This window comes from Camelina sativa, chromosome 7 (genome assembly GCF_030686135.1).
Source record: "Camelina sativa cultivar CO46 ecotype springtype chromosome 7, ASM3068613v1".
Taxonomy (NCBI): Eukaryota; Viridiplantae; Streptophyta; class Magnoliopsida; order Brassicales; family Brassicaceae; genus Camelina; species Camelina sativa.
Window position 1 is genome coordinate 8,458,815 of NC_141886.1, and position 62,500 is coordinate 8,521,314.

Genomic DNA, 62,500 nt, shown 5'->3' on the forward strand with positions numbered 1-62,500 from the left:
TGGTTATGCTTAGAGCTATACTACTTCGGTACTTCTCATTATTTAGTATGTGTTTAACACCTTCCTAATCAAAATATATATTATGGACATTTTGTTCTAGGAACGTTGTTCGACCAAATGGTTGGGCCAATCCTTCTTGAGCTTTTCGTACTTTGCCAATGAGAATTAATGATTAGGATAAGTAGTACCAAATGGATTGGGTTTATAGTGCTTGTTAATTGTCTAATTGAAAATGGAAATTTGACTCAGAATAAGCTTAGAATAATTTATATTATATATTTTAACAAGTTATCCTTAAACCCGATTCTATTCAGGTAGAAGAACCGTGCCTTCCGAACTAGTGGAACGAAGTGAAGCCACAATCCATAAACTTATGTAATTCAACTTCTGATCGGGTATTAAAAAAGTAACAGTAATTAACTAATCACACAAATGTTTCCAGCTTCAGTAAAATGTTAAACTTCAACATAACAATTTTTGTCTATTTTTTCGAGCATCTTATGACCACTTTCTTCAAAATGAATGGTTTGTACGATCTAGACGGTTCAGCTCGATGTTTACCCGACATGCTTTTCCTAGTGGACCGCACGTACTTGCATGCATAATAATTTTATTGTTCAATATTTATTGGCTGTTGTCATTGTTGAGGATCAGTAGGGCACGGCCAAAAAGGCATCAATTTTTTTTTCTTCTTTTCTATCGACATTAAATCATGGTTCTTCTTTGATTTCCTACTTTAGGTTTTCTCGGTTCTTTGATTTCCTTCTCTAGTTTTCTTTGGAATTTGAGAACTATGTTAGGCTGTGTGGCTAACAAAGAAAATTTGTTTTATAGCTTTGATTGTTTTTTTTGTCTTCATGATATAAATTTGATATATGACAGTTCTTCACAACAACTAATATAAGGTATAGTCCCATCCGATGGTTTTTTTTTTTTTTTTTACAGTTTTAAGTAAATAACGAGACATAAGGATTATAGAAGAGATCAAAATTCATAAAATTTATTATGTCCATTATAAATATTCGTAAATAAAATTATTATTACACAAGATTTTGCTAGATCCACCAGAATTGATATGATTTATTTACATAAGGATATGAACTTGCATTCTTGTCTAAATATCTAATTTTTTTTTAATGTTTATATATTTGTATGGAACACTTAAGTACAGATACGTACTCCATCCTAACTCATATGGTTGATCTCACTTCGCTCTAAGCCTCTAACTTGTACGTACTTTTGTTTCAACTTTGACTTTAGCTCTGCCATTATCAAAGTTCATAAATACCTCTGGCTATGAACCTTCACACGTATGCATATGTGTTGAAAGTAATCAACATGATGTTGGTTTGGGAATTAGTTCACTCAAGATGAACCGCTTATAAAATCTGTTTAATTAACCGGTACGTACATGAAAATACGAACATAAGTTTCGACAAAACACTTTTTTCTTAACTCCACTAATTACCCTAATTTGTACAAGCAATTTCCACTATATATTATAACTTATAAGAGGAGAAAATGTGTTACGAAATTTTTTATTTAAAACAAAAAAAAAATTGGAGAGACTTCCAAAACTCTGAAAAATAATCAAAAAAAGCACGTTTCAAATTGTGGGAATTTGTCGGTTTGTGAGTTTTATCAGCAATTTGATATGACAAATCCTGACGGACGTATTTTAGAGAAACTACATTGCCAAAACCAGTCCAAAGTCCAAACTATATAAATCACTTTAACAAATTAATGCCAACAGCCAACGTATGATCTTTTCTATAACAGTGTGAGTTGTACAAAAAGTGACTCGACATACCATTAACACATATTTCCATTTACATATATAAAGCCACATTAATTAACAAGCAATCATCAAACTGTATACTGGTTTTCTAGTCTAAAGTGTCCCAAGTCTAAACCCCCAAAATCTTAAGATATAAATTAATATCTTAAGATTTTATAAACTATAAAATATGTTCTATCAAAAAGATAATCAACTGTTTCATACTATGAACTTCTCTTACGTAAGGGCAACCGTCGTAAGTCGTAACCATAATTGAGTTTTTTTTCTTTCCCCTCTCTTCATTTAACTTTAATAAAACATTATAAGGATTATGATTTCATTGATGATTAAACTTAAAACAAACAAAAAAAATCGAATCCTATTTAGTTTAAACCCCAATGTTTTAAGGAAAGATGTTAGAAACAATAAAGGCGATAACACTTTATACAATGCCCTTATTAAGACACGTCCGAAACACCTTCGCGTAGGTCATGTGTGTGTATACATATATGGGAGATATGGAGGGGGCACTGATAGAGAAAACGCAAGTACGGATTGGTGTACATTGTCCTACCGTTTCTTTTGGTTTGGTGTGCATTATTGTCCCACTTTTACATACATTTATGTATATATCTATATATATAGTAAAGAACATAATAAAATATCTACAGGACTTAATATCTATGTGTGACGTCTCATATCTCTCCACATCAGTTTTTACTCTTGTCCTCATGCTTTACCGATGTGAAGTTACTAAATTCCGACCAAAGCTATAACATATATAGGTCCCCCACTTTCACTTTTCCTAATCATATGTGAGAATATTAAGTGAATATTTGAGGTAACAAGTTGTAAAGTGGACTAAAAAGGTCCATTAAGACATCGAGGTGTTTTTGTGTCAAGGCTTCGTGTATTCTTACATCATCTTGCATCAGAACAAAACAATCCTAGGGTTTCCATAACAAACGCATCTGGTCCGTTGTGACCAAAAAAAAAAAGACACATCGGTCCATAAATATTTTAGATGATAATTATTTTAATTACTGATTCAAATATATTACTATAAAGAGTCGTAAATCAAATATAACACGCTGAACCATCTTTTTTATAACATCAACACTGAAACAACACATTTTTAATGGATTTTTTTTTTCGTAATAAAGAGTAGTTCAAATTAAACTCAGTAGACCATTTTATTCATTTTATGGACTAAAACTAAAATTTGTGTTTGCCTTTAAGTGCTCGTGTTGCAAGTTTGAAGTGTGTGAATATATTTTTCATTAGATGCCCCATATCATAGCTAAAATCTTAAGTGAAATATCTGTTATAAATCACAAGAGTCCCTCTAGTGAACAATACGGTTTTATTTTGTAATATCAAGTAAATCAGTAATAACTACGGCATAATTTTAACTCCATTGCTCGGTCAATATCATCTGGAGGTGGCTTGGTTGGCAAGGTACCATCAGGGCTCCGTGGTGGTCGAACCCGTATTCCTCCTCTGCTCGTTCTAGAAGCTTACGGAACATAGGATGTTCCAGAAACATCAACGGGACAACGAATCTCTGTGTAGGCTCATGATACCCATCGACGGCTATCACCGCGAAGTGACCTTCCTTCACATCTTTTGGGACAGAATCACGACCGTATTCTACAGAACACGGTTTCTTTGCCGAGGAAAAGCCTTTGATCTGCACCAATCTCTCTACAACATTCTTGAGCTTCACAATTCCTCCCTTTTTCTTCTTTGACGGCTCAATTGTAATCATTCTTTGCCTGGCCATGCTAATAGATTAGGTTTCCTTTGTTTCCTTTTTTATCTCGTGATTTCAGGTTAACTTGACAAATGTATGTTTGAATATAGAAATGTAAGGAGGAGTACGTATATATAAGGAAGAATAGTACAAAGAGGATAAGAAAGAAGAGGAAGAAATAAGAAGGTTAAGTGAGTAAGAGAGACCAAAGCATGTGGCTTAGTTGGTTGTTTGCCTTCTTTTGAATTTTCCACGAAAGCGGTTTCCATTGTAAGTTATAATTTTCTATTTTTTATTTCTTTCTGTTTACCGTCTGTAAAATTAAAACAGAGAAAGCTCAACCATAACGACCTAGCTAGAAAACCCACTAAGATTATGGAAAATACTTGGGTTCACTCATAGGGTGAACCCTTTTGTTCACTAAGATATGATTAGTTTTTAAGGTTGTTATCTATATATAGGTTTTATTTTTGAAGTGCCTTTAGATTTTCAAACTTCTTACAAATAGTTTATCTAATTTTAGCCTTTTTTAATTGTTTAACTTTAATAACTCAAAATTGTGTCTCATTTTTTCTTAGAGTAACTCCATTGGGAGTATCTACTATCTACAGACTTAATGTATTAAAAAAAAAAAAAAACAACTCGTGGTATCCTAATAAGAATCTCATCTCACACTTGTCTTTTTACTATTTTTTAAAAAAATTCTAACTAATTTAAATTTGATTAAACAATTAAATTATATTACTAAAATGTTATTTTAGGTACTTGAATGAATTTTTTAATTGACGGAGGGCTCTTATTTTCAGTTGAACCCACAGAGATCTAGGGAAAAAATAACTTATTTGATATGATTAAAGATTCTGCTAATTAATAAACGAATATGCATGCCGTATATAGCTTTTGCTGCATCAACCCACAACCTTCAACGTACACCCGTTGTGTATAACTGAGAACAGATGTTTTTTTTTTTTTTTTTTTTTTTGTGTTAAAATAACAGATGTGTTGAAAAACGTGTTTACCGAATGACCGTGAATTTAATATCCATTCAGTAATTTACATGTTTATAAAAGTATACACTATCAATGATTTTTTTTTTAATGTAAAACAAGTTATAGCTATCTGATTTTCGTGTAGATGGACAGACGATCACAAAAATTCATAAATAAAAAATCTTAGATTTCCGTGAACACTTTTTTACAGCACGTTTTTCAAATTTGATAATATATTTTATAATATATATGTAATTATGTTTTTTTTATATAAAACTATATATATATATATAATAATGTATATTAATTAAATATTAAATTTAAAAGTTGAACATGGTGAGGGCCAACAAGCCAGACAAGTCCAACGTAATGGTAGAGTGATCTGACTGGTTGTGCGAAGACGGACAGATTCTAGTTGATCTCTCTTTTTTTTTCCCCCAATATTTTTAACTAGAGGTATGTTTTTGAAATTCATGAAATTTTGGGTGTGTGACAAAAAAAAGTTATAATTCTATGAACATGTTTATGAATAATGTTACCCAACTGATCCAATGTACCTCTTCTATTGATTTAGATTCTAATTGGTTAACCTCATTGGCCTTATTTCTTTTGAAACAAATAAAACAGAAAACCGAAAAACAAAACTAAGCTCTTATAACTTCATGAGTTTTGTTATGCATGAAAACAAAAATTAAGCAAACAACGTCGCCGGCTATACCATTTCATCATATTTTTCACGTTCAATCCACATAGATCGTTTGTAATGTCATCTATATATATATCACGTATACACAGTACTTTGCGTCCTTGTGAACTGTATATATAGTAGCAGTGTATCACTAGCTTTGTATCTCTGCATGCAATGTCATGGTCGGTTTCGTACTACATTTATATCATATACATGTGAATTCAAAATGATGTTTTCAATTCTTTTATTTCTTTTGGACGGCTAAATATTTTCACATATTTTCATGTTTAATGACCCGTTTGAGATACTAATAATTTTTGTGATTAAGGATATTGTAGTTGTTATATAGACAGTTGATCGAAGATTTATTGGTCATCTTGTGTCATAATATATATATATATATATATGTATATATATATTAAGGATATATATATCATGATCTACACCTCGTTCAACTAATAAAACAGAAAATTCTAATAAAATAAAATACTGTTATTAGTCCACGAGCATCACTTAAAAATGGATTCCACCTTGACATTTTCGTCTCTCTCTACGAATGAAGAAGAACGAGCTCTGAGAAATAAGTATGCAATTGTTGCTAATTTACTCAATTATTAACTTAAAGCTGTGTAAATTTATTATGTTATTGTTATGTAACGACACTTCCTCCCTAGGTGTAAGATAATAGGGCTTGATGCCTAGCTTCAATTATTGTATCAACATGCAATGCATGGACGTGTCATACAAACAGTGTCAGTCGAATCTAGAATGGGACGCAATTGATTCATGTGTTTGTCATGCGTACGTACGTTTATTTACCATATCTCTCCGAATCAAATTTCTTATCTATTGAGTAACCAATGTGCAAGGCTGCAAAACTATGCACATATCCGAGATAGGTTAAGACCTATCTTTCCGTTTTCTTCAATTTTCTTTGTTCTTGTTCTTATTTTTCTTTGTTATTCTAATTTATATATGTATTTTCTGAGTTTTTTTTTATAAAATTTGCCACAGAAAAATCTCATGAGCAATAGTGATCTTTGCATCAAATCTATATATAAAAGAAAATTGATTTGAAATATATTTTATTATGACATTCTTTTTAGATATATATAGCTTTGTTAAAACTTCTGACTTATATATCATGCTTTCATTGTACATCTTGGAAAAAAGAAGACATAAATTATGGGAAGATTTATTATTGTAAATCTAAAAATTATATAAATTTGACGTCAAAAGAAAAAAATTAAAGTTATGCCTTTTTCACCTACCAAATGTATGTGGGGGAAAACGATAAAAATACAATGATTTTTGTTCTATTATGATAAAACTTATATTTTTTTATACGAATTCCTGATCAACCTTCCAAACGAAAATAAACCCATTATTCAACACAAAAATGAGACGGTTAAGTAATTTACATACTTACGCACACTAATTACCTCGTACCAGCAATAATAGTTTTTGAAAACAACAAGTTATACCATAACATAAAAAACAGTAGTCGGCATGCAACACGGAAACATGTAGCAATAGAAGAATGGTCCTTGTCCAAAAGAGACACTTTTGAACGTCAGTCCAAGGAGAAAACTTGTTTATAATATCTTAGAACTACATGACTAAATAGCAACACCATCTTGACATAATATGACCTAGCTAGTTGATTAGACATATGATTGCGTAAATAATTCCACGTTCTTCTTTCCGAATTTATATTATTGGGAAGTTGGGAAAAAGTTGAGAAAAAGGGCATATAAATGTCGTTGGCAGAGCACTGTCCATATTAAATTTTGAAAGCTACTTGACTATAGTCTCCGCTATAACCGCGGGCTGGTCCGACACGGTCTTTATTTGTTTATCGTCTTCTTGTTTTCGATATATATGGATTTTGCACTTTTTGTTCAACTCTATAGATACATTAACCAGCTAATATATGCAAGTGAATGAAAATTTGGTAGGATATTTTGATTAAGAAAACATTAACCAACAAATTAAGTTATTGAGCTATAAACAAAACTAGATAATTAATATCATCTACAAATATCTAGGTACAAAAGCAAAGGAAAGTATCTAATCTATTGATGATTACACTAATTGGTGATATCATACTCGTTGTGCCTAAACGTTGGACCCAATATAGCTTAGTCAACAAAAGTTTGAGATTTGTTCAGTTAGCGGAAAAGAGATATTTTCTTTAATTTGCTTAAACGGTAAAGTTGGTTTTTGTTTTTTGTTCTTATCCCTCAAAGTATATGAAACAACATACATAATTTTTCATGCATATAGCATATATATATAGAATAATTAAGTAATGTTATATTTAGTGGCTACTTCGGATCATGGTCTCTTAATTAACATGGTAAATTATTTCAACCAGTAGACCAATATAAGTTGGTTACCACATGATTTTTTTTTGAATTTAATGTTAACTTATATTTAAACAAAAAAGAAGGTTTTTACAACTAATGAATCAGATAATAGAGAAAATAGAGTTTAAAACTTTGAACATAAACTTGGTTGAAGGACTAAATGAAATCGTAAGTCACGTCCTAGTCAAGCAAGTTTACAAAATACGTATTTTAACTTTTAAGATAGATTCATGTCTTATGTGCTAAATATCAACCCGAGGTGCATTACTGCAATAGAGTTAAACGAGTCCAAGGACCATATATGTTCTTTAAATGTAAGATCTCAAACCTGATTTGGAGAAAGATTTTGCTCCGCACGAACTTTAATGCGCAAACACGCATGCATATCATATATGTTATAACCAATATCTTATCGTGGGGCGTAAAAGCTTGAAACATGACATACAATATGTTATATGTGTAAGGAACTCTACTTGGACCAATCCGTATGTCGATTTGTAAGAATAAGAACTAAAAAGGGCATGACAAAAACTAGGCAAAGATTACACCCCAAAAAAAAACTAGGCAAAGAGAAGCATTCCATAAATATGGTAAATCAATTAACTAGAACAATCGCTTACATCCAAACAAACACCAACTAATTCGTTATATATTAGGTATCACTTACGTGTTTTTTTTAAAAATCAAATAATAATGAAAAGTGAAAATGACGACACTATAGTTAGAACAAAAATTCATTGTTGGTCTAGAGAGGTTTCTAGCGGTCGGAGTCTCAACCACTGTCTTGGTAATTGGTATGTCTTCGAGCAATCATCCGAGATTCGCTCTGAAAAACAAGATATTTGGGTAGAGCGGGTCCGGATTATAGAATGCGGATTTGAATTGACGATATTTTCAATTATAATAATATTTTAAATTATTTATATGATATTATATGTTTTTCAGATTTTCAAAATATCTGGATGGAGAATATTTTTTAATTATTGATGTTAAATTAATATATAATAAATTGTTTCTTAAGATTTTATATTATAAAAATGACTCATTGGTAATATGTAATCATATATTACATAGTAGATAGAGAAATTTAGCAAAAAAATTCTAAAATTCCAAAAATAGCAATATATTACAAAGTTAATCTTTCAAAATTAAACTCTAAATTCAAAATATTAAACCCTATCCCTCCAAACTATACCCTAAATATGAAATTGAGAACCCAAACCCAAAAAAACAATTCTAAAAATTAATTTTAAATATTGCAATGTGTTAAATAGTACTATTTTTGGACGTTTATGAAATGTGTGATATATCCATAAAACTTGTTTTAATGCTATTTTAGAATATTTCTCTAATACATATATATTACCTCCTCCTCCTTCTATATATATTACCATTTCATTGTTAAGAACTGTTTACTTTTTATCTAATAAAAGTAACTGTTTTGTTTTATCTATTTTTATTCGGGGAAAATGTCAATTAAATCATGAACTTACCCAAAAACGTCAATTAAACCCTGAACTTTCCCTAAGGCCATTTAAATAATCTATTTGTGTTGCCAATTCTAATTAAACATCAAACTTTTCTAAAAACGCCAAAATCCACATTTCAGAAAATTGGGTAACAGAGTAACTAACCTCCGTTTAACATCCATTAACATCTGTTAGATTAACCTGTTAGAATAAAACGACGTTTGAACTCAATTACGTTTGTAGGAGAAAGAGTTGAAGATCCACCGTGAGACAAATCCACAGTGGGAAGATCTCGAAAACAAGGTTTCATGTTTATTTAGAGAATTAGGGATTAGAGAGTGATCTGATTAAAAAAAAAAGGATTAGAGAGTGAAGTGATTTGGGGATTTTTTGGGTTTGTGAAATTAGGGATTAGAGATCGAAGTAATTTGGGGATTTCGAGTTCAAGCGTCGTTTTATTCTAATGGGTTAATCTAACAGGTGTTAAATGGAGCTTAGTTGCTCTGTTACCCAATTTTGCGAAATTGGCGTTTTTAGAAAAGTTTGATGTTTAATTAGAATTGACAACACAAATAGATGATTTAAATGGCTTTAGGGAATGTTCATGATTTAATTGGCGTTTTTGGGTAAGTTCATGATTTAATTGACATTTTTCCCATTTTTATTCTGGAATCTCCTGAATTTTTTTGGCAATACAGAACAGTTTTTGACTATTTTTTTGTGGAAGCAAAGAATTTACTATTTTTGATCTATTTTTACTCTGTAACCTCCTACAAAGTTTTGGCCAGAAAGAACACTGTTTAACTAAAATTCAAGTCCAAATTTACTGTGTGAAAAATTCGGTCCTCACAATAAAAAAACGTACACTAAAACCACTATAAATTAATAAACACTATAAATTAATAAATTTTGCTGGTCCCAAGTCGGGCCAGTGTAAAAATTAACAATATTCGATAAGATAATAAGATAATAATTTTTTCGAAATCTCCTTATAAAATATGGTCCCAATAATATCATAAATTAATAATTATGTAAATTTATATATATATATATATATACTGATATAATAGTGTATGTTTCTCCTAAAGCTCAATTCTATAGAACAATTGTAATGTTGTATTTTCAACCTATAATAATATCTCTAAAATATTTTATAACATGTCATACAAATAATTAAAATTTAAAGTTTTAATTTTTAGATATGCATCATTTACAATTTGATAATTTGACAGATTATTAAAATAGGAGAATTGATATTATTATTCATAGATTTGAATTTATGTGTCTCATGTGTATAAGTCAATTTGTCTATAATATTTGTAATTTATTGTAAATATTGCTTTCTAAATATTACAAGTTCAATTCCTAAACCATAAAATTTATAACATCCGAAAGTTTAATCTTATTTTGCTATAGTTGTTCCAATTCATAATTTTTTAAAAAATAAACAATTAAAAATATATCTATAAATTAATAATTATTAATTTACACTATAAAATAATAATTATTAATTTATAGATAAATTAATATCACTATAAATTAATAAAATGTCTTAGTCCAACATTATTAATTTATAGAGCTTTACTGTACTGTCCTTGCAAATGCAATAAGCTCTCAAAATAATGAAATAGTGTATTTTTACTACTCATGTGATACAAGACCATCACAATATATCCGTCAGACTTTTCCTACTTCTTTCTCTTTTCTGTTCCCTACTTAGTTTATTTACCTCCTACTATATATATATATATATATATATCCAAATGTTGCCATATACTCCAAATGTTTTTATTAGCCTCGAAAATCACATAACGCTGCAAAAGCTTTGATCCTCCTCACTGAAAAAACCAGTCATTGGGCCTTCTGGGAACCGGCAAGGCCCAAGCCCATGAGTGCAACCATAACAAGGTTGACCCGGAGACCCGACTTTGGTGATTCCCTCTGCATTGTCTTTCTCTTTCTTCTTCTTCTCAGGCACGACGTGGACTGTTTTCTTCATCTTACGTTTCACATTCTCTGTCACATTCTTAACATCCATCGCCCCCATGACTGTTACCGTTTCCTTCTCCTTGTCCGTTTTGACCTGATACACTCCTGTTGACACATTTACTCAAATGATGTTAAGACAAAGTTCTGTTTTGACGTTTGAGTCAAACTCAATACACAAAGTTCTGTAGCAGTCAAAAATAGTGGAAACCATAGGAGATGAATAACTCTGACCTTTGGTGTTACGGATAGTCTTGTAAATCCTCTTGATGCAGCCATCACATGAGCAATTCAGCTTCAGTACCACTGTAGTCACAGCAACCTAAACAAGAAAGTCAAAAACAGATTATAAAGTCATAGCAAGTATTGTGAACGGCTAGATTAGCTACTTATCCAGTAGGAGCACCTAGAAGATAATGGCTAGTTGGCTACGGTACATTTTCTACAAAGGAATGCGGTTTGTAATCTCAGTTGATGAATGTTACTTGAGCAGCAAGTAATCCTGAGAAACATCTACCTCTTGATACTACGACATTCTAGTCATAGTTGAATCAGCATTTGTGCGAGACATATACAAGAAATGGAGTGCAAACTTATGCAATAAATGTATCTGAAGCTGAATTTAGAGCATACCACAGTCTGAGCCTTATTATCATTAGACTTTTTCTCATCCTTCTCTTTGGTTTTTTTCTTTGGTTTAGGTGATATAAGCTCCACCTTCTTCTTGCTCTTCTTCTGCAGTTTCTCAGCAGTCTTCACTGGATCCTCCATAAACCCAATCAGAGTCAGCTTGTTCGAAACAGGTTCTGGCCTCACTGTTTCAACTCCTGAGACAGTTAAACCAATCAGAAAAAAAGTTAATGAGATTACTGAGCAACCAAAACGATCATAAAACAAGGATCCATCCACAAACCCATAAAACACAAGAGATTCAACTCTTCACAGATCCTGCGTTTCAACATGGTAGAAACAGAGGTTTTTATGATTCTCAAATCAGATCTAAATCGTAAAGGGGTTTAACAAAAACTTCACAATCGATTCACAGTACTCAGAAACCATTACTAGAGAAGATCTAACCAAAAGAAGATTAAGACGAAGGAAGGAGAAGATAAAACGTAATATACAGAGATCAAAATCGTCAGGGTTTAGGGTTTAACAGAGAGTTCACAGTCGATTTCACGATGCTTTCAAACCATATCAGAGAAGAAACAAACCAAAACGGTCAAAACACAGACGATTCGACTCAGATTCAGCACAACGTAACCACGAAAATCCAATAAAATTTAGAAATCAAACTCGATTCTTGTACTGTTCCACTGTTCGATTGAAAGCAAAAACGATTGTTTACAAAAAAAAAAAAGGATGAAGAATCATGGAGTACCGATTTCGATTTCTAGGGTTTATACCTTCCAAACGACGAGCTAATCGTACGATTCGAGCGATACAACCATCACAGTGCATATCAACCTTAAGAACGACGGTGACTGGCGTCGTCGTAGCCGTACTGTTCTGTTTCTTCTGCTTCTTCTCCTCAGCTTCAACATGATCTCCGTAACATTCACAAAACACGTTCTCCATCTTCGTCTCGATCGTCTTCTACAACAGGTTAAAAAAAAACGAATCAATCACACAGAAGAAAACAAACAAAATCGGAGACGCAATTTGCAGAGAGAAAAAAAAGCAGAGAGAGAGAGAGAGAACCTTTGATGAATCTCTGAGATTTCGAGTCTATCGAGGTTTCAACAACATAGTTGGGAGAAGATAGAAGACGACGAAAAGTTTCAGAGACGGCTGCGTAACAGAAGGGTCTGTGTTTATGTGTGTGTGTGTGTGTGAGTGAGAGGTTCACAGTACCGTACACTTTTGTTGTTAGTCCTTTCTCTTTTACTCAGCTTTTTTTTTCCCCCCATTTTCCTCTTTTTATCAAACTTGCATTAAATGAGGTATATAATAAGGTATATTAAAAACTTTATTTTTCTTTAATAAATATTGAAATTACCAAAACACTTTTGTAATTAGAGATATTCGATTTTATTTTATTTTGGTTATGTGTGGAATATTGATACAATACTTATATTTCTTTACAACTTAGGTGTAACAAGTTGAAAAACTGGAGTAAAACGTGAGTGTAGAGGTGGAAAATGAGATATTTACATAACTATAAATACAACTTGCGGCACTTATTTTAATCAGTCACGTTAAGCAGATTGTATAACATTATACACATTTTGAACTTGTTTTCGTTGATTTAGAAATCTATTGTTAAATGTGTATGATGGACTAGTGTATGCATCTATTGTTAAATGTGTATGATTTAGAAATCTATTGTTAAATGTGTATGATGGCTAGTAAGTTAATGTATGCATCTTAACAAATATGTTGTACTGTTTTTTCATAACCATATTTTCATCGTACGTATCTTTAATTTTCAAAAAACAATTTAACACTATGAATTACGAAATAATCAACTAAGATAGAAAAAAAGGGAGTAAATTGCACGAGAAATTTTGATAGTTATTTTTAATAAAGTTGTAAAACAATCATAATTCTTTATTTACGACGACGATGACATAAATGGAGAACCTATAATTTAGCTAAAAAATGTGCATGGTTACTTACTGATGGTACCACGCTGAAGGCTGAAGCTAGACTAGATATTTCGAACCAATGCTTTCTTCACCACCTTCAAGTAGGTAGCCATCTTGTGCTTGATCATTTTCATAGAATTTATTGAATATCAAGTTTTTAGATTTGTTACAAAAATCCAACTTTTGGGTTTCTTAGATTAATAGTTGTCAACCCAAGATAAACTAGCATTGCTATTTGCTAACGTTTGTCAAGATCATGAATTCTCCACTCCCGAAATCTGGATGGTTAATGTTATATACTTATATTTGACAGTAACAATTCAGGATATGTGATACTGAATGTAGCTAACGATTATTAACTTGAATGTGATCTTATGAATGAAACGGGGTGACAATTCGTATTCTGGTGAATAATTGTTGCCAAAGAAAAAATAAAAATAAATCGAACCTTCTAAGTCAACGAGAGACTTCTGACTTCTGAGTATTGATCTGTTACCGTTTAGTGTTCCGTTTCAACTCCCGCAACTCCGTTAGAAATTTTCCGTTTAACCTTTTAATGAAGAAGAAAAGAGAAAAAAAAACACACACACAGAGAGAACTCTCACTTTCATTCTCATGTTGTTCATCTTTTCATCGATAGTGGAAGGGAGAGAGAGAGAGAGAGAGAGAGATCAAGTGAATTTCGAAACTCTCAGATCTGGGAAATGAGAGCTTCTTAGATCTATGATTTTTCGAATCTGTTGATCCATTTTTCTCGCACAAATCGTCCCTCTGGATCTGATTTTCATCAGCTTTGTAATTTGTACCGCTCCGGCCTGGATACAACAACAATCATGAATCCTTTCTCTTCCGGGACGCGTCTCAGGTTAAGATTTCACTTTGCTTCCGATCTCTAACTATAGTAATTTGCGATACTTTCCATTGTTGCGGTTTTGATTTCTAAAATCCGTAATGTAGCTTTGATTCTTTAAGTTTTCTACTGGGGAATCTGTATATTTTGTCGGCAAAATTCAATTCGGAAAGTGAAATTGTATTGGTGGATTATGGAAGTGAGAGATTAGGCATGTTGTAATTGTATTAATCAATCCTCTTAAGCTTTGTGCTAGTGTTACAGTAATACAGTTTACTTTGCTTGGATTCATCATTTGTTGATGTTTGCAGCGACATGATTAGGGCTATACGTGCAAGTAAAACCGCTGCTGAGGAACGTGCTGTTGTAAGGAAAGAATGTGCTGCAATCCGTGCTTCTATTAATGAAAATGACCAGGACTACAGACACAGGGATCTAGCAAAGCTCATGTTCATTCACATGCTTGGTTATCCAACTCATTTCGGGCAGATGGAGTGCTTGAAGTTAATTGCTTCTCCTGGGTTTCCTGAGAAGAGGATTGGTTATCTCGGGTTGATGTTGCTTCTTGATGAAAGGCAAGAAGTGCTAATGCTTGTCACCAACTCCCTGAAGCAGTATCCTTTTCGGTGGAATTTTTTCGAATTTGATTCTTTTTTTTTTTTAGTTTTTAAATTTTTGCTGGCAGCTTCGTACAAATTTTTAAATTGATATTGTGAGAACCTTGACTCACGTCTAGAGATCTGAATCACACAAACCAATACATTGTGGGGCTTGCTCTCTGTGCTTTAGGAAATATTTGTTCAGCAGAAATGGCTCGTGATCTCGCCCCTGAAGTTGAAAGATTGCTTCAGTTTCGTGATCCAAATATACGCAAGAAAGTGAGTGCTTTCTCCTACTGTAATTGCACCTGTTCAGATAACAGAATTTTAGAAGCTAAGTTGACTTGCATGTTTTAACTAAATAAAGCAGTAATTTAAGAGCTATGCATTCATTTTCATGAATCTTAACTTTACTTCTGTTATTTTTGTATCCATTGACGAGCACAACAGATGAAATTTTCATTCTTTAACTTTTTTCTTTATTTAGGCAGCTCTTTGCGCCATAAGGATCATCAGAAAAGTTCCTGATCTTTCTGAGAACTTTATTAATCCTGGTGCTGCTTTACTCAAAGAAAAGCATCATGGTGTTCTCATTACGGGAGTTCACCTTTGCACGGAGATCTGTAATGTCAGTTCCGAAGCCCTTGAATATTTCCGTAAGGTAAACTGCTGATATCCTTTCTATTTGGTTAAAAGAATATTAGGCTGCCTTGTATGTTGTAGTGTGCACTCTCCTTCTCTCTTGGAGAATCTAAAAGTAGCTCTGTATCTGTTCATTAGACTTCTCTTTGTAACTCTTAGCCTCCTACTGTCTCATAGTTTCATTATCCTTATATCTGGAATCTATATCATCCATGCATCCCCATTTTTTTCTCTTTGGATTCATGGTTATCCTGCGACCCTTACATAAGTTTAGTTACATGCTGAACTGATTTGAGTGTTTTCAATCATTGTTTTGCTTGACATGACGGAAAATTAGCGGTTTCCTTATCTGATTGACAGAAATGCACAGAGGGCTTGGTTAAAACCCTGAGAGATATTGCAAACAGTCCATATTCACCAGAGTATGATGTTGCTGGAATTATGGATCCATTTCTTCACATCAGATTGCTCAGACTGTTGCGTGTTTTGGGCCAAGGGGATGCAGATGCTAGTGACTGTATGAATGATATACTTGCTCAGGTTTGTTGTACTTAGTCTGTCAAGTTTTTTTTTCAAGGCCTTCCTGGCTTGAATGACCTGGTTTTTCATGTTTTGCTGTCTTTGTGATCCTTTATTTGCTTTTCAAAAGCTTCCTTTATGTTATTTTCATAATGTTTTGCTCTTTCTGATTTTCCAGAATCAATAAAGGTAACAAATGAAGCCTTTTTCTCACCTTTATGGATTTTGCTAGAAGGATCTCTGTTACACTTGCATTAAAAAAAAATTGATCTAGAGCAGTTAGAATCATAATCACAGAAAATCGTTTTGATTCCCAACTTGATTTTATAATGTCTTAGGTGGCATCAAAAACCGAGTCAAACAAAAATGCAGGCAACGCTATCCTATACGAATGCGTTCAAACGATAATGAGCATTGAAGAAAACGGTGGCTTACGAGTCCTTGCAATCAATATCTTGGGAAAATTCTTGTCCAACCGAGATAATAACATCAGGTTTTTATCGAGTACCACCATTGTTTGAGTTTTCTGTAACCTTATCTCTTGACATCTTACTATTGATCAACAGTAATCTTTCAATTTTTATTTGCTATAATACCGATAATTATTGATTCATTCAAATATGTCTAGTTTTCCGTGATTCTTTTTTTTTGTTTTTGTTTTTGTTTTTTTTTTTCTGCTTGAAGGAGCAACTCTTATAAAGATAAAATAAACCAAACCTGACATGTTTTGACAGTATTGTGTATGGATGTGGAAGATATTTTGTGGCAATTGATAACACACTGCACCTGATGCCTTTCTTGTCTCTCCATTGACCACCTTCCAAAAACGATAAACCTTAGCTTTGCTTTCTCAGATACGTAGCATTAAACATGCTGATGAGAGCCTTAACTGTTGATTCCCAAGCGGTTCAGAGACACAGAGCTACAATCCTGGAGTGTGTTAAGGTATTTTATATGGTGTTACACTTCTCTGTTGGTTGTATCTTATTGACTTACCAGATGATTTTTAGTCCACTGTTTTTACTGGTTACGGAATTCAATTTATATCGCTGAGCTATAACATGCTTCCCGGCATGGTGTTTTACTATAGTCACTGAATATATATATTTTTACATGTAACCATCCAATTCTATTTAGGTAGTCTGAGATCACTCTTTATTAAATGGAAAAAGTGTTCTAAAATATCTTCTGGTTTAGGATTCAGATGCTTCAATTCAGAAAAGGGCACTTGAACTTATTTACCTTCTGGTGAATGAGAATAACGTGAAGCCGCTAGCAAAGGAGCTTATAGAATATTTGGAAGTAAGCGAACAAGATTTTAAGGGAGATCTTGCTGCAAAAATATGCTCCATTGTTGAAAAGTAAGTTTCACGACTTTTCAGCCAGCGTGTACTGATATTTCATTTAGCTGGTAGATGGTAACTGAACATTTTAATTTGTAACAAAGATCTGAGTAAAGCTAAATTAAAAGTAATCCCTGAATTTTATCAGAATGCTGGCCTGGATGAATGGCGTCCTTCAGACCTGATTGTATTTCCTTTCTGACTAGGTTTGCTCCAGAGAAAATCTGGTACATTGATCAAATGCTAAAGGTTCTATCTGAGGTATACTTTTTAACCCAGGTCGTGAAATTACAATTTCTCCATATATTTATCAGTATCAATTGACATGCAGGCTTCTTTAACTAAAAACAAACTCTTTACTTCATATGAAAATAAGTAGATCTTAATTTGAGACATGTAGGCTGGAACTTATGTGAAAGAGGATGTGTGGCACGCGTTGATTGTTGTAATAACAAATGCCCCTCATCTCCATGGGTACACTGTCAGGGCTTTGTACAGAGCATTACATACATCTTGTGAACAGGTTGGATGACATTTTTCTTTGGTCAGGCGTTTCCTAAATTGTAGTATCTTGTAACTTAGGAGTAAGAGGATCATTTGTGATGTTTGGTACAGGAAAGTCTTGTGCGTGTTGCAGTATGGTGCATAGGAGAATATGCTGATCTGTTGGTAAACAATTCTGGAATGCTTGACTTAGAAGATCCAATAACGGTGAGTACTATCATCCTGCACGAAGGGCTTATTTTTGTGACTGATACTGGAGGCGCAGTTACGGGATCTCTTTCTTGATTTTTTTTTGTCTTGTAACATTTTTGTCCTTCACTGATTTGCGTGGGATCCTCACACCCTAGAAAATATTAACTAATCTCCGTTTTATGAATTTTCTGCGCCGGCTAGTTCTCTGGTTGATAAAAGGAAAATGGTTTCAGTTGTTATTCTCTGTGTCTTGTGCGGGTTATTATTCCTTACTATTTGATTACCCAGTCAAATAGATTTATTGCTGAAATTTTCTGCCCGCGACTTTTTGAATGATCATCTTTACATGCTAAAGACTTGTTTGTTCAATGTAGATATTAGATGGATAGATACTAATTTGAGTTCTCAAGCTTCTGTAATCAGGTAACAGAATCAGATGCAGTGGATGTTATCGAGACTGCTATTAAGCATCATACTTCGGATGTCACAACGAAGGCAATGGCACTCATTGCTCTTTTAAAGATCTCATCTCGTTTTCCTTCTTGTTCAGAGTATGCCAACTCCTACCTACCTTTATTATGTCTACTCAGTTGATTCCAGAGTTTTTGGTTACTAGGGTATAAAGTATAATCATGCCTGAAGTCTTTTCACGTCCCTGTAAACTTTTTTCTTAAAAATTAGGTGGCAGTGAAAATTAGTCCATGCTACTTCTCATCAGTGATAGGCTTCTTGTATTTGTTTACAGGAGGGTTAAAAGTATTATAGGACAAAACAAAGGTAGCTTTGTCTTAGAACTGCAACAAAGATCTATGGAGTTTAGTTCAGTTATTCAAAAGCATCAGAATATAAGGTAATTCTTTCGATGATACTGAACATATCTGTTCTCATCGATTTTGGATGAGAAGGTTCCATGGATCAATATCTACTAAATTATTCAACACAATCGATCTGTATACATGCAGATCTACCTTGCTTGAAAGAATGCCTGTCCTTGATGAGGCAACATTTAGTGGAAGGAGAGCTGGTTCTTTACCTGCATCTGTCTCAACTTCCGGAAAATCACCGCTTAGTATTCCGAATGGTGTTGCTAAAGCTGCTGCAGCTCCTCTTGTTGATTTACTTGACCTGAGTTCTGATGATACTCCTGCACCAACCTCCTCTGGTGACAACTTTCTTCAAGATCTTCTTGGTGTTGATATAACGCAGCCTTCAGCACAACCTGGTTAGATTTCCAAACTTATACTATACCACTCCACCAGTTGGAACAAAAAAAATAACTTAAAGCATAGCATCTGTCGGGTCAGAGATCTGGTATGGCAACTGATAATGATAACCATCTGTATAGCATATCTTCTTGGAGTCTTAGTTGGAACATAATTCATAGACGTTTCTTTAGCCGATATATAGTGTTACGTTTTGTAAAATGATTGGGATGTTCAGTTGTGAAGTTGCATCTTAATGTCTAAATCTTTGAGCTTGTTGTTTACCCCTGCGTCTATCAGTTTCAGGTATGCAACCATCGTAAGCTGGAGCGGATATTCTTTTGGATTTGTTGTCAATCGGAACTCCTTCCCCTGTGCAAAATGGCTCGACGAATGGAGACTTGTTATCTATGCAAGATAACAATGCTCCAATAGCATCCATGGATACAATTTCATCAACTTCTCCCACTGCGCCTTCTTCTATGATGGATTTATTGGACGGATTTGGCTCCACCCCACCAAAGAACGGTAAAGATACGATGTTAAGCATTGAAAAGTTACTGTGCACAATTTTCCCTCAGTTTCCGTGTTTTTAAAATGTGATGTTGGCATCTATTTCCTTCACAGAGGACAAGAGCCCAGCATATCCGTCCATTGTTGCTTTTGAAAGCAGCTCCTTGAAGATTGAGTTCATCTTCACAAAGAAACCAGAAAACCCTCAAACGACAGATATTGTGGGCAATTTCACAAATCTTTCTCCTAACGTGTACACAGATTTTCTATTCCAGGCTGCAGTTCCAAAGGTCAGGTCTCAAACTTGCTTTTTTTTGTGTGTGTTATAAGCCTTTCGCTTCATAGTTTACTCCAGAAAATATTTCCAAAACAAAAAGCTGTCATGGGCTTCATGGCCATAATAAATTGATGCTTTAGACCTTGGAACTGTTTTGGATTAAGATTCGTGTCTGTCTAAGTTTCCATGATATGTTTTATTAGTTTGATCTGAGATTTCGAAACGATCTGGTTTCTGAAGTTTTGTTGACGATGTTCTAGTATATTCCTAATATTTGATAATCACACACATTGCAGTTTCTACAACTTCACCTGGATCCCGCTAGCAGCAACTCTCTTCCAGCCAACGGAAGCATTAAACAAACTATGAGAGTTACAAATAGCCAACAGGGAAAGGTATTATTCCCTTATTCCTCTGACCAGATTTATATAACATTTAGCACAACCCTCGATCTGCTGTGAAACCGAGACCGCCGAACTCTCAGAATAATCGCTGTTGTTTCATCGTTTCAGAAACCCATTGTGATGAGGATGAGGGTAGGTTACAAAATTAATGGCAAAGATGTATTGGAAGAAGGACAAATCAACAATTTCCCACGTGGGTTATGAGAAATTTTCAGGTATTCCAAGATTATTATACATATTCCTAATTTTATATATGATCACTTCCCATAGACTAAAACAAAGTTCGTCATAGAACGTTTGTGTGTGTATTCGTTGTGGCTTTGTGTGAAATTTGGGTTTAAAGAGATATATTTTTTATGATAGTTTGACTTCGAGTTATGAGAATGTGTCTTGTCAAATGTTATTTTCTTCGCTGCTTCGACCTCTGTTTCATCATTATTAGTGGAACTTGTCATTAAAAAAAAAAAAAATCACAAAAATGTTTGGAGGGTTTGTTTCCTTTGTAATGGTTATGTCGAAATTGGGAATCTATGGATGAAGGTTTGAGTTTTGAATGAAATACAGTATGTAGTTCATACGTTCATATGATTTGATGTTGTTGTCTAGTTTAATTTGATTAGTGGATTTCTCATGTTAGCGAGGGATCATGGACTCATTTAGTTAAGATTCTTTAAATGAAAATACGTAAAGACGACAATATGATACTTCTCAGAAAACATTCATAAATACTAATTTTGCATGGCAGTTTTAAATAGTTGGTATTCATAATTTGGAGAATTACCGTAGTGATAACTCTTAATTGAGATATTACCAAAACCATCTCTTTAGGTCCTTGGCATTTGATCTCAAATGTTTTTGGTGTTAATTAAGAAGATACTTCTATCGCTGGATCTTATAGGTTGGTTAGTGAAATCGTGGATTACGGACAAGAACCCGATAGTACTGCAAAACCGCCTGTGACCAAATTAACAGCATGTCTTTTTATAAAATTGTGTCTGCTGACCTCAATCGTCACAGACGGGGTTGGGCACGAAACGTGTAACCACGACTGGTGGATGTAACGCTTAAATGGAACATAGACAATTTGCACGGTTTACCTGTTTACTTTTAAATCAGTATATTACATTTATATACTACAGTTGAGAAAAAGGTTATATTTGGTTAATTAAGACACGAAATTCCTTCATTTTTTTCTCTTGCTTTGTAATCATACACTTTCTTTAACTTCTATTTTTTAATTAGTTGTTAAAATATTCTAAATCAGTATAATAATTGAAAATCAAAACTCAAAATAAATAGATAGACAAAATTTTTAGTTTTCAACAAATATTGTATGTGACGGATAGAGACGCCTACCTAAGCCCCATATATACTGTTTGTTTATGCACACTGCTGTTTAGGTTGTGTTTACATTTACAATGCCGTCCAAACGTGCTATATTAGCCGACTAGTCCATTTTCTTGAACATTTACTAAAACATACAACAATATGTGTATACCGCAATCATTTGATTTATTTTTCTGGTTTATAACATGAACATATTCATCAAACTAATAGCAATTTCATTTTTAAACACTAATTGTAGCTATATATAGCTAAACAAAACATAATGAAAGAAGTCCTTGATACCTTACAAAATGTGTGGATTATATTTACATACCTTAAATCAGATTAGTTTCTCCAGATTTTAAGTCTAATGATTTCTCTGAAATTGGGTTGAATGTAAAATAATTTGTATTTATAAATTTTCGTACCTCTCAACTAATCAGCATACCATTTTCTCAAGTTTTTGTGATAATTATAAGAGACTGGTTTCTTGACCAAATGAAGTATGTAATTATGTATACAAAACGAAGGGTGATGAAATAAAGTAGAAAAAACTCGGTTATAGTCTAACTAAGTAAAACATTATAAATTCCATTCCAAGATAGAATTATATGTTTTATAGATTATATTACCTTTTTCAATTTATAAATTTTACGTGATATTTTTGTTCAAGACATGGAATCTGCAAAATTTTAACACAAGTACCGTTAAAACAACGTACTATGTCACTATGTCAGAAACAAGACATACACACTGTTTCAATACCAATATTATTATAAAAATATTATTTTTATTTATTATTTTATTGCCAACGAAGAGAAAAATAAAATCTAAGAATTGATAATGTCAGACTACGAAAATTCTTAGTACAATTTATACTTATTGTACGAAAGAGAGAGAGAGAGATTTGAATAAACTTAATAATCCTCACTAAGAAACCCACCAATCTTATTCTCTCTATCGTAATTATTATTGTTGCAATTATTGCTATAGTTATAAATATCATTATTACTATTGTAATTATTATGGTTATGATTATTACTACCCTCACCCACCAAATCATTACGTTCAGCCCTAAACGAATCATTTTGATCTTCTTGACTCATTTCTTCTTTAGCACTGTGGTGAAACGGGAAGTATCCTGGCTGAGTCGCCGGAGGTACAACCGACGGGAGCTTAGAGAGAAGCGCCTCGAGGCTACTCATCGACGGTGTGATCTTCATCGAAAGAGGTAGAGGCGCCGGTGCAGCCGCTCCTACCGCTTGTGGCTGCAAGAAGCGGTGGTTGTGGTCAGAGTGATAAAACTGGTGCTCAGGCTGCTGCTGTGAAGGAGCCACTCCAGGGAAGTGCCATGTTTCAGAAGGTGATGCGTTGATGAAAGGGTAACCAGAAGAAGAAGGATGAGGAAGAAGAACTCCAGGGATGCTCTCTATATAGCTCAGCTTTTTTCTTAGCATCACAACATAGCTTAAATCCTCTATCACCTTTAATAAAAACAATTTAATACGTAAATATATCATCTTATATATATACAAAGTGTATTACATATAGAGCGAGAGAGAGAGGGAGTGAGAAACCTTGTTAACAGCTCCTAACTGGACAACACCTTCTCGAACAGAAATCAAGGCAATGGTCTGCAAGCGATATTCATTTTCATGTAATTATATATAGAGAGCTATACTTTACTAGTTTGATGTATGATAATGCATATCTTTAGAAGTAAAAAAAAAAAAGAGTTGGAGAAACATATACTTTGATACCAGACTGAAACTGAGCTTCCCATGTCCTAGGGTACTGCACAATTACATAAATTTTCAACTAGTATTAGTGATACATTTTTATTTCCTCTAAAACGGTAATAGCATGCACGGGTGTATGTAAAGAAGTGGATAGGTAGGTATATGCATATGCTTACTGAGTCAGCAGAGTTGTGCCAAGCAGATAAAAAGTTAATCTCTTGGTCATTAGGTTCTTTGTAAATCCACTTGTGACTGTGATCTGCAGCTACTTTTCCTATCAACCTGCACAAAATTTCAGAACACTTCAATCATTAGACTATTAGTATTAAATTAATTAACAAGTAATAATTTATTTAGTTGACAGTTAATGATTAATTAAATACTCCTCTCTTGTCCTTGAGGCGTTTAAACAGTTATAGATCATAACCTTTGAATTGAGAAAAAGAGGTAGTTTGACTCGTAACTTTCTAAAACCACCTTCTTTACATATACATACATATAGATATAAAAATCTAAGTAAGAAAATAGGTGTTGAAAATAGTACCAAAAGACACTGTTAACATACAAAAAAAGTGAATCACAAAAGAGAGAAAGTACTATATATATATATAAGAAAAACGAAATATTTCTCGGGAAAAAGATTAAATAAACTTCCTTGTGAACAAATCTTTTGTGGTAAAAAAAAAAAGTGTATATTATCCTCACATACCCTTCTCCATAATTATAGATTTCATGCGACATCTTGAAGAACAACTCAGGCTGAAGCCCTTGATATTGTTGAAAATCACTACTTCCATAAGCGGCCGAGCCGCCACCGCTACACTCACCAGTACTTACTTCCCCGGCAGAAGCTGCAAAGTTGCAAAACCCATCTTCCCAAACCAAGATCCTGCCAAAATTAAAACACACGTATTATTAAATGTTATTCACCACAAAATCTTTTTTTTTATATATATATGCATACAAGTTTGTAGAGGTGGTTTTTATCTTTACCAGTTTCTTCTGTTTCCTCTCGATCTATCATAAGCTCCTTGACCATCCCATCTACTTGCAAATAACACCAAATGATCATCACATATGCATCATTTAATGATTTTTAAACAAAGATTTTGTTTTATAAAGTACACTTAATTAATTATAATATAAGCCCCAAGCAAAACTCAAAGATTAAAATATACATATATATATATAAATCACAGAAGAATAGAAAAGGAATAGGATAACACGAAAGTCGAAATTTTTTTTTTTTTTAAACACCAAAGTTTTATACTTGTTCTATATGTATATTATATTATATACGTTTGATTTTGAATGAAAAGCTTACTTGGGAGGAGGATAGTTTCTGGGCAAGATCCTCCAAAAGACAGCATAAACCCATTGAAAATTCTCATGGATGCATAAGCTTCTTAGTGTGTGTTGAAGAAGATGAGTCACCGCTAATGGATTTAGATGTTCTTCCATTTATTCTAAATTTACAAAGGCCTAATATTTAATTATTTTTTTTGAGTTATTTTCTCTTTTTTTTTTTTTTTTTTTTTTTCTTGGTTTGGGGTTCTCTGTGTAAAGACTTTCTTTAGATAGAAGAAGGTAGCAAACCCTCTCTATCTATCCTCCTTTATATAACAAGCTTATAGATCCACCCCACAAAGCATCTTTTTTTTTTTTTTAACTTTATTATTATATTTTATTTCATTAAATTTGGATGAAGATAAGAAATTCATTTCTTTAAGTTCTCTGGCTTTTCTTTTCCTTGTGTTTAGCCAGCCAATTTACCTAACGTTACTTTATTCTGATCTTATTTACTCTCTCCTTTTCTTTTGCCAAGTACGTATAAGAATTCATTATATTGTGTCGCATGAAAAATTGTAAGCAGACCTGAACCTTAGAGTATTATTTAATCGTTTTAAGTTGATTTTTATTTTATATCATATTCTGTAATCGCATTAGTTAATGTTAAGGTTTTCCTCTAATGAGTTAATATTAAAATAATATAACTAAGAACAATTTTTCATATATATGTTTGTGCATGTATTTACAAATGAAATCAATAGAAAAAAAACATGTACAATGTAGTAGTATGGGTAGAGACATCAATACATGTTGTGTTATTCATCTCCTCATCATCATATTTGATGTATCCTATCCAAAATCAGACTTGATACGCCAGATTTTGTAAGTTACACAATCTCATACAAAAAAAAAAATCTATTGATAGTCTGGACCAGATCATACACCAAGAACACCAATTTTGTAAGTTATACAATATATGACTATGTCAACCTTTTAATTCTGACTATAATGTCATCAAGATAACATATTCATCATTATTGGGTTTTGACACTAAATGAGAAACTGTCTTTTTACCTGAAAATCATATCTAAGTTAATGAATACTACTTTTATAAATATAAGTTTTTTTTTTTTTTTTTTTTTTTTTTTTCTGACAAAACTGCCAAATTGATTTAATTTCAAATCCTATGAAATAAACTTTGAGGTTTTCCTTTTACCAACACATTCATTTATTTTCAGTTCAGTGGTCAGTTAACGAAAACTGTACCTCTTTTTTTGATTCTTTTGTACATGTGTTTTAATTACCCTCTCTCTCTCTCATTTCTCTTCTTCTCTTTCCTTATTCTCTTAAAGAAAAACTTAAAATCAATCGTTTACACATAACATATAAGTTTAGTTAGTAGTTTATCTAATTGTCGTTACATGCACGAGAGTTTCATATCAATATGTTTCGAGAACTATTACTTGCACAAAAGTCACAATATACACACATGTATATGCATTGTGTATGGATTTATATCTGCACATGCCATGGTCTTATAGGAATCAAAATCTCATTGATGATGCTAAGGAATTAATCAACGACATTATATCACCAAAATCAGAAGACACATAATATCTAAGTCAAATCACAATCCGAATCATTTACCAAGGAATTTAAGAAAACATCTCTACATTATAAAGAGATGGTACGTTTTGTGAAAATTATATTTAAAGGACCCTACAGCTTGCGGTAGAGGCGTTGAGCTAATTCAAATGTGTCACATGGATCCTTAATTCCTTATGATAGTTTTGACGAATTAAATGATACGTTTTTGGACAAGGATATAGAGACATATATTCGAAGTCTATATATCTCTTTTTCTTTTAACACAGCTACTTGAGAATGTCTTATAAATATATTAAAAATTAGTCTAATGATTATTCTTCTATGCTGGTCAAAGCTAGCTAGCCAACGCATGATTTTTTTTATTTACTGTTGTATCATCTGCAACACTAATTTCTCCCGAGAGGTCTCAATGATGTTATTTTCGACTTTTTAAATTCACCATTAATGATGTTGGAGAATGAGGCTAATGGGAATCGTGGTGAATGTTGATTACTGATTAATGACATATCAGTTTTTCATATTACTACGTGATATAGATGTCGCTATATTTCTTTACTATTGATCAAATCTTTTTTGTTCTAAAAATTGATTTTACTAACTCTTAAAAATGGATAGGTTTTGTCGTTCAAATCTCCATTTTAGAAGTCATGCATTCTTGTAGACCATAACAATCTTTCCTTACTATCATCTATTATGGGTTCTTGTAAGGTTCTTAAGGGTTTAAAAGGTCTCCATGACATTATTAAAAGTAGAAGTCATGAAGAAACATCAAGAAACTGATTATTCATGTAAAGCTTGGTTTTCAAGAGAATACACAACAGTCATACTAATGTTAGTGGTTTACATAGTGGGGAATGAGTTAAAAGAAAGAAAAAAAAAAAAGAATCATGAAATCTGTATTAATAGACATTGTTATTGAAAAAAAACTACGGTTTAACAACATATTTTGACAAAAAACAACATATATTGATAATTTGTAATTTTAAACAATTATTTGTTGACAAAAGAAAAACTAAACAGTAGTGAAATCAAATATTAAGTTTTTGAAATATTTCGAAACGGACATATATAGTGTTAAATTTTTTTTTTAGTTCATCCATGCAGATCGACTTTCATTTTTAAATATATTAGATATAATCCAACTTAACAACTAAGCGAGCTTTGAAACATTTCCCCTCCCCATATCATTTGTTCGATATAGATCAAGTTTTGAATTATAATTAATCCTCGATGAAGCATAGTAACTAGTTCACGCACGTAGTCATAGATTGAACTCTTGAAGCCAAAACAAAAAGCAAGAGCAGTGTACGTTGGAAAACTTTTATCATTTTGGTACGAAGATTGTGTGCCCACGTAGATAGGCGTTAGGGACTAGATGTATAAACAATAATAGATGCTTCATTTAATTTATCATACATCTCTCTCTATACGGATTGAAATAAAGCAATTAAAAAATGTAGAAATGGTAAGAATAATAAGAAGAAAAAAAAATGGAAATAGATTGGAGGAAAAAGACATGATGACTAAAAGGAGCTTTCAGTGCTTTCAATTCAGCTCTGAGGCTGACACTAAGAAAGTGTTTTTGGGCAGACCATTATGCTCTTGTCTTTGACCATTCTTCCTACCTTCTCTCTTCTTCGTTTTTTTCATTTAACTACTCTAATTATGTTTTGGTTATACTTATAATAATTTAGCTGTATGTTTTGGCTAAATATTTACAAATAGAACCAAAACATAATTATCTCTTTTAAGATAATACTTACAAAATCTTAAAAAATGAATTTTTAGGTAAATATTATCTCTTTTAAGTTTTCTACATAGTACAAAAAAGAATGGGAATATAATTCCGTATATATGTCAACATGCCAAATCTATTATCAAGTGCTTGCAATTGTGACGATCAAAATATTTTACTAATTCGAAGTTTTTTGAAACTCAAGATATTTTTTCACTAGTAACATGGACATCATAAATTATAAAGATGCTAAGACGTTTAACACCAAAAAAAAGAAAAAAAAGTTACAAAGAGGGCGCACAAGATTCATGATTTACATAATGTTACATACGGAAATGATGAAAATATTATGATTAGATTTTATGTTACATAAATAATTGGTATCTAGCAAGCGAAATGTATTTTATGTATCTGTAAGTTATGGGGTCACATAAAAAATATGTTTGTTTGAATGTGGAGATTCGATTTTTGTTATAATTTGAGTATCGTTTTTTATAAGTTTGCTGATCCATCGTAAGAAACAATCGTTTAATATTCTTAATTCATGTGAAAATTTATGAAAAAATATTCACATGCATAGTCTTTAATGTTCATAGGTCTAGCAATTTGTCCACACCTCTTAGATTTTCTACATAGGGACAGACATTGCAATCTCTACTATCTCTCTAGCTTGGCTTCTTCCCCTGGCAACCCATATTTTTCATCTACATATTTACATACACACACGGTTAGATTTTTTTTTTTTGGTAGTTAGATTTCTATATATATATATATGTACAATGGTACATATATATAAATGCATTTATGCTCCTTATTTCTGAGTTATTGAATAATATATAATTGTTATAGATACTATTTTAAGTATGTAGCTTCGAAGTGAATCATAAGTATAGTTGACGCATATGATACGCTAAGTAGTTAGTAGTTGATTTCTTATTTCATTTAGCATGCATAGATTACTCGGTGAGGTTTATTAGTTGCCTTTTAATAGAAATTAATTAGGATTCATGAACAAGAAGACATCCTTAAACAAGTTCAGGAAAATGAATGTCATCATTGTGACCTTACCTTTATTGGACAGCATAATATTTTTAACAATTTGGTTTTTCATATTATAATGTCATTTAACTACATCATATATGGTAATGATTACGATGGATAGTTTTTATAAACAACTATACAACAATATAGGTTTTTCCCTTAATACTCGAATCTATGAGCTATGACTAACGATATTATTACATGTACGACATCCGGTAGATTGGTTTTTCCTACAATAAACGAAACCACGACGAATGACTATCTATGATACGAAGAATCATTCGATAAGTTTTTCATCTATTCGAGGAACACCAACCACAAGACCACTAAACAACAATTTTAACTATGAAAAACATAAATAAAACTATATCAAATTGTTAGTATATTATGAGCACTATCACGCAATTAATATTTGGTGTAATACTGTTTTCTTTCTTTTTTTTTTCTTTTGACATCGGGTGATACTGTTTATAAAAAATAAAAACTAATTTTGGTGTGAGCGTTATTTCTTGTTCTTAAGAAACAATTGTAATATTTCCGACACGGTAAGATGCCACAGCAGAACTAGGGACAAGCTCTGAACGAGATGAGGTAAGCACTTGAGTACTATAAAGCTACTCATAGAACATACTAATATTACAAAAAAAAATAGAGTCTAATTTTGTATAACCAATGAATGAGCATTGGAGATAACCAATAATTATGACTCCTAATATTCGGTTATTAAGTAAAATCCATTTTCAGTTGTGTTAAGTGAGCGGAAGAATATTTCTTCTTTTTTTCTCTCCATTTTTATCGTTCGTTATATTGCCACCATAAATATTTTGATTTAGTTTAACCATGAATGATGATTAATCTATTATATTTATCTACATACAACATATGTTATTATTATGATGAATGACCTCACGAACAATTAATTCTACGACGACAGTTTTCCCCACAATACTTAGATTTGTTATTGACGATTTTACCATACCACCGATAGATAGTCTTATCTCCTACTGACGATTTTTAGACCAATTAAAATGAACATATGTGCATTATATTTAACAGTTTCTGTTATGCGATAAAGAATTGTAAATTGATTTCGAAATTTTTAAATATTCTTTCACTGTAGTGATTTACATGGCAATATTTGCTGGGACGGGTATCATCTGGAGTAATTGTTGTATGTTGGAAAAGTTGGTATGGGCACAAGTCGAGAAATTTATTATTTCATGTATATGTATCCATGCATTTAATTCATTTTACATTTAATTTATTTTGAGGTCTAAGATGATAAGTACACTGAGGTAGAGAATGCCCCATCCCTTTCCTTCATTAGGAAGTGGAATCTCTGCTCCACCCATTCTCTCGAATTATCCCAATTTCTGTAAAAATCTTGTCCAAACTTTAATGGAAAAAAAACATTATAATATGCTTTAGATTAGCAATAAATGTTAAAAAACTCATAGGAATTTGTACGATTTTTTCTAGAGAACGTTTATACTGAGCATTATATAAATAAAGCATGCATGGAATACTTATGCTAGTACTTTAACCCATCAGTTGTCTTATATATAAATCAGAAACTTTGGAGAAAATTTGTAAGGTTATCATTTTATCTAAAACCATCACAGAAAAAATTAGTGTCACTACAATTTTCTATTCAAAAAAATTATAGTACTAAAAACTCAGATTAATATAAATTGCTAGGGTAATATTATTAGCCCTCTACAAGTTATGTGAATTCAACCATTAATTAGCATAGTATTGTCTATTTTGATCCAAGTATCAAACTTGAACAAACTTGTTTCAAACGATATTTTTCAGTGTTTTGTCCTCAATCGTACGGTTCCGACAATCATTTTTTACTCTGAAATTGTTTCAGCATAAGAACCTTAAATGTGGAGTTGTGTTCGGACGTCACCTTCACTAAGAGATTATAACGTCCTCGTTGCACATCAAGACCGTCACCCCTCCCTCCCCCCTCCCCAACGATGTGAGCTCTGTTGACTCCACACTCGTCTGGATTTGGCTCTAATATCAAATATAACGCTCTGACCGCCACCACTTTTAATACAATCCATGTTCTCACTAGGTCTGTGAGTTCATCTTTATCTGATGGCCGGTTCATTATGTCCAGAAGATTTTAAAGACTTGTTTACCGATCTTACAAATCACTACACGATATTTCTTCGTGTTTTATCCTTACTTTGCTTATACAATTTTGACAATTACTTCCCGCAATGTCACTCATCTTGAAATTACTCTAGTGTAAGTACACTTAAAATGTGGAGTTGTTTCTGAATGTTTGACTGAAATTATAAGTGCATTTTTATGACATAGATAGCTAAATCAATTATTTTAAACTTCTCTGCATACATTATTATATTTCTTAAACCGAGATATTACACTGATTAAAATTTTACTTAAAATTAATTTTAGAAAATATCTATCTAATATCTTAACAATCTTTCTTTCAAATAGACAAGATAACACCCTTAATCACAATGTCACACTAAAAACCTCTGATCCTCTCCCAACAAACATACAGTTTTTACACCTATTATTTCTTGAACAACCATTTTTTAACCTCGCTTTTAGTGGTGGGCATTCGGGTATCGGTTCGGGTAATTCAGATTTATAATTTATGGAATCATATAGGTATTATGGAAATCTCGGTTTGGGTTCGGTTCGGGTTGGTGCAAATATTTTTTTGGAAATAATAGGTATATACCCAATATTTTTTTAGTTCGATTCGGTATTAAGTATTTTTTACCAATTTAGAACCAAAATACCCATATATATCTAAAATATCCTATATATAAATTGAAAAATTAGATCAAATTTCATGAAGTTATAACTAAAAACTCATACCAAAATAACTAAACCAAAGTTAGAAACTAGAGACAAACAAAACAACCAAGAGAAACATAATCCAAAAGTATAATCCAAAACATAAACAAGTAGTAGAGACTAGAGTAGTAACATCCAAAATCAAATTCAAAAGTCTTATAAAAGCCAGAAGTATGTATTAAGAAAATTGAAAGAAACATCAAGAATCAAAGAAGAGTACTAACATCAAGAATCGCAAACGTCTTCATCGTTTCTCTGTTTTAAAAGCAAATCAAATTGTTACTAAGTGCAGTAGTGTACAAACAAGTAACAAGCAACAAAATACCATGAAATTACCTTATATCCGAATATGATTCTAGCTTGAGTCAACTTCACCATCAAACTGTCGAAGATATCAAGTGAATAACAAAAACATGAATGTTAATACACTACTCAAGATTGACAGAAAATAATTTAACAACATATTGTTACCTCTCTAAAGATTATCAAACATTTCAACATCAGCAAGAAGTTGTGCATTTGTAACTGTTTTGTCAATTGAATTCAGCTCACACTTCAGCCCTGCTCTATGAACATCAAGACTTCAATCATATAATGACTTAAACAGCTCCTTTGTGGCTCTATGATACGACCATTAGTGCTAAATGCACTTTCAGATGCAACAGAAACAACTTGCATTGCTAACACATCGTTAGCTATTTCTACTAAAACTGGATAATTACTATTGTTTACTTTCCATCAAGACAGTACAAACCATTATATTCTCATAGTCGTTTTAGGATTCTCCAGTTTTTCTTTCAGATAAATCAAAGTGGATTTGAAAAAGATTACTAGAAACTTTAATAACCTCTCTACTGCATTCCAATCAACAAATTGATGCGGCTCAATCCTTGTTCACCATCCACTACTTCTAGAAAGAAGTCATAGTATAATTTATCCTTCATTTCCATCTTATCAAATGCCGCTCTAAACTTCACGGCTCTTGACAACATCAAGTAGGTTGAGTTCCACCTTGTTTTGACATCCAAAGGCAAACTCCTTCTTGTCATCTTACCAGTTACAACCTTCTGCTCAAATGAATCACAAATTTTGTATTAGACCTCACATACTTAATTGCATTACAAATGGTTGTTACTTTACCCTTCATTTCGTGCAAATCGTCTCTGACAATCAGATTCATAATGTCTAACTCATCTCTCGGATCTGTGACTCCAATTTCATCAATCATCTCTTGATAAGCACAATCCATCGACTCTGGCACTTCATACCCACCATCATCATACATTAAATCATTGGTATGACTTGCATCATTGTATTCTCGGCCACCAACTATTGATGTCGGATTTGACTATGATGACTCATTGTTTGTTCCCTTGTTATGAACTTCACTATACTCCTTAAATAGAGCTTTCAAAACATCAATGACTGATTCATTCATCTCTGTTACATCTAGACTCTCTTTACCATGAAGCTTTTCAAAGTACATATTAGCAAACTGCATTTTCTTCCTTGGATCAAAGACACTAGCAACAATCAACATTTTATTTGTATGCTTCATTTCATCCCAGTACTTTTCAAATTTAGCTATCATATCATCAGCTTTTGTTCTGAAATCCTTGTCTAAACTAGTACTCAACACCATCAGACTCTTCTCTTTTGTTACTATCTCACCATAGCATTTGTAAGAGGCAACACTAGCAGATGCAGACATAACCAAAGTGGATTTGAAAAAGATTGCTAGAAACTTTACTAACCTCTTCACTGCATTCCAATCAACAAATTGATGCGGCTTAATCCTTGTTCACCATCCACTACTTCTAGAAAGAAGTCATAGTATAATTTGTCCTTCATTTCCATCTTATCAAATGTTACTCTAAACTTCACGGCTCTTGACAACATCAAGTAGGTTGAGTTCCACCTTGTTTTGACATCCAAAGGCAAACTCATTCTTGTTATCTTACCAGTTACAACCTTCTGCTCAAATGAATCACAACTTTTAGTATTAGACCTCACATACTTAATTGCATTACGAATGGTTGTTACTTTACCCTTCATTTCGTGGAAATCGTCTCTGACAATCAGATTCATAATGTGGGCACAACACCTCATATGCATAAACTTCCCATCCATCACTAATGCACCATTATTCACTAACTTGTATTACCTCTGAAACTTTTGGAGTGCACTTGTGTTTGTAGTTGCATTATCCATTGTGATAGTGAAGATCTTCTTTATCCCCCATTCAGCTAAACATTCCAACAGAACATATGATATTTTCTTCCATGTGTAATATGTGACATATTTAAAACCAATAATCAGCTTCCTTAGCTCCCAGCTCGCATCAATAAAATTAAGTGTGATCACCATATAGCTCGCACGAGTAACATTTGCAACCGAAATCAGTTGTCAGAGACACTCTTTTTTTATTACCTTCAATCCATTTCTTGAGAGCTGTTTTTCTTCTCACAAACATTTCAACAATATCTCTAGTAGCAGTTCTTCTTGAATGAGGCTTAAAGAGATGCATCTTACTGCAAAAATCTCTCCAAGCTAATCCTTCAACAAATGATAGTGGTAATTCTGCCAACACAAGTATCTCATATAAGTCGTTCTGAAAACTTGTTCAGAAACTTTTCAGTTTTCATGATTTCCATCTTCCTTAATAATATGTTGAGATTGCCTCTGCTCCCATGCCTTATATTGCTTGCAAGTCAAATCCATATGTTTCTTCAAGTTTGAAGTCCCAGATGCTGATGCACATCCCAATATTCTTTGACAATGATTACACTTGCATTTGTCCTTCAGCTCCTTTACTCTCGTGAAGTGTTTCCAGAAAGGGGACCTTGTAGTTGGTTCTTTAGGTTGCTTAGGTGGTTTAGAAATTGCTCCACTCCCTTCTGGAACATTTTTTCTTTTGCCTCGATTAGTAGCAGGTGATATCAACTCTTCTTCGGCTTCTTCATTTTCTAGGTTTGGTAATAGTGAAGAATTCATCTACAAAATAGAAATAAGAATTAGTGATATGTTAAAACAGAGACTAAACAAAGACTAATAAGCTAACACTATCAACTAAAAATCAAAATAAAACAAGCAAACAAACCATTGAATATCTCAAGTCTTAACACTTCTAATCTAATTTGAGATTAGCCGTGACAAAGGAATATATTGAATCTCTCTGTTTAATCCTCTAGACTCTAGATTATACAAAGAAGAAAAAAAGAAGTGTGAAACGAAACAAAGAAGAAGAAGTATATGTTTTACAAAACTCTAATACTCTAACTCTAAGAATCAATTATCAATCGATGAACTAAACCAACACATCCAGATTCTTATATACAGTCTAACAATCAATCGATGAACTAAAGCAACAAATCCATATTCTTATATATAGTCTAACAATCAATCGATGAACTAAATCAACACATGCATATTCTTCTAACAATCAATCGATGAACTAAAGTACTATCCTCCAAATTATAAACCAAACATCACGATGAAAGAGAGTTACCTTTGAATGAGTCTTAAACGCCTCTGAAAGAGGAGAGACCGAAGATGAAGAGAAGAAATTTAGAGAATCCAGGTTGAGAGATTGTGAATTACAGAATAATAATAAAAAATCTGTGATACCCCGGTTTAAAAGACTTGCGGAAAGGTTTAAAAGAATTGATTTGGCTACCAATGTCACCAAAGTGCACTTTTTCCGCTTAAGGGTCCTGAGAGAACTCCACAGTTACGCGTGCTTATGCTGGAGTAGTCTCAGGATGGGTGACTTTCCGGGAAGTGACTGTCAAAACTATGCGAGTGAGGACAAAACACAGGGAAAGATCATGTGGTGATTTGTAGGGATGATAACAAGTCTTTAAAACCTCTCGGACGTATCAAACCGACCGTTGGATATGGATGAGCTCACAAGCCTAGTGAGAGGACGTGAGGCCCATTAAGGAAGGTGAACCATGGACTGAGATTGGACATATGGCCCACTGAGAGATGTCGGTCGGGGCGTTATAAATGGTATCAAAGCCGAACCCAGACGAGTGTGGAGTCGAGTGGGCTCACACCATCGGGGGTGATGGTCTTGGTGCGCAACGAGGACGTTGCGATATGTTAGTGGGGGTGAATTGTGACACCCCGGTTTCAAAGACTTGTGGAAAGGTTTAAAAAAATTGATTTAGCCACCTATGTCACCAAAGTGCAATTATATTTTCGGTGAAGGATCCTAAAAGAACTCCACAGTTAAGCGTGCTTATGCTGGAGTAGTCTCAGGATGGGTGACCTTACGGGTAGTGACTGTCGGAACTATGCGAGTGAGGACAAAACACAGGGAAAATCATGTGGTGATTTGTAGGGACGGTAAAAAGTCTTTAAAATCTTCCGGACGTAGCAAACCGACCGTCGGATATGGATAGGCTCATAGGCCTAGTGAGAGGACGTGAGACCCATTAAGGAAGGTGAGCCCATGGACTGGGATTGGACATACGGCCCACTGAGAGGTGGCGGTCGGGGCGCTACAAAATCTCTCGCAAATATAGGTAGTGGAGAAGAACTGATCAACACGCGATTCTTCTTAGCAATCTCAGTTTGGATTATTAATGGAGGAAAATACTTAGATATATACACAGGTTCAAATATCTATGAGTACTAATTGGGTGACGGATATTACCCGATCCGACCCAATACCCAAAAGTATATACATTAAAAATCCAACTAATATATTGTATAAAATTCATGTTATCTTTGCGACTAAGAAAGCTCTCAGAACCAAGAAAAAACTGAATGATTCGTATTAAAACAAAGGAGTTACAGGAAAAGGAATATATAGTAGACTAACAACTTAACACTACCTCCTAAAAAACCTACAACTTATTCAACTACTCCGTTAACAACGGAAGACACAACCCTACAACTTGACCACTTCAAATTTAACAAATAAATACTTAAGACACGATAAAACATCTTTTACTTCATTTCCTCCCCTAAACTGAAAGTCTCCTTTCTGTTTATACATCCTTTGCGCCAACACCCATCCTGCTTCTGAGTTTCTCGAACACTTCGAGCTTCACCGCCTTTGTCATTATGTCGGATATCTGATCGTGAGTACTGCAGTAATCGAGCTGAGTCACTCCATCATTCAGCAATTCTCTTAAGTAATGGAACCTGACATGAATGTGCTTGCTTCTCCCATGTAATACCGGATTCTTAGACAACTTGATTGCAGAACTGATATCACAAAACATAATAGTACCTTCTTTTTGCTCAAAACCAATCTCTTCCATAATGTTCCTGAGCCACACTACTTGACAAGCTCCATATGCTGCAGACACAAACTCTGCTTCAGTCGTAGATAGAGTGACAATCGACTGCTTCTTTGAGACCCACGAAACTGCACCTCCACCCAACATAAAAACATATCCAGAAGTGCTCTTGTAATCATCAACATCCCCTGCATAGTCATTGTCTACAAATCCGACTAGTTTCTGCTCACCTCCATACTTGTACTGAATTCCAACCTCTCGAGTTCCTTGAATATACCTCAAGATCCTCTTTGCTGTCGCCATATGCTGTTCATTTGGTCTCTCCATATATCTACTGACAAAGTTCACTGAATAGATTAAATCAGGCCTAGTAGCAGTCAGGTACCTCAAACTCCCAACGAGTTGCTTAAATGTTGTTGGATTCACTTCTTCTCCAGCTCCTTCTCTTGTCAGCCTGTTACCCGGTACCATTGGATTTTTAACAGCATTACACTCCTCCATACCATACTTCTTCAGATTTTCTTCTGCATATTTTCTTTGACTTATGAAGATTCCTTTCTCATCCTGAACAACCTCCACTCCCAGTAAATATTTCATCTTGCCCAAATCAGTCATAGCGAACTCACTCATCATGGAGACTTTAAACTCTTCCAGCATCTCTGTTGAGTTTCCAGTGTAGATGAGATCATCAACATAGAGACTTACCACCAAGTAGCGTCCATCTTCCTTCTTTACGAATAGTGTGTGCTCACAGTAACACTTCTCAAAGCCTTCTCGCAGAAAATATCCTTCAATGCGCTAAACAAGATAATTTGAATTAAAATAAACAAAGCAAAATATTAAATAAAATTGTTGTGAAATCAGAAAATCAAAAGGTTAAGCTTAGGGAATTTCTCAGGAAATATTAAATCAGTAAATTAATTAAGGTTGAAGCAATTAAAAATCAGATCTAGAACTCTAAACTTTTGGTAAAATAAATCAGTTTTCATTGCAATTATTATCTAAATTTAAAACCAGAAAATCCAAATATTTTTGTAAAATTCTAAGTTAAAAATCAGCTTTAAGAACATGTTTAGATAAGTTCACAAAATTATTAATTCAAATCTCTTTGTAAGAAATAATTTTGTTCATCAATGGTTTAATCAGGAAAACAATTATATTCTCATATCAATTTATTTCCCTAAGATAATAATTCTAGGTGATCAATCAAGAATTATTGTTAAGAACAACCAAGGATGAAGATCATAAAAGATTAAGAACCCTAAAAATCACAGATCTAATAAGTCATAAAAACCCTATAAAAAACCCTAAACCTAACAAGCAAATTACTCAGACGTGTTTAATGAAAAACAAATCATAATTCTGAATAACATGCAATAGATTATTGAATAGTAAAAGAGAGAGTTTAGAAATCTTCTCTCTACAAAAAATTTAGATCTGTCTCTCCCAAAGGCTCTCAATAATCTCTCTCTCAAAAACTGCTAGAAAATAACTTCGGTGTTTCTAAAACCCAAAAATAAAATATATACATTCTAAAACACGTCCAGGGGCTTATGATGCAATTGTGGAAAACTTCGGGCAAAATTGTAAAACTTCCAATTCTTGTTCTCTCGTTAGATAAAACAGGGTGTCGACGGACACCAAGGTGGTGTCGATCGACACCATCACTCTGTTTCGACTCCAAGTTCGTTTCCTCCGGGTTAAATGCTCCAAAATGTCCAAATTGCTCCATTTCGCTCCATCCGTGCCAAAATCCTAGAAAACCTGTAATGACACAATAACAACCTAGAAAACAAATCAAAAGACTCAAAAAGCACACTTATATCATGGTTAAAAACCGTAAAAACCATGATATATCAACTCCCCCAGACTTAGCCTTTGCTTGCCCTCAAGCAAAACAAAAACTTAGATCTGTGAAAGAGGTTTGAAAACATGGAATTCACTCAACTGCAGGTAACTGTTTTTCGCACTCTTCATCGCCTTGATCTTCAAAACTTACTTCATATACTTGGTCAATTTAGAAGCATCAACATTCCTTACTCAAATCCCACAATCCTTAGGAATCTCTAGTCCCAACATTGTAATCTCATTACATAAATTAAAGCAAATACAGGTGAATTCTTACCTTGGTGTATCGATCAATGGCATATGGACTCTCTTCAGGCCAAGACATTCTTCATACATCTCCTTGCCTCTCCCTTTTCTCACTTCCAATGGATTTTTTTTTTTTTTTTTTTTTTTTTTTTTTTTTTGCATTTTCTCTTCTTTTTTATCCAAGGTGTAAGCGAATTCCAGGGTCATCGGTAATTTACCTACCCCTCGCTTCCAAGCTTTGTGTGATCATTTGACTCAAGAGTAGAATAATGGGGTCACAGGTAATTTACCTACCCCTCTAAACTGATCAAAAGCATCTCATCTTTTATTCTTCTCTTTTTTCATTTTTTTTAAGTACTGAAGGAAAGAGAGAGGGGATACATACTTTGAAAAATTACACTGTCTTGTATGGCCTGAAGAAAAAGTCTAATCCACTGATTTCCAACTCCAAAGTAAGAGATTAAGTCCGATTAAAATTCTGATAGAAGTTTGAGACAACATTGGTTGAACTAGATATCCTTTGAATAAGGGTTTTCAGGATTGTTGATACAGCTCATAGCCTTTTCCACACTTCAGTTCTGAGGTCAAGCTTAGTCAAGAATCATTAGAGTGTTAGCCAAAGAACAATAACCATTAGTTAGAGATCATAATTCCAAAAATTTGAAAATTTTGACTTAATAAAAACGAAATACGGTTTTGACACAAGTTAGTTGTTAGTACTAACCTCCCCTAGACTTAAACGACACTGTCCCCAGTGTTTTTAAGCAAGGGAAAGGTAAAGAAACAAAAATATGTTGAAAATTGTAAAGAAAAAAAATAAACTGTTCTCGGGTTACCATCGGTGTCGACCGACACCATTGCAGTGTCGATCGACACCCTCGGCGAATGGTGAATATTGGCCGAAACTCCTTGTTAGTTGCAGTTAATTGTGTTGTTGGATCAATCCTTTGATGTTAATTCTGTTAAGAGAGCACTCAAACACAAAAATAAGTTATAAGCAATATGATAGATAGATAGTTCATAAGTTTAAACAAATTTCAAACACAAACTGACTCAATGCATGAATAAAAATGACTCAATCCTAAAAAGGGAAAAAGATAAAGAAAACCATGATCAGAAGCTAGCAGAAACATCGTCGTCATCAGAGACGAAATCAGCAGGTGGTGAAGACGTAGAAGGTGATCTGGGCCTAGTAGGACGAATTCAGCAACTAGACATCCTGGCCATGCTGTTCCAGATAGAACGCAAAGCAGTAACCACATAGGCCTGATGAGCTCCCTGAGACATAGTGGCGGGATCCTCCGGTGGTTCTGGAAACTCAAGTAGAGCGGTAGCAGATGAGGAACCAATCTCAAAACTCCCAGCAGGGTCAGGAGCAGGTTACGAAAGCAGTAGCGGAAGCAGCAGCAGACCGGGAAGCTCGATGACGACGGGTAGGAGGAGAAGTGACAAAGTCGGCAGCGGATGGAAGAAAACACAACTGCTCTGGATCCTCTCCAATAGTAGTGAGGTCTGGTCTAGGAAGGCGTATCAGATGCCCTCAAGTCTCATCCATGAATCTCCACAACAATCCTCGCTTCATCCAGGTTGTACTCCTCATATACTGCTCATCCATGAGAGCCCGCTGTGGCAGAACACTGTACCCGTCAGTCGGGATGTTCTTCCACTGAAGAATAGCTGTGATAAGGCTCCCAACACGCTCAAACTTTCGGCCGCGACCCAAAAACGGCCTGGTCTGAAGGGAGACCAAGTGATGTGCAAAAACTGCCCCAAAGTTAGGCGATGAAGGGTCATGCTGCTCAATCAAATCCGGAAGCAATCGTCTAACTCCAATCCCCAATAGATAAAGCTCAACAGCTCTCATCTTGTTTGGTTCCATCTTGCACTGAAAAGTGGTCCCAATAGCCCTAAGAACATATCGATGTACGGGATGGCGAACATCTGTCTGAAGACACGTCTTGGAGTCATAATCTCCATTCCCTATATAAGACCACAAAACACCAACATCTGAATAGGTCTGAGGCAAAGCAGTACCTCTCTAAAACCATGGCCATCAAAAATGTCACACAGATGAGGCAAAGTCACTGAATACGGTATCCCTCTAATAAAGAAATGCAACTCTTCCAGACGTGGTTCCGGTGCCTGTTCTTTATCATAGACAACCCGCACAATAGCCATAAACTGTCTCACCAAATCGGGATAGCAATCATACTGTTTGGTGCAAACCTTCCCCAAATTAATCTTATCTAACAAATCTAAAACCTCATCCTGGATTCCCATCCTATGTATAAGAGTAGGATCAACAAACTTATTGGGTTCAATCTCTACACCTAACCAAGCATTGTAAAGCATAGTTTCATAATCCCCCCAAACATCCAATGTTCTGTTGATAAACTCAGCTTTCTTAAGTTCTGCAATAGGATTCTCCCATACCAATTGAGTTGGAATTGGTTCACCTTCTTCTTTTGGCCATGGGAAATGAGATTGAATGGGAGATGGAAGTGACAGGTCTGGGAGATTGGAGGGAGCTCTCGCCGGAGCTCGTGGAGGCGGAGCAGCGGGGATGGAAGCGGACGGAGGCGGACGGCGGTTGGACTGGCGAGTTGGGCGAGAAGATGAAGCTTCGCCGTCGTTGGTTCGTGCCTTCTTGTTGGGCGCCATCCCTTCAAAACGCAAAAATGACACTGGATCCAGGTAGAGGAGAGAAAATCGATCAGGTGAGGACTTGGAATCACTCAAAACAGATGAGAACTGAGAGAGTTATGAGGATTTGAGGATTCTCGTCGGTTTTTTATGTCTGATGAAACGAGGAAAACAACTCGGGAGTTAAATCGCGATTGCCTCGGTTTTAACGGTGTCGACCAACACCCATTAAGTGGTATCGGTCGATGTTGCTTCATGCGGACCCGGCCCAGTTGCAATTTCAGGCCCAGTAAATAAAACCCAATTATCTTAACTCTATGGCCCGTTTCCTCGTTTGCAATCCAACACTGGTGTCGACCGACACCCAGGTGGTGTCGGTCGATGCTTTGCCTTGATCAGTGATATTTGAGACTTTTTGTCTTGTTTTTTTTTTTTAGTTTTTTTTTACTGAAACAAATAAAACTCAAAACCAAAAATCAATATGTTAATAATCCTAAAAGAAAATGGAAAAATAAATAGTTCCTACCAGTGGGTTGCCTCCCACTCAGCGCTTGTTTTAAGTCATTAGCTTGGGATGGCAACGGATTAGGCGGAAGATGCTTCGTCCAAACGCACAATGTGTCCGTCTGGTATCTCGGCTTGAGCCAAATAATGTTTCACCCTTTGACCATTAACAGTGAACTTCTCTCCCAACACAATGGCTCCATATGGTCTAACTTCTTGGACAGTAAAAGGACCAGACCAACGGGAACGGAGTTTTCCTGGAAACAGCTTCAAACGAGAATTGTAAAGGAGTACCTGGTCATTAGGCTCAAAGTGTCTGGAGATGATCTTCTTATCATGATATGTCTTGGTTCTCTCCTTGTACAGCTTTGAATTCTCAAATGCATGAAATCTCAGCTCATCCAACTCATTCAACTGCACTAACCTTCTCTCTGAAGCTGACTTGGCATCAAAATTCATTAACTTAACTGTCCAGGCTGCCTTGTGCTCTAACTCCACTGGAAGATGACATGCTTTCCCATAAAGCAGATGGAAAGGTGTGGTGCCAAGTGGTGTTTTAGAAGCAGTTCTATATGCCTAAAGTGCATCATCAAGCTTCATAGCCCAGTCCTTCCTTGTAACACCAACTGTCTTTTCAAGAATCTCCTTAATCTGTCTGTTGGAAACTTCTACTTGCCCACTAGTTTGAGGGTGATATGGAGTATCCACTCTATGTTAAATTACATACTTTTTCAGCAGCTTGTCAACCATTTTATTGATAAAGTGCTTACCTCGATCACTAATAACAATTCGAGGCACTCCAAACCTTGGAAATATAATGGTCTTAAACAGCTTAAGGACCACTGCAGAATCATTCTTTGGACATGCAATCGCTTCAACCCACTTTGAGACATAATCAACAGCAACTAGGATGTATTAGTTCTTGTAAGAAGATGGAAACGGTCCCATAAAATCAATACCTCAGCAATCAAACACTTCCACTTCAAGAATGAAGCTTTGTGGCATCTCATTCCGTTTACCGATTTGACCTTTTCTCTGACAAGCATGGCATCTTGAGACAAACTCATGAGCGTCTTTGAACATTGTTGGCCACCAAAAACCTGCTTGGAGAACCTTGGACACTGTCTTGAATGTAGCAAAATGTCCTGCATAGTCAGATCCATGAAAATGGAACAAAACGTCAGGTACCTCAGTTTCTGCTAAGCATCTTCTGTAAACCCCATCACTGCAATGCTTATACAAGTAAGGTTCATCCCAATAATATCTCCTAAGATTTCTCATGAACCTCTTCTTGTTATAGCCAGTTAAATTCTCTGGTTCTACCTCTGTAGTAAGATAATTGGCAATATCAGCATACCAGGGTTGATTAGAGCTAGCCACAGCAGCTAAATCTCCATCATGTGACCAATCTGTCTCGGGAAAACATGGGTGTCGACCGATGCTAGTGTGGTGTCGATCGACATCATCTGCATCCGAGAACAAACACTTCGATTTATCAGTCTGAAACCCTGTATCCACAAAATAAACATGTTCTTCAGGAAAACTGTCTTGTATTGGGACATCATCATCAAATCTAATCCTAGACAAGTGATCAGAAACACCATTCTCAATTCCCTTCTTATCCCTTACTTCAATGTCAAACTCTTGTAGAAGAAGAATCTATCTCAAAAGTCTAGGCTTAGCATCCTTCTTTTGCATCAAATATTTTAATGCAGCATGATCAGTATGAACAATGACTTTGGATCCAACTAGATAAGACCGGAATTTTTCAAAAGCAAACACAACTGCCAACAACTCTTTCTCTGTTGTTGCATAATTTCTTTGTGCATCATCAAGTGTTCTGCTTGCATAGTAGATTGCATGAAACTTCTTGTCTCTTCTCTGTCCCAGCACTGCTCCCACTGCATAGTCACTAGCATCACACATAACCACAAATGGTAGATCCCAATCTGGTGGCTGAACAATAGGAGCACTCACAAGCTCTTGCTTAATCCTTTCAAAGGCTATCCTGCACTCATCAATGAATTCAAACTTGACATCTTTGCACAACAAAGCAGAAAGTGGTTTAGCTATCTTGCTGAAATCCTTGATGAATCTCCTATAGAACCCTGCATGCCCAAGAAAACTCCTCACTGCCTTCACATTCTCTGGCATTTGAAGACCTGTCATTACCTCTATCTTAGCGCGGTCAACCTCTATTCCAGCTTTTGAAACCCTGTGGCTAAGCACTATGCCATCTCTAACCATAAAATGACATTTTTCCCAATTAAGCACCAGATGCTTCTCTTCACACCTTGCCAACACCTTGCATAAATTGTCTAAACAGCTCTTGAAAGAAGACCCATAAACTTATAAATCATCCATGAATACCTCCATAAAGTCTTCAATCATATCAGTGAAGATAGACATCATGCACCTCTGAAATGTTGCAGGAGCATTACAGAGACCAAAAGGCATTCTTCGGTAAGCAAAGGTACCATATGGGCAAGTAAAATTGGTCTTCTCTTGATCATCAGGATGAATAGGAATTTGAAAGAACCCGGAATAGTCATCCAAAAAGCAGTAGTATGGATGATTAGCTAACATTTCCAACATCTGATCAATGAAAGGAAGCGGGAAGTGACATTTTCGGGTTGCCGCATTCAGCTTCCTATAGTCTATGCACATCCGATGACCAGTAATTGTCCTTGTAGGGATCAGCTCATTCTTGTCATTCTTCACCATTGTTACTCCACCTTTCTTAGGAACAACCTGTACCGGACTAACCCAATTGCTGTCAGATATCAGATAGATGATCCCATCATTCAGCAGCTTCATGATCTCTTTCTTGACAACATCTTGCAAATTCGGATTCAGCCTCCTCTGATGCTCAATAGATGTCTTAGCTCCTTCCTCAAGATGAATCCTATGCATACACAAGTCTGGAGAGATTCCTGTAATATCATCAAGAGAATAGCCAAGAGCTTTGCGAAACTTGTGCAGCTTGCTTAGCAATAAAGTGAGCTCTGCATTGTTCAAGGAAGCAATAACAATAATAGGATAGGAAGAATTCTCACCTAGAAATGCATACCTTAAACCAGCAGGAAGTGACTTGAGATCATGATTTGGAGCTTTCTCAAAACTCCAATCAGAAAAATTTTCAGCTTGTGAAGAAGTACTAACCAATTCCTCTTGTGCAACCAGCTTCTTCACTTGTTCATTAGCATCAAGTAGCTTGACATACCCAACAGAAATGTCATCTAGATGCTCAACCTCTTCAGCAGAAGCAACTAATACTCTCTCTAGTGGATCCTCAAGATGCAGCTCCTGGAATATCTCTTTAGCAAGGTTAGAAAATGTGTCCACATAGAATGTTTGTCCATCAATGGTTGGCCTCTTAACCAGCTTATCCATGTCAAAGCGCATTTGTAGATCACTCACATTAAGACCAATCTGACCCTTCTTGACATCAATAATAGCTCCAGCAGTGGCTAAAAATGATCTTCCCAGAATAAGAGGGTCCTTAGGTTCTTCTTCATACTTGAGTACTACAAAATCAGTTGGTATCAAGCATTCTCTAATCTTAATTGGAACATCCTCAAGAAAACCATCAGGAATACGAATTGACTGATCCGCAAGGATTAGAGTGATCTTGGAAGGCTTGAAGTCTGTCATTCCCAAGCTGAGAGCTACTGATCTAGGAATTAAGTTGACACTAGAGCCAAGATCACACAAAGATCTAGCAAATATGTCAGTGAAGATGGTACAATCAAGAACAAAACTACCTGGATCAGGAAGTTTTTCTGGGATCTTGTTCTGAATAATAGCACTGACTTGAGCTGATATCATCATGACTCCTTGCTCAGCATTCAAATTTTTGGTTACCATTCTCTTGACATATCTCCTTAGCATTGGAGAAGTCCTAACAGCATCAATCAAAGGTAGCTCAACAATAAGCTTATCCATCATTGCTTTGCATTTAGCATCATCTAGCTCTTGTTTGGACTTCTTTGGACTCTTGGGGAAAGGAACCTTGGGCTTGTAAACTCTTTCAGCAACTGGAGTGGGAGAAGTGGCATTCGGAGTTTCTGTTCGTAACGGGTGACGACCGACACCTAGGTGGTGTCGATCGATACCGTCTTCTGGTGTAGAAACCGTGGCTTCGGGTGGACATGGTGTCGACCGATGCTCCTGTGTGTCGGTCAACACTGGCTCAGCCGAGACATTCTCATCTTCATCTATGTCAATCAACTCCTGTGTATCATCAGTGTGAATCTTCTGGGGTATAGGATGGATTTGTTTACCACTTCTCAAAGTCACTGCATTGCATGAATGCTTGGGATTTGATTCAGTATTCCCAGGGAGAAATCCCTCTTGCCTTTTGACGGATCCAACTGTTTGTGCAACCTGACTTTCCAGCTTCTTGACATGAATCTTCAAAGCTTCAAATTTCCCATTAAGTTCAGTGTAGACATTGTCAAGCTTCCCATTGAAAGTCACTGTCATCTGCTCCTGACCTTGAAAAAGCTGCTCAAGCATAGCTTCCATCTTACTACTTTCTGCTCTCTCGGAGGAGGAGACTGATATGAATTGTTGCCATAAGTCCTTGTGTATCCACAGCTTTGTTGCTGTCTTTGATAGTCAGGCTTGGGTGTAAAACCAGAAGAATTGCCCTGAAAATTACTGCGCTGGTTGTTTCCACTGTAAGGCATGCTGCCTTGTTGATTTCCAAACCGATGTCCTTGATTCCCATAGACATAGTTCACATCCTCTTCCTCATGATTTCTTTGATCAGGTTCTGGCTCATATGTCTCAACTTCATCAGCAAAGTGAACAGATTTCTTACCCACAAGGAGATTATGCACTGAATCCAGCTTAGCATTAACAGAAGCTAACTGATTTGAATCAAATCCTCCATGTAATCTCTTTCTTTCAGCATCTGCTCTCTTAGTACTATTGCTAGAAGCCAAGTTTTCAATCAAACCTTCAGCATCTTTTGGAAATCTTGTCTTGAAATTCCCATGACTTGCAGCATCCAAAGCCAACTAATACTCCTAGTCACATCCTCTGAAGAAGATACTCAAGAATTGAACTCTTGAGAAACCATGGTGTGGACAATCCCTTTGATAAGCCTTGTTAAATCTCACCCAAGCTGCCTTGAAAGCTTCATCTGGTCTTTGCTTGAAAGAGGGCAGCTTAACTCTCAACTCATCTGACATTGCATCATCATAAAAGTAGTTGAGGAAGGCTACCTTGACGTCATGCCAATTTGTCAATGATCCAGCTGGCAACTGTTTCAACCACTGAGATGCCTCTCCTGCAAGTGAGTAAGGGAAGAGTTTGTAGAAGATGTAATCCTCAGTCACTCCATTAGCCTTGATACTGGTCACAAGATCCTCAAAATGCTCAATGTGGTCCAAAGGCTTCTCATTGGGCAGGTTAGAGAAAGGTCTCTGCCCAACTAGTTGAAAGTATGCAGGTTTCAACTCAAAATCATTCCTCTGGAATGGAGGAGGAACAATAGCAGACCAGTTCTCATACACAAGATCAGCCCGGTTGTAGTCAGCAATAGGCCTGATCAAGTCTCGGTTGTTCTCCTGTCTTAGAACCGGATTATTAACGTGGTTTGCAGCTCCACGTCCGTCTGTAGGAAGGGGGTGTTGATCGATGTTGGTGTCGATCGACACCATCGACAACAGCAGCTTGCTCGTCGCCAACAACAACTTCAGCAATTACGTTGCCCTCAGCATCAATCTTTTGGTCCTGCTCATTGCGCAAGTGGCCCTCTTGATCCCTCAAAGCACCATCCTCATCACGAATCAAAATGATTGTGTTAACCATCTTCAAGGATTTGGCTGCTTTTCTGTTCTCACGCTCAAGTTTTCCCAACTCTTGGTTTGAAAGATTCACAGTAGGATCAGTCTTATTGCTCCTTGTGTGAGGTCTAGGAGGCATGCACCTGAAACACCAAAGAGAAGAAAAACAAAAACGTGTAAGTAGAAAATAAAAAGAAAAATTTAGACGAAATACAAAACTCAAATCTAATGGTAGATCAAAGAGTCCCCGGCAACGGTGCCAAAATTTGATAAGCTCAAATTAATCCCTGGAGCTACTCTCTCAAACAAGAGATCACTGTAGTACTTAGGGGTCGAATTCCTCAGAGATTCAAGATCAAACACAATGGATTATAGAGTTTTATGATTACGCTAAACAAGATAATTTGAATTAAAATAAACAAAGCAAAATATTAAATAAAAGTGTTGTGAAATTAGAAAATCAAAAAGTTAAGCCTAGGGAATTTCTCAGGAAATTATGAAATATTAAATCAGTAAATTAATTAAGGTTCAAGCAATTAAAAATCAGATCTAGAACTCTAAGCTTTTGGTAAAATAAATCAGTTCTCACTGCAATTATTATCTAAATTTAAAACCAGAAAATCCAAATCTCTTTGTAAAATTCTAAGTTAAAAATCAGCTTTAAGAACATGTTTAGATAAGTTCACAAAATTATTAATTCAAATCTCTTTGTAAAAAATAATTTTGTTCATCAATGGTTTAATCAGGAAAACAATTATATTCTCATATCAATTTATTTCCCTAAGATAATAATTCTAGGTGATCAATCAAGAATTATTGTTAAGAACAACCAAGGATGAAGATCATAAAAGATTAAGAACCCTAAAAATCACAGATCTAATAAGTCATAAAAACCCTATAAAAAACCCTAAACCTAACAAGCAAATTACTCAGACGTGTTTAATGAAAAACAAATCATAATTCTGAATAACATGCAATAGATTATTGAATAGTAAAAGAGAGAGTTTAGAAATCTTCTCTCTACAAAAAATTTAGATCTGTCTCTCCCAAAGGCTCTCAATAATCTCTCTCTCAAAAACTGCTAGAAAATAACTTCGGTGTTTCTAAAACCCAAAAATAAAATATATACATTCTAAAACACGTCCAGGGGCTTATGATGCAATTGTGGAAAACTTCGGGCAAAATTGTAAAACTTCCAATTCTTGTTCTCTCGTCAGATAAAACAGGGTGTCGACCGACACCATCACTCTGTTTTGACTCCAAGTTCGTTTCCTCCGGGTTAAATGCTCCAAAATGTCCAAATTTCTCCATTTCGCTCCATCCGTGCCAAAATCCTAGAAAACCTGTAATGATACAATAACAACCTAGAAAACAAATCAAAAGACTCAAAAAGCACACTTATATCATGGTTAAAAACCGTAAAAACCATGATATATCGCTCTTAAGCCTTTCTCTTGCAACTGCCCCACACTGAGAAGATTATTCTTCAATCCAGGCACAAGATAGACGTCGGAGATTACTTGAATCCTTCCATTGATTTCGAGTCTCAGCTTCCCCTTTTCGTCTACATACATCTTTCTGTCATCTCCCAGCTTCACTGTTCTCTTAGAGGTTTCATCCAGCTCGATGAACCATTCTCTTGAACCACACATGTGATTGCTACAACCCGAGTCGAGAAACCAGACTTGCTCCTCCTCAGTCTTGATTTCTTCTAACTGCACCATCAACAATAGATCTTCTTCTAGCTCTACATAATTTGCTTCTTTGTTCCACTCTGGATACTCTGACTTCTAGTGCCCCATCTTGTGACATTTAAAGCACTCCACATGATCCTTACTAGTATTGCCACGACCTCTTCCTTGATATCCACTTCTTCCTCTTCCTCTAGATGGATATCCTCCCCGGGCTTTGACATTACTTAATCTCCATTTCCCTTCAACCTTTAGAGCTCTCTCCTCTCCATCATGCCTGACCATGTTTTGCTCATGAACTCTCAAAGAACTCTGCAGACCATCGACGGTCATACTTTGGATGTCTTTAGACTCCTCAATTGCACATACTATGTATGTGAATTTTTCAGCTAATGTTATGAGGATCTTCTCGACAATCTTGGAGTCAGGCATATCTTCTCCAAGGTTGTGCATGTCATTAGCTACCTCCATCACTCTTGAGAAGTAGTCTTCGATTGTTTCTCCAGAGCTCATCTCAAGAACTTCGAAGGACCTCCTTAATCTCTGCAGTTGTGCACTCTGCACTCTATCATTTCCGTGGTATTTTTTCTTCATCGAGTCCCACAGCTCCTTCGATGTATCATTCTTGAGAATCGATTTTAAGATCGTTTTGTCAATTGAGGCGAAGAGATAGTTCTTCACCTTGTGATCGGTGATTGTCTCCTCTGCTATCCTCTCCTGCAGCTCAGTTCTCTGTGCTCCTGACAGAACCGTTCCTCTCTCTTGACTAGGTATCCCGGTTTCAATCAGATCCCACCACTCCTTGGATCTGATCAGGTTCTCCATAAGCATTGCCCAATGCTCGTAATCTCCATCAAACTTTGGTAACACAATCGCGTCCTTTTCACTCATTTTCTCTCAGATTAGTATCAATAGCTTTGATATCACTTTGTTATCTTTGCGAATAAGAAATCTCTCAGAACCAAGAAAAAACTGAATGATTTGTATTAAAACAAAGGAGTTACAGGAAAAAGAATATATAGTAGACTAACAACTTAGCACTACCTTCTAAAAAACCTGCAACTTATTCAACTACTCCGTTAACAACGGAAGACAGAACCCTACGACTTGACCATTTCAAACTTAACAAATAAATACATAAGACTCGATAAAACATTTTTTACTTCAATTTATCCCCGATCCGAACCGGATTTTTTTGGTTTGGTTCCAATACAAATATTTTGGATCAGGTATTTTACCCAGCGCTACTCGCTCTAATACCAATATTGTTGAGTTTTGCTGGATTTATTTTGGCTAAATGGTCAAACCTGCACACATTGTAAATTTATCTATTTGCATGGTCGAAGGTCCGTTGATCTGTTTCATGTTCACTCTCATTATCACCGCTTACGATCCCATCAACAAAGTTATAGACCCCTCTTTTTTTTTTTTTTTTTTTTGAATATGCCATTAGTTAATTTACGATATAATACTGAAATTAGATTGTTACATCTTTTATTGAATATCGTAAGTGTACTTTTTATATTTATATATTTTGAAAACTTATTATATCTAACTATGCAAAAGTATTTTCTTGGTTTAATTAACTACCACATGCTAGCTAAATTTAAAACACTGAAATGTCATTTATAAATAAACTATTATGGAAAGTGATTATAATCATTGTCTCCCGTGACATTCCGTATTGTTTATGCATTGCCTAATGCCTATTTGCCTCTTTTATACATGCACACTACAAAATAGGGACAAGAAAAAACAATTAAATAGTTTATAGTATGCTCTAGCATTTTATAATAATTAAGAAGATCCCAAATATTTGTTTTTATAGCATATGACATGATTAGACGAGATGAAGGTGATGTCCATACAAAAACCTAAATTTCAGCGTCTTTCTTGAAATGATAAATATAAAAATAAGATACAAATACAAATGTAAATAACTGTGTATATTATTATATACCAATATAATCACACGGTACCAAAGAAAACACATCGATTTTTTTTCTAAATTGATTCGAATACACCAATCCCAAATTCCCCAACAATCCAAACATCTATCGTTTTAGCTCATCGGACATTTAAAATAATTTCAATTATTACGAAAAGATTTTAATATATTATAATGATTCATTCAACTAAATAATAAATGCTCCTCACCTCTCTTAGTCAATAACTCAATATATACAAATTATTCGTGGCCTTCTCGTAAGCCATGCACATGCACTTGTGCCTTCTATTTTAGAAGAGAAGGAGAAAGATGCAACAACTTATATTAGAAGAGAAAGAGACAGATGCAACGTAACTGTATGTGATCATATATAGTCATTGGCTTCAAGTTTATATAATACTAGCTTAATACGCAATGCCATTTATTTTCATTGTTATACCTTTGATATAACTGCTTAGTTCGATTAGTCATATAAACTGATCTATAATTGATATTGAAATTGTAAACTCTTTTTATCCATATTTAACAAACAATCAGAACATCATTTTCTTTCTTTTTTTAGGTACATCCATTGGGATCTCAACGAAATAAAATTATGTATTCTTTTGCCAACTTTTTATTATTTCGAACTTCTTGTATTAAAAGAAAATTGCAATTTGAACTGATTTTTTGTTTTTCTGTTTAGAGAATTAACAGACTAAACTTATCAATAGAACTATAGAAGGTTCTGCTAAGTCATGATTTTTTTTGGGTGAACTTCTGCCGAGTCATGTTGTATATACTAACTAACATAATACATATAGGTTTGCGTGTGTGCATAGAGAAAGCGTTGATCTCAGCGACTGAGCCACATTTTTAACTCAAACAAAACTATAAACAACAATCACACGTTTTTGTTTTCCCATCAAAAACATTCACTCATGACTCACCGAGTCACTATAGCTAACATGCTTAAACACGTACTATCACTCATTTATAAATAACATAATCCAATATATATGTATTGTATATATATTTAATTAGTTGGAAATTCACCCCTTTCTTTTTTGTCCACTAGATTTAAGTGGACAGCTCATTTTATTTTGACTTTTAATCGGATCTCATGGATGATAATCGGAAAACATATCATTACCGGCTTAAGAAAATGACAGTTTCATATGACTCGCTCATACTTCTCTCTCTCACACCCAAATGTATATGCCATTGCCACTACTATATATACAAAACGTGTTTCATGATATGTATTGCACCAAGGCGAGTGGTGAGGGTCCTTGCAATCGAATATTTATCAAGCGTTTCCTTTTTCAATAATATATAAGTTGAGCTACTTTTGCCAGCTAGCTAGATTCACTTATCTTGATTGGACTATTTTATATGAAAAACTAATAACACACAATTAAAATGTAAATACCTCAAGTGTTGCTTAAACACGCATTTCGATATATACATGCACGAACCCTTTTTTTTTGGAAACGATACGAAGCAACAACTTTTTTTTTATGGTTTCCACCATTTTATTTGGTTCATATTTGACTTCCTTTTAAAATATTGTCATAAATTAAATTATCAAAAAAAAAAAAAGAATACTTACATTAAATTATCTTAACTGTTCTTGTCAAAAACCTTAGGAAGTATTGAAGGTATTTTGTGTAATTTTGCCAAAGCGGCTGTCTCTAGTTTATATACAACACATTAGACCTAAGAAAATATACGCATATGCTATAAAGAGTAAATACAAGAATATATGATTGATATAGGAGATATAATTGATATGTCAAGATATCTTGCCATATTTTAACACCCTCCCTCCCCCTCAAGTTGGAGCATGCAGGTCACAAAGGTCTAACTTATAAATGAAGTTCTCGAACTCTTGACGGCCTAATGCTTTAGTCATGATATCAGCTAGTTGTTCTTTAGTACCAACATGTGTAGTAGTGATAAGACCGTTGAGAATAGCCTGACGTACAAAGTGACAGTCGTTCTCTATATGTTTAGTACGTTCATGAAAAACGGGGTTGTTGTTGATGTGGATGGCCGCCATAGTGTCACAGTATAGCGGTACAGGATCAGGAGTGGCAACACCAAGTGAATGGAGCAGATAACGAAGCCACATAACCTCTTTGACAGTAAGTTGCATAGCGCGATATTCGGATTCAGCAGAGGAAAGAGAGACCGTGTCCTGCTTCTTTGTTTTCCAGGAAATAGGAGAATCACCAAGCTGAACAAACCAGCCTGTCAAGGAGCGACGAGTAACTGGACAACCAGAGTAATCAGCATCACACCATGCGGTTAATGTGAGAGGCCTATCAACACGGGGAAGAATGCCCTGGCCAAGACTGTTCTTGAGAAAGCGCACAACACGTAAAGCAGCCTCCCAATGAGTATGGCGTGGTGATTTCATGAACTGCGAGAGGATGTGAATCGAGTAGGAAAGCTCCGAACGTGTAGTACCAAGATATACTAAACGTCCAACAAGATGTCGATATGGTGCGGGATCATGAAGAAGAGGATCAGATGCAAGAGCGAGTTGATGATCCTGCTCGATAGGAAAGGCCACAGGGCGTGCATCATGAAGACCCATTTCATCAATAATATCCAGCGCGTATATATCGCTGACACAAGTAAATCCCAGAAGCATTACGAGCAACTTCAATGCCAAGAAAGTATTTCAAAATACCGAGATCTTTCATGTGAAAGCAGTCACTAAGATACCTTTTAAAAGAAGCAATGAGACGAGTAGAGCTCCCGATGATAATCAAATCGTCGACATACACAAGAACATGTAAACGAGATTTCCCATTATCATAGACAAAGAGAGAGTAGTCAGGAGTGGTTTGAGTGAAACCATAGTCGAGAAGAGATGTGTGGAGTTTGGCAAACCAACATCTTGGCGCCTGACGGAGGCCATAAAGGGACGAAAACCAGGTGGAACTTGTGTCTTGTCATGTGGACGAAAACCAGGTGGAAATTGCATGTACAATTCCTCCTCCAAGTCGCCATGGGGAAACGCGTTGTGAACGTCCATTTGATGGATTTCCCAATCATTAGACGCACAAACCTCTAGAAAGGTGCGAACAGTCGTCATCTTAGCAACTGGTGCAAAAGTTTCAGAGAAGTCTTCACCTTCGACTTGTTTGTTACCAAGAGCAACAAGTCGTGCTTTGTGACGTTCAAGAGTACCATCGACTTTGTACTTAAGTCGGAAAACCCATTTACAGCCTATAACTTTCTTTCCTGGAGGAAGAGTAGCAGTAAACCATGTACGATTTAGCTCGAGAGCATCAATCTCACTACCAACAGCATCACACCAAAATGGATCAAGAATAGCCTCAGAGTAGTGTTTTGGCTTTGTCGTGCTAGAAATAGCCAAAAGATATGCCCGATGACCAGCAGAGAACTGTGACAGATCAACGAAATATCCAAGAGCATATGGAGAGTCATCGTTGTCCGTAGGGAGACCAATAATACTGTTGGTGTAGTAATCAGCAAGCCTAGCCGGAGGACGACGAATGCGATAACCAACACCAAAAGGTTCAGGTTCTACAGCAGATTGGTCTGCAATAACCGGTGAATGAGCATCATCAAGAACATTTTGGTCTGCAGGTGACGCATGTGTGGATGGAGACAGAGCAGTAGGCGAAGGCTGAATAACTTCTGGAGTGGAACCATGTGCATCATCTGATTTTGTATTTGTAGCAGTAGGAGAGTCAGAATCCATGGTGAGCGGAGGAACAAACGCAGGGAGAGGAACCGTCTTAGTAGCAGGGTGAGGCAGAGGAAGCAAATAAGAAACAACAGATTATAATGGTGAATCTTCAACGAGCACGTCCTATGAGAGTGAGCTCGTTGAGTTTGATGGCGTTGTAGAAAACGAGAATTGATCCTCACAAAAAAATCACATCACGTGAAAGAGAGATGGTTTTGGTTTCGAGATTGTAAACTCTCCAACCCTTTTTGCCAAATGGATATTCCATAAAAACTGACTTGGTGCTTCGACTAGCAAATTTATCTCCACCATGTTTTTGGTTATGCACGTAGCAGAGGCAACCAAATACACACAGGTGCGTAAGAGGAGGTGGTCGATGATAGAGAAGTTCAAATGGTGTTTTGCCATTTAGAACAGAGGAGGGAGTGCGATTGATGAGATAACAAGCAGCAAGAGCACACTCACCCCAAAATTCTTCTGGTAACGAAGCTTGAAAACGTAGAGCTCGAGCCACATTTAAAATGTGATGATGCTTCCGTTCAACCTTACCGTTCTGTTGAGGAGTGCCAACGCAAGAGGGTTGATGAAATATCCCATTTCTCGAAAATACTCTGTGAGACATAAGAACTCAGACCCGTTGTCACTTCTAATAGACTTGACCTTTTTCTCAAATTGTCGTTCGACTAATGCAATGAAGTTCTTGAGAGTTGACGGAGCAATTTGTTTGTTTGGCAAGAGATAAATCCAAACAGCACGTGAATAATCATCCAATATAGTGAGGAAATAGCGAGAGCCACAAATAGCAGTAGAATGATATGGTCCCCATAAATCAACGTGAACAAGTTGAAAAACATACATTGTTTTATTCAAACTTATTGGAAAAGAATCTCTTGTCTGCTTTGCGCGGATACAAATATCGCAAGCTTTATTATCTAAAACACCATTACTTGAAAAACCAGGAATAGATAAAACCTCAACAACTTTAGAAGAAGGATGTCCTAAGCGGCAATGGCACACATCTGCAGAAGTCTGAGCCGAAGCTTGTATAGCCGCTGCAGTCTCCATTGTCCTAAAGAAGTATAGTCCATTCTGCTGTTCACCCGCTCCAATCAGGGTTCTCGTGATGTGATCCTGAAGAATGCACAGTTTGTCAGTGATTTGAAACACGCAAACTCTTTCACGACTCAACTGAGAAACTGAGATGAGATGACAATCTAGACTAGCAACGAAGAACACATTACTGAGACTGAGAAGAGAACTCAATCTAACTTTTCCTTTACTTGTGGATGTAGTAAACCGTCCATCAGGTAATTTAATCAAAACTGGAGGCATAGAAGAAGATTCAACAAGAAATTCTGCAGAACCAGTCATATGGTTGGATGCACCTGTATCAATGATCCATGAATTATAGTGAAATGTACCTTTAGAATTACGCTCATTGATCATGGCTTTGAGTGTCTCCCAGTCGGCATTATCAATTCCAATGATCCTAACTCGATCGTTGTTAGTGATCACAGAGTTTGCAGAAGCTGTTGTTGTATGAGCAGCAAGATGAGGAACAGAGGAACTAGTGCTGGTATGACCAAGAAACGAAACAGAGGGCAAAGTGCGTTGCACGCCACCAATTTGGATAACCAAGGGTGCGAAAACAGCTCTCTGCAAGATGACCAGTACGACCACAGCTTGTACATGTTGCTGATCGATAATCAGTCCCACCATGAAGCTCTCCTCCACCTCGAGGCTTAGAAGCAGTGCGAACAGCAAAACCAACTTCTGTGGCACGCTCTTATTGCAATCGTGCATTAGCTTTCGATTGTTCATATTGAGTTAACACATTATAAGCTTCATCAATTGTAGGAAGAGGAATGCGAGACAAGAGACTTGATTTTACTGACCCAAAGGTAGCTTCATCAATTCCCATAAGAAACTGATGTAGTTTATCTTCTTCACGTTCCTTTTCAATTTCTTCAATGGTCTTCCCTTTTTGATAATCACCAAGAGATTTCCAGAGCTTTGTAAGTTTGCCAAAGTAAGCTTCAATGGCAAGTCCATGCTGACGACAGTTTGTGAGTTCCGTCTTCAGCCTTTGTCCACGCTGTCCATTCTTCAGCGCAAAACGACGTTGAATATGATCCCACAAGTGTTTTGCAACATCACAGTGTGTGATATTAGAGCATAGATCAGGATCAGTTGTCAACTTGATCCATGACACAAGCAAAGCATTGTTGGTCCACCAGTCTTCAAGATCTGCATGTCCTTCGTTAGGTTGAGGAAGAGATCCATCAATAAAGCCAAATTTCTTTCTAGCTTTAAGAGCTCCACGAAGGTTAGTAGACCATTCATCGTAGTTAGGTCCTATTAACAGAGGTTTCAAAATCACACAACCAGGATTGTCACTTGCAGACAGATCCTAGGGAGAGATCGTACGTCGTGTAATCTCAACCCGTTGTTGTGATGATTTTGTGTCAGAAGATTCCTCTTTAAAACTCATTTGTGTAAGAAAGTTTTGTCAAGAACGAAAGAAAGACAAAACTAGGATAAGAAAGAGGAACAAGAAGTATATACAGATCAAACAAAACCTTTTTGTATATGGTTATGGCTCTGATACTATGTCAAAAACCTTAGAAAGTATTGAAGGTATTCTTGTGTTATTTTGCCAAAGCCGCTGTCTCTAGTTTCTATACAACATATTAGACCTAAGAGAATATATGCATATGCTATGAAGAGTAAATACAAGAATATATGATTGATATAGGAGATATGATTGATATGTCAAGATATCATATTTTGCCATATCTTAACAGTTCTATATATATATATATATATATATATATATTAATCTCAAAAAAATTTCATAAAATCTTAATCATAAGTAGTTTCTTTAGAAGAAAATTTGAAAAACCAAAAGCTCTACAGAAATCCTTAAAAATTAATTCTAAATCAAATATCTTTTGTGTGTGTATATATTAGAAATAACATCAATAAGCTATAGATTTTTCTAATTCACATACTTGAATAACATATTGTACCATACAAGAATATTCTAAGTTTTCATATTTTCATGTACAAAAGATATACGAACAGGATTGATGAAAAGTTAGTGGAGATTTAAAATATAAATTACGCTCTATTAGTACATAGTTACCAATTCAACTGGAGGATAAAACAGAGAAAATAAAATGTTTTGAAATTAGAATGAGTTAGAGAGGCCTTATTGTGGACAAGAAGTTGGTCAAGTGTAAGAATGGTAGTATTGAAATGAAGCCTATAGCTGCAGATGTTAGAACTCACAAAGCATCACGTGAAAACCTTTCTTGTCCTCCTTCTCTTTTTAGCTATAATATGATAAACAAACGGTCACACAACATACTTGTTTTAATCTTTTTTTTTTCAATTACTTGTTTTCATCTTAAACCTCAAGAAGTGGTTTATATTCGTGGAAACATTTTTTCTCCAAATTCATAAACGATATTTTCTTAGGACATATATACAGTATATTGGTAGCAGCATATTTCATAAAAACTTAGCATTTATTAGTATAACCAATATATTTATACAACGTAGAGTTCAAATATCTTACAACAAAAGCCAAATTTTTTTTTTTGGTTAATAATCTGCAATATTATTGGGGTTTAACCCCAAGTGACGATACAATGAAATTGGTGGACAGAATAACTTGGTAACCATCATCATGTACAATGAAAATCGATCTCTGCTTTCAATTAACAAAACGAAAATTTATAAGATCTATAATTGGATTTTAAGTTAGCAACCTTGTATTTATACATACATGTTGGAATTTTTTTTTAATTATTTTTACACATATCTCTATGATTTCACAAGCTGGTATTACAATAAATTTTACATATTTTTCAATCTTTTGTAACATTTCTACGAAAATGTCAAGGAAGCGTTCTCACGCATGAAAATATTATTATTAACAAACATATAATTTTTGTATCTTTTTAGTTTAAAAAAGGAAAAAGAACATTTAAAGTTTAGCTTTATTTTTTTTATAAGGTCAAAAGAGAAAGCGATTTATCACAAAATTTGGAGAACACCCACTTTCCGTAAATTTCAATATATGAACTAGACAACTCTGCAACGAAGTTGGTCCACGAAGCATTAATATATTTATCATCGTGTGGAAGAGATGATTCATCAAATTTTATTTAAAGATTACTGTTATTTCATTTGTGCATGACAGCAGGAACAAATATTAAGTATGCGATTCGGAACAGTACTCATCAAAACATTATTGGAATCTTAAAAGTCATGCGCGACACCAACGGTGTCCACCTACATAGATATATTGCTTCACACATATATATCTATCTAATTTTGAAATATGTGTACGTACGTGTGTTTGTACTTGCTATTCATAGAGGAGGAACTATGAACGAACCATTCTATAGTGTCTAAGAATTCAATATTAGATACTTTTTTAACTATTTCCTCATTTTAGATGCTCTAAGATACTTGGCTTCATCAAATATACAAAAGATTAACGTTTACTTGATACAAATGATCTCATCTCGGGTTTATGTTTAGAAAACTTTCAGTAGTATGATGCATCGTCATCAAGATAGATTATACTCGTGGGTAGAGAGAAATAGATGGGGATGATGATATAAGAGTAAAGAGTGTGAACTCGATAGATCTATGAAAAGGACTAACAATGATAGAGAAAAGGAAAAGAGGTAACAAACATCTTAAAGCTCCTATGGGTTGGAGGACAATATGACTGAGATCTCTTAATGTGGGGTCTTCTTTTAAGATAGAGACACTTATAATTGGATCCATCACTTCCACTACTATCTTATATACTTGTTACTTTTTTCTCTCCCTCTCTCTCTTTACTCTTTTTATCTTTTTGATTTGATTCTCTCTTTTGTTTTTCTTTTTCCTTCTATTTTTATATATATTTTGTTTACTTTCAATTCGACCATATGCACCAGTGTGTTAAAAAAATTATTTTGCCAAAAAAAATGAATATATGTCTTTTGTAATTAGACCATATAATGATTTGTGCCTTTTAGCTTATCAGCCTAAAAGTTATTGTCATCTAGCTAATTTGCTCATTAAACTATTAGTTGTAGACACAATGCCAATTTTTGTTCACATTACTAATGTAAAAGCGAAATGTCATTATAATAAAAAAAAAAACTCAAAAGTATGTTAAAATAAAAAAGAAACAATAGTTGTGGTATATGTAGCCATGATAGTACTAAGGTGGCTAAATGCTTTGTCCTCCTCAAAGGGCCATCAAAAGCTTAGTGACCATATATACTTTGGTAAGCATTTTCTTCTCCCTAACAACCAACCAAAGACTTTGGGCATAGTTTTCAACACTTTATTAATTTGATAATTTTTAAGATTAAAAAAATCAAAATGTCATTTCAAATGTCAAACGCCAAAGCACTCCATTTGCTTTGTTTAGCAAAATATATTTATTAATTTCCCATTTTCTTTACAGAAAGGATGGCACATGGGAGACATGGTCACAGTGTAGGCAATATCCTCTTCTATTATATCTTCCCATTAAACCTATCTTCATTTCAAAACATGTTTTAATTCCATGGAATATGCATTTTTTTTTTAAAATTTCCTTTTATTATCAAATATATATATATATATATATATAAAGCATAATACGAGAAGTTTATTTTACATACTGTAAATTGTTTTTATCTACTTTTTTTTTTCAAATGTGAATCAAGTTGGAGTCCATTCTTGCTCTCAGCTAACAAAAACGAACAAAAATAATAGACCTAACCTAATCACAATATAGGAATCCTGCGAGTAAACAATTTAACATACAATGCTCAACTGTTTGTGGCTAGCTATGGTTCAGAGTGAATGAAATATATTTGTCTTGATTCCAAAAAATGTGGACCACTTTTCTTTTCTTTTGTTTTTTTCTAAGTAAAAATAGTTAGTTGTTTGGTTTTTTGTTAGTAACAATTATTAGTTGTTCGATTTCTTAATTTATGTAAGAAAAATATCAATTTATTGCCAGAATACTAATGTGTTATTGTTGTTTGTATCTTACAAAATGATAAATTACAACTATTCTTTCCACATTTTACCCTCTGCAAGTGTATCAATAATATCAGACTTCTGTCTCTCAGTCTTGTGTTTCTAAGAGGTGAATTTTCAAAGATTTAGCTATATGCAGTTATGTACTACTAAAAAATATTAAACAACCAAAATAAGAAATTTATACAATTTTCCCTAATAAAAAGTGTTATTATATGTTATGGATCGGACGCGATGTGACCTTAAAGATAATCGTTGGGCTTCAGCCCATTTCACTCGAGCCTGGGTACTTGGAAGTTATAAACATTGCGATTTGCGACTCCAATATTTAAACAATTTATGGATGCTAATAATCATTGTGGAGACATGTTTGTAAAATCAACCTTTATCCTTTCAAAATCCGAAGAAGCATTTTAAATAAGAATAGAAATATAAAGATTCCATCATCACATTGTATATATATACATTGTTAAGATACTTTCTCTGACTAATCCAGTTGGACTTCTTACATTGTAATACCTTCTTTTAAATTATTAAAACAAGTATAATCTACGATAGTATAAAAAGAAACATTCTGTAATGGG

The 62,500-nt window shown here is 34.8% G+C and overlaps 6 protein-coding genes across 7 annotated transcripts; 1 reads left to right on the plus strand and 5 right to left on the minus strand.

The window, feature by feature from the left end:
• Positions 1-3,038: 3,038 nt before the first annotated feature.
• On the minus strand, positions 3,039-3,641 carry LOC104700741 (protein SMALL AUXIN UP-REGULATED RNA 12-like). The gene has a single exon (XM_010416304.3). The coding sequence runs from the start codon at positions 3,558-3,560 to the stop codon at positions 3,186-3,188; it is 375 nt and encodes a 124-aa protein (XP_010414606.1). The 5' UTR covers positions 3,561-3,641; the 3' UTR covers positions 3,039-3,185.
• Positions 3,642-10,666: 7,025 nt separating this feature from the next.
• LOC104700742 (heavy metal-associated isoprenylated plant protein 1-like) lies at positions 10,667-12,868 on the minus strand. Of its 2 annotated transcripts, none has more exons than XM_010416305.3 (5): positions 12,733-12,868; positions 12,438-12,627; positions 11,665-11,858; positions 11,266-11,353; positions 10,667-11,139 (listed from the first exon to the last, which is right to left on the minus strand). In XM_010416305.3, the coding sequence occupies exons 2-5, from the start codon at positions 12,607-12,609 to the stop codon at positions 10,850-10,852; spliced, it is 744 nt and encodes a 247-aa protein (XP_010414607.1). In that variant the 5' UTR covers positions 12,610-12,627; positions 12,733-12,868; the 3' UTR covers positions 10,667-10,849. The 2 variants fall into 2 exon arrangements, with proteins under 2 accessions (XP_010414607.1, XP_087312508.1); XM_087456382.1 differs by having other exon boundaries at positions 12,438-12,624; positions 12,733-12,865.
• Positions 12,869-14,166: 1,298 nt separating this feature from the next.
• On the plus strand, positions 14,167-21,062 carry LOC104700743 (AP-1 complex subunit gamma-2). Its single transcript, XM_087457992.1, is given in 18 exon segments — positions 14,167-14,484; positions 14,781-15,083; positions 15,206-15,347; positions 15,556-15,729; positions 16,071-16,250; positions 16,568-16,722; positions 17,084-17,174; positions 17,427-17,590; positions 17,779-17,833; positions 17,973-18,095; positions 18,188-18,283; positions 18,692-18,819; positions 19,014-19,118; positions 19,231-19,490; positions 19,771-19,998; positions 20,098-20,273; positions 20,557-20,655; positions 20,773-21,062. Coding segments are annotated over 18 exon segments (2,607 nt in total). The 5' UTR covers positions 14,167-14,452; the 3' UTR covers positions 20,869-21,062.
• A 1,698-nt stretch (positions 21,063-22,760) lies between these two features.
• Positions 22,761-25,336, minus strand: LOC104704439 (protein RICE SALT SENSITIVE 3-like). Its single transcript, XM_010420531.2, has 7 exons — positions 25,054-25,336; positions 24,723-24,773; positions 24,439-24,618; positions 23,906-24,011; positions 23,743-23,784; positions 23,568-23,624; positions 22,761-23,474 (listed from the first exon to the last, which is right to left on the minus strand). Exons 1-7 carry the CDS (start codon positions 25,188-25,190, stop codon positions 22,908-22,910), a joined length of 1,140 nt encoding a protein of 379 aa, XP_010418833.2. The 5' UTR covers positions 25,191-25,336; the 3' UTR covers positions 22,761-22,907.
• A 17,482-nt stretch (positions 25,337-42,818) lies between these two features.
• LOC147941049 (uncharacterized) lies at positions 42,819-43,196 on the minus strand. The gene has a single exon (XM_087458370.1). The coding sequence runs from the start codon at positions 43,194-43,196 to the stop codon at positions 42,819-42,821; it is 378 nt and encodes a 125-aa protein (XP_087314496.1).
• Positions 43,197-57,663: 14,467 nt separating this feature from the next.
• Positions 57,664-58,368, minus strand: LOC147941050 (uncharacterized). Its single transcript, XM_087458371.1, has 2 exons — positions 58,305-58,368; positions 57,664-58,232 (listed from the first exon to the last, which is right to left on the minus strand). The coding sequence occupies exons 1-2, from the start codon at positions 58,366-58,368 to the stop codon at positions 57,664-57,666; spliced, it is 633 nt and encodes a 210-aa protein (XP_087314497.1).
• Between the last annotated feature and the right edge of the window lie 4,132 nt (positions 58,369-62,500).

Bases quoted from the DNA above. Each gene is read 5' to 3' on its own strand.
- LOC147941050 (XM_087458371.1), bottom strand. From the start codon at position 58,368: ATGAGTTTTAAAGAGGAATCTTCTGACACAAAATCATCACAACAACGG. The intron at 58,233-58,304 runs GTACGATCTCTC...CTCTGTTAATAG, and splicing joins ACGGGTTGAGATTACACGAC to GACCTAACTACGATGAATGG.
- LOC147941049 (XM_087458370.1), bottom strand. From the start codon at position 43,196: ATGAATTTTGATGCCAAGTCAGCTTCAGAGAGAAGGTTAGTGCAGTTG.
- LOC104700742 (XM_010416305.3), bottom strand. From the start codon at position 12,609: ATGGAGAACGTGTTTTGTGAATGTTACGGAGATCATGTTGAAGCTGAG. The intron at 11,354-11,664 runs GTATGCTCTAAA...TTTCTTGTTTAG, and splicing joins ATAATAAGGCTCAGACTGTG to GTTGCTGTGACTACAGTGGT. The intron at 11,140-11,265 runs GTCAGAGTTATT...ATGTGTCAACAG, and splicing joins GACTATCCGTAACACCAAAG to GAGTGTATCAGGTCAAAACG.
- LOC104704439 (XM_010420531.2), bottom strand. From the start codon at position 25,190: ATGGAAGAACATCTAAATCCATTAGCGGTGACTCATCTTCTTCAACAC. The intron at 24,012-24,438 runs GTATGTGAGGAT...AATTTTGTGCAG, and splicing joins ATCTATAATTATGGAGAAGG to GTTGATAGGAAAAGTAGCTG. The intron at 23,475-23,567 runs GTTTCTCACTCC...TTTTTATTAAAG, and splicing joins AGTTAGGAGCTGTTAACAAG to GTGATAGAGGATTTAAGCTA.
- LOC104700741 (XM_010416304.3), bottom strand. From the start codon at position 3,560: ATGGCCAGGCAAAGAATGATTACAATTGAGCCGTCAAAGAAGAAAAAG.